Source organism: Balaenoptera borealis, assembly GCF_965194805.1.
Source record: "Balaenoptera borealis genome assembly, chromosome: 18".
Taxonomy (NCBI): Eukaryota; Metazoa; Chordata; class Mammalia; order Artiodactyla; family Balaenopteridae; genus Balaenoptera; species Balaenoptera borealis.
Genome location: NC_138877.1, coordinates 48,447,153 through 48,519,241, shown reverse-complemented (window position 1 = coordinate 48,519,241; position 72,089 = coordinate 48,447,153). Strand labels below are relative to the sequence as shown.

At 37.6% G+C, this 72,089-nt stretch overlaps 1 long non-coding RNA gene across 1 annotated transcript; it reads right to left on the bottom strand.

Moving 5' to 3' along the window:
- Positions 1–16,829: 16,829 nt before the first annotated feature.
- Positions 16,830–53,366, bottom strand: LOC309615952. Its single transcript, XR_014237170.1, has 3 exons — positions 27,029–53,366; positions 21,258–26,706; positions 16,830–21,217 (listed from the first exon to the last, which is right to left on the bottom strand). It is a non-coding gene; the product is annotated as an uncharacterized lncRNA (long non-coding RNA).
- Positions 53,367–72,089: the final 18,723 nt, after the last annotated feature.

The window sequence follows — 72,089 nt, the reverse complement described above, 5'->3', positions numbered from 1 at the left end:
TCCGGTCAAGAGACAACACTGAGAAAGGTAGAAATCATGGAAATGGCAATTCGGATTCCCCTACCCCCATGCTTGAGCTGGAAGGAGCTTCTTGAGTAGATTAGATATTGTGGGTATACCCAGGACAATACTGTGCCTGTGGACAATACTGTTTAAGTTTATTGCTTATTGCTTTCTCAAGAGCCCCTAATAGAAAAATCACATGACTTTTTTTTTTTTTTTTTGGTAGATGTGGTTTATAAATGGAATGCCTGGAACTTGTTATATCAATGTCATAGACAAATTTTATGGTTGCAAGTTCATCGATTTTTAAGGGACTCTCCTGGTAGTAGAATCCCCTTTCCAACTTGCTCCCTAGTTAGAACATGTCCAAATGATAGACAAATCATCTCTTGAGGCCACTGAAAGGAGAGATCTTACCAGTGGAAAATTCTTCCTTATATTAAACCCAAATCTAAATGGCTAAAACTTGTACTTTTTGCTTCCTGATTGAACCTTAAAAACCATACTCATTAATCTAGCCTTCAGCAGTGTTTCTCTATTTTGTTTAAAAGATGTCATGAAAGGTCTTGCCTCACTTTGCTTAGGTTCAGATAGGTGCATTATATGGCACTGACTTGACCATGTGTAATATTAAATACAGAACTCTCATTTTTATTGAGGTATATTTGATTCACAATTTTACATTAGTTTCCAGCATACAGCATAGTGATTCAGTATTTTTACAGATTATACTACTTTAAAAGTTATTAAGATAATGGCTGTAATTCCCTGTGCTCTACAATATATCCTTGTTGATTATTTTTTATACATAGTAGTTTGTACCTTTTATTCTCATACCCTTAACTTTCCCCTCTCTCCTTCCCTCTTGCCATTGGTAGCCATGGGTTTGTCTACTATATCTGTTTCTGTTTTGCTATATACATTCATTTGTATTATTTTTTAGATTCTACGTATAAGTGATATTATACAGTATTTGTCTTTCTCTGATTTATTTCACTAAGTGTAATACCCCCAGGTCGATCCATATTGTTGCAAATGGCAAAATTTCTTTTTTTATGGCTGTGTAATATTCCATTGTGTGTGTGTGTGTGTGTGTGTGTGTGTGTGTGTGTGTATACCACATCTTCTTTATGCACTCATCTGTTGATAGATACTTGGGTGCTTCCATACCTTGGCTGTTGTAAACAGTGCTGCATTGGGGTGCATATATCTTTTTAAATTAGTGTTTTTATTTTTTGGGATATATACCCAGGAGTGGAATTGCTTTATAGTATGGTAGTTCCTTTTCTAGTTTTTTGAGGAACCCTCATAATGTTTTCCATAGTGGCTACACCAATTTACATTCCCACCAACAGTGTACAAAGGGTTCCCTTTTCTCCACATCCTTGCCAACATATGTTATTTGTGTTCTTTTTGATAATAGCCATTCTGACAGGTGTGAGGTGATAGCTCGTTGTTTTGATTTGCATTTCTCTAATAATTAGCAAGGTTGAGCATTTTTCATGTGCCTTTTAGGCATCTGCATATCTTCTTCAAAAAAATGTCTATTCAAGTGTTCTGCCCATTTTTTTATTGGGTTGTTTGCTTTTTTGATATTGAGTTGTATGAGCTATTTATATATTTTGGATATTAGCCCCTTGTCAGTCACATCACTTGCAAATATTTTCTCCCATTCCATAGGTTGTCTTGTTTTGTCGATGGTTTTCTCTGCTGTGCAAAAGCTTTCAAGTTTAAGTAGGAAACTCCCATAATAGCTATTGGTAATATAAACTGTTGAGGAAATTAATTTGATACTATATATCAAAGCATTAAAAAATGTTTCCCTTCAGCAGGATAAACCCTTTCCTTTAAAAATAGATGTTGTTGGAAATTCCCTGGTGGTCCAGTGGTTAGGACTCCACACTCTCACTGCCGAGAACGTGGGTTCAGTCCAGGGTTCGGGAACTAAAATCTCACAAGCCATGCGGCGTGGGCAAAAAAATTAGATATTGTTAAAGTTATGATATGTTTCCATATCTGGGTGAAACTTTTTAGTATCATACCATGTTACTACTTCTAGCCTCTCTTCAACTGCAGTTGTCCTCTCTGCAGTTGCCATGTATTGACCTCTCTGGCTTTCACTGAAGAGTTTCACACCTGACTCACTTCCTTCCTTTCCACCCTAAATGCTGCCTTCATTTTGAGTAATTTTACTGTCCATATAACTTACACTTTTGTTATTTTATATTCATAGATCCTTGGTTTCCTTCCCATGAATGAGTTTAAGAACTATTAGAGCAACTCACCTAACTGGGTAAATGGTACCAATGCAAACTGGTGGATTTCAGCTTAACCCATAACATAATCCAGAGATCCTTTTCCATTTCCATTTTCACCTCTCATTCCCATTCCCCACGGTACCAATTCCAAACCATATCACTCTTCTCAAACCCTTCCTCTCATCTGCATACCCCTTACTCTCATCAGTTCACCTCATCTTAGACAAAGAAGCCATCAAATTCCAGCCTTACTTTCCTTTTTTGCTTTATGTGATAGGAAGAGGTGTCACCCTTCTGTCCACATCATTGCTTAATTTCCTGCTGTTCCCATTGTTGTCTAAAAAACTACCTTGAACATAAATGACTTGAAGTCAAAATGTATTATTCCTCAAATTTTTGTCAGTTGCTTGGGCTCACCTGGATGGCTCTCTCATGAAGTTCCAGTTAGATGTAGACCGGCTCTGAGGTCATCTGAAGGCTTGACTCACCTGGATGACTGGCAGAGATGGCTTCTTCACACACATGTCTGGAACCTTAGCTGAGATGGCTGGGCTGAGCATTTCTCTCTGTCTCTGTAAGGCTAGTTTCCTCACAGCATGCGATCACCAGGTAGTTGGTTATCTTATTAACGTGGCTGGCATCTTCCAGAGCAAGCATTCTAAGAAACTCAGTGGTGAGTGGTAAGATTCTTATGACTTATGTTCATGAGAAGTGATGCAGCCATTCAGTGTCAGCTCTGCCTCATTCTTTTGCCAGATACAAGGGGAGGAAACTGCTTAAGGATGTATATGGAAAAGTTATTCTTTGGGAAATAATCTTTGGAGACTAGCAAACACACCTGCCTTTATAGAACTAAGAACTTTAGAAGCTCATGCAGTTAATATACACCTTTCTTGTGGCTGCCATCTGCCTACTAATGGTCATGTTCTCAAATGTACTTTTATGTCTAGATTAGGATATTTATTTCTAATTAATTTTTCTGATCACTATTTAATGAAATTAGAAATTGATAATAATATTGGGAAAAAAGCCCCTTCCACCTGGAGGTTTAAAAAGCAAAAGTAATCTTCATTCTTGGGTTAATAATAATAATAAAGAAACCACAGTGAAAGCACCACATAGATATATTTCATAAATCTCATATATAGAGCATATAAACAGACATATTTGCAAAGAATACTAGAAAATGTTCTCAAAGATATTCCAGAAGTCCTAGGCTCAGTGGTTGTTACCAAAGTGTAAAGGGAAGTAAGAACTGGGGAAATGGGAGACAGAAGTCAGAGGGAGAACTTTTTCTGTATATCCTCTTATATTTTTTACATTTTCTACCATTACAATGTATTAACCGTTACATACCTGGATACATACTACATAAATGGACTATCGTAAAATAAAAATAAGTGCAAAATCTGTTACCTATCTTGTGTTGTGGTGACAATAAATTAGCTACTACAATGTATTTAAATCTACTCCTGGAATATAAGAAGTTAAGAAATATTACCTCTCTTCTATGTATGTGTGTGTGTGTACACACACACACACACATATATATAATATATATTTAAAGTCAAAGATTTTGTTTTGAGAACCATCCACTTAAGAACTAAAATAACCAGCCTAACAATAATGCATTACTTCCAATTTGATAGCTAGAACTTATTTAGTCATAAATCAATTAGGGCCAATGGTCTACTAAACGTATTTTCCAATTGATCAAAAGTAGAGAACAAAACTAGGACATCTGAATGTCAGGTTATGAGAGGTGATTTTAAAATTAATTAATATTCCATTTCGTGTGTGCTTATATATATATACATATATATTATTTTTATTTTTATCCATTCATCTCTCACTTAGATTGTTTCCATGTCTAGTCCATAGTAAATAATGCTGCAATGAGCATAGGATGTAGATAATCTTAAAAGAGTGATTTCATTTCCTTAGGATATATGCCCAGAGTTGGAATTACTGGATCATATGGTAGTTCTATTTTTAACATTTTGAAGATCCTCCGTACTGTTTTCCATAGTAGCTATACCAATTTACAATCCCATGAATAGTGTATAAGGGTTTCCTTTTTCCACATCCTCTATAAAAGCCAAACTCATAGAAAAAGAGTAAACTGATAATTGCCATGGTGTGAGGGAAATGGGTGCAGGTGGTCAAATGATCCAAACTTCCAGTCACAAGATGTATAAGTTCTGGTGATGTAATGTACACCATAATGACTATGGTTAACAACACTGCATTGTGTACTTGAAAACTGCTAAGAGAGTTGCTCTCAAAACCCCTTACACAAACACACACACACACACACACACATACACACACAATTATAACTGTGTGAGGTAATAAATGTGTCAACCAACCTATTGTAGTAATCATTTTGCAATACATACATACATCAAACCATCATGCTATGCACCTCAAACTTACACAATGTTACATGTCAACTATATCTCAATAAAGCTGGGGAAGAAAAAGAAACAGTAATATATTTGTGTGCTTTAGTAAAATATATACCATTACACGATGATATTGCATATGTCATATGAAGATGACATCAAAATCTATTTTTGAAATTTTTTAACCAAAAAAGTTTAAGAAGGACAGTTTCTTAAGCTGGTATAAAAAGGAAATAAAACTCTTTAGCAAATTTTTGCTAGAAAAATATCTGTCAATTAAGTTAATATCCAAAGACTTTTCTCTTATTTCCCACAATATTATTTATGGTTTGAGTTGTAGTGGCTAATTTTCAAAAAAGTCAGCAACTGTTTGACTATTTCAATCTCTTGTATATTGCATATTTTCAACTGATTTTTCTTTTAGATAAATTCCAAGAGAAATAAGACATTATTAGTTGATTGCCATAAAACTGATTTAGCAATGCCTTTTTAGTGTCCAACCTATTTACTTTATTATTTTTCAAATTTAATTTATTTATTTTTACACAGCAGGTACTTATTAGTTATTTATTTTATACATATTAGTGTATACATATCAATCCCAATCTCCCAATTCATCCCACCACCACCACCATCCGTGCCCTGCTTTCCCCCCTTGGTGTCCATACATTTGTTCTCTACATCTTTGTCTCTATTTCTGCCTTGCAAACAGGTTCATCTGTACCATTTCTCTAGATTCCATATATATGCATTAATATACGATATTTGTTTTGCTCTGACTTCACTCCTTATGACAGTCTCTAGGTCCATCCACGTCTCTACAAATTACCCAGTTTCATTCCTTTTAATGGCTGAGTAATATTCCATTGTATATATGTACCACAACTTCTTTATCCATTCGTCTGTTGATTGGCATTTAGGTTGTTTCCATGACCTGGCTATTGTAAATAGTGCTACAATGAACATTGGGGTACATGTCTTTTTCGAATTATGGCTTTCTCTGGGTATATGCCCAGAAGTGGGATTGCTGGGTCATATGGTAATTCTATTTTTAGCTTTTTAAGGAACTTTCATACTGTTCTCCATAGTGGCTGTATCAATTTACATTCCCACCAACAGTCCAAAAGGGTTCCCTTTTCTCCACACCTTCTCCAGCATTTATTGTTTGTAGATTTTCTGATGATGCCTATTCTAACCGGTGTGAGCTGATACCTCATTGTAGTTTTGATTTGCATTTCTCTAATAATTAGTGATGTTGAGCATCTTTTCAGGTGCTTCTTGGCCATCTGTATGTCTTCTTTGAGAAATGTCTATTTAGGTCTTCTGCCCATTTTTGGATTGGGTTGTTTGTTTCTTTAATATTGAGTTGCATGAGCTGTTTATATATTTTGGAGATTAATCCTTTGTCTGTTGACTTGTTTGCAAATATTTTCTCCCATTCTGAGGGTTGTCTTTTTGTCTTGTTTATGGTTTCCTTTGCTGTGCAAAAGCTTTTAGGTTTCATTAGGTACCATTTGTTTATTTTTGTTTTTATTTCCATTACTCTAGGAGGTGGATCAATAAAGATCTTCCTGTGATTTATGTCAAAGAGTGTTCTTCCTGTGTTTTCCTCTAAGAGCTTTATAGTGTCTGGTCTTACATTTAGGTCTCCAATCCATTTTGAGTTTATTTTTGTGTATGGTGTTAGGGAGTGTTCTAATTTCATTCTTTTCCATGTAGCTGTCCAGTTTTCCCAGCACCAGTTATTGAAGAGACTGTCTTTTCTCCATTGTATATCCTTGCCTCCTTTGTCATAGATAAGTTGACCATACATGCGTGGGTTTATCTCTGGGCTTTCTATCTTGTTCCATTGATCTATATTTCTGTTTTTGTGCCAGTAGCATACTGTCTTGATTACTGTAGCTTTGTAGTATAGTCTGAAGTCAGGGAGTCTGATTCCTCCAGCTCCGTTTTTTTCCCTCAAGACTGCTGTGGCTTTTCGGCATCTTTTGTGTCTCCATACAAATTTTAAGATTTTTTGTTCTAGTTCTGTAAAAAATGCCATTGGTAGTTGGATAGGGATTGCATTGAATTTGTAGATTGCTTTGGGTAGTATAGTCATTTTCACAATATTGATTCTTCCAATCCAAGAACATGGTATATCTCTCCATCTGTTGGTATCATCTTTAATTTCTTTCATCAGTGTCTTATAGTTTTCTGCATACAGGCCTTTTGTCTCCCTAGGTAGGTTTACTCCTAGGTATTTTATTCTTTTTGTTGCAGTGGTAAATGGGAGAGTTTCCTTAATTTCTCTTTCAGATTTTTCATCATTAGTGTATAGGAATGCAAGAAATTTCTGTGCATTAATTTTGTATCCTGCATCTTTATCAAATTCATTGATTAGCTCTAGTAGTTTTCTGGTGGCATTTTTAGGATTCTCTATGTATAGTATCATGTCATCTGCAAACAGTGACAGTTTTACTTCTTCTTTTCCAGTTTGTATTCCTTTTATTTTTTTTTCTTCTATGATTGCTGTGGCTAGGACTTCCAAAACTATGTTGAATAATAGCAGTGAGAGTGGACAACCTTGTGTCTTTCCTGATCTTAGAGGAAATGCTTTCAGTTTTTCACCGTTGAGAATGATGTTTGCTGTGGGTTTGTCCTATATGGCCTTTATTATGTTGAGGTAGGTTCCCTCTATGCCCACTTTCTGGAGAGATTTTATCATAAATTGGTGTTGAATTTTGTCAAAAGCTTTTTCTGCATCTATTGAGATGATCATATGGTTTTTATTCTTCAGTTTGTTAATATGGTGTTTCACATTGGTTGATGTGCATATATATTGAAGCATCCTTGCATCTCTGGGATAAACCCCACTTGATCATGGTGTATGATCCTTTTAATGTGTTGTTGGATTCTGTTTGCTAGTATTTTGTTGAGGATGTTTGCATCTATATTCATCAGTGATACTGGTCTGTAATTTTCTTTTTTTGTAGTATCTTTGTCTGGTTTTGGTATCAGGGTGATGGTGGCCTCATAGAATGAGTTTGGGAGTGTTGTTCCTCTGCAATTTTTTGGAAGAGTTTGAGAAGGATGGGTGTTAGCTCTTCTCTAAATGTTTGATAGAATTCACCTGTGAAGCCATCTGGTCCTGGACTTCTGTTTTTTGGATGATTTTTAATCACAGTTTCAATTTCATTATTTGTGATTCCTCTGTTCATATTTTCTGTTTCATCCTGGTTCAGTCTTGGAAGGTTAGACCTTTCTAAGAATTTGTCCATTTCTTCCAGCCAACTTTTTACTTTAATCTTAATAATTTCCAAGACTACTTCAGTGACTTTGTGGATGACTTAATTAAGGTTAATGCTTTGATTTCAATTCTAATGGTCTTTATACCATTACGTTAATTCAGTATCTGACACATATAGCCACATCTTGAAATATATCAAAACCTAGCACTATACTACATGTGAAATATTAAACTTCAATTCATCACTCTAACTATGACAACCTGTGTCTCCTTCCAACTCTGTAAAACTAATATACCTACTCTTTGACCTTAGGAAACATTTAGACCCTGGACCACTGTATTTCCTTCTAATCTGTCCCCTTCTTTCTAGGTTCACTTTCATCCCTTCCGACCCGAGATTCCAAAGTCTGTCATTTCAATCACTCTGTCACTATTACTCTGCCTCTCCTCCTCCTTGCCCTTCAGTTGCAACCCCTTATAAAAATCTTAACTTTGGATTGATTTAACAGTTTTACCTCTGTGCTTTTTCACAGGTGAAGCCTACTGAAAAAAGAAGTAACAAAGTTTTTCTCATGTTTAAAATACCTCTTTTTGACATCACATCCCTTTTTAGTTATACCTAAGTCCCAAACTTCTGGTGAAAATGGAACTGCTTTATAGAGGGATGAACATTTATTGCCATCACTTCAGTACATATTCATTCCTTGTTTTTTCCCAGGATGAATAATGGCCTATAAAATGAACCCTTTTTACTTCATCTTACTTGTTACTGTTGGTCATTCTCTCTTTTAAGCAAGAAATACCTCCTTAGCTTCTGTGACTTTATTTTCTCCTGGATTCCATCCTATTTCCTAGGTTTTCCTTCTTAGTTTCCTTTGCAGGCTTATGTTTTTTTGCCCATTCCTTAAATAGTCAAATTTTCTGAGGCTACTTCATCAGCCCTGGTTCTTTTTACTTTTCACACTTACAAGGTTACTTAAACCACGTTCATGGTTTCAGTTAACACTTACATGTTTTATTTGTAGCCCTAAAATCCTCCTTGAAATCAAGACCCATAAATCCAGCTGCTTTCTGAAAATCTCACTTACACATCTTACAGGAGTTTTGAGCTCTATGTGATTTAAAATGACCTAGTAATTTTCACCTCAAATCTGCTTCTCAACTATATTCTCTCCTTAAATGAATGGCATGAAAATTTCCTCATTCATGGAAGCTAGAAACATAGGAGTCATCCCTGACTCCTGTCTCTCACTCAGTCTCCATATCCAGTCATTCCTAGAGTCCTGTAGATACAACTGTTTTACTTCTGTCATGTATTTCTGCTGATACTCATCTATTACAATGCTATTAAATGATAATTGCTGAAGTCATCATTTTTCCTTTTCAGAAGCATTTGCAAGAATATAGGCTCTCATAAAGACCATGTGGTGACAAGGACCCTATAAAATACAACAGACAACTCTGTTCCTTCCCTCTCTACACTGTTGCTAAAATATCAGCAGCCTTGAAGGTATCCTCCCTCATAATGAAGTATCTAATGAAACGTTATCATAATATTTTAGAAGACATACAGACCCCACCTACTGATTTTTATTTCCATGGACAATGTTTGCAACTAAGATGTATAGAGTAGGAGTTTGGAGTCAAGGTGGGATCTTGAGAAATTCATTAAACATCCTTTTTAGGAAAAAATTATAATAGTAGATAATACTTATTTCATAGGGTTATGTGAGGATTAGGCAAGATATTATAGAGCTGTATAGGTGCTAAATACTCATTTTTTCTCATTCCTTTCATTTTTTCTTTTAATGCTTGCCCGAGTACTTTCTATGTATCAGTCTTGGACTGACTACTCGGAGTGCTGCTTGAAGGGAGAGAGCTTCTGAAGCATTATTGACTATGTACATGAATGGAGGTACCATATTTGCACCATATACATTCTCACTGTGAGGCACCACCAATGACTAGAAACCTGAATATATTAGAAGATCCCATATAAGCAACCTCAAAAAAAACTAACAGTGACTACTTTTTAGTTGAAAGAGAAAAAATGTAGTAAATTGAAACCAGTATATATTTCATCAAATGGCAGAAGCCTAACTCGTCTTGGAATGTAACAGGAAACATTGGTGAGGGAATTAGTAATGACAACTACACAGGAAAGAATGATATTAATAAAGAAATAATTGGGCCAACGAGTACTTCCCAGAACTTCTGCTGCCAGTGTCCTTGTCCCCACGGTGAAACAGAGCTACCCCCTGCCTCTGCAGGAGACCTTCCAACACTAGCAGATGTTTCTTTGAAAATCCACAAAAAGGAATGGGACAACAAAAGAAGTAAACAGCAAGAAAAACTACAATCCTGCAGCCTGTGGAAGAAAAACCACATTCACAGAAAGATAGACAAGATGAAAAGGCAGAGGGCTATGTACCAGATGAAGGAACAAGAAAAAGCCCCAGAAAAACAACTAAATGAAGTGGAGATAGGCAACCTTCCAGAAAAAGAATTCAGAATAATAATAGTGAAGATGATCCAGGACCTTCGAATAAGAATGGAGGCAAAGATCCAGAAGATGCAAGAAATGTTTAACAAAGACCTAGAAGAATTAAAGAACAAACAAACAGAGATGAACAATACAATAACTGAAATGACAACTACACTAGAAGGAATCAATAGCAGAATAACTGAGGCAGAAGAACGGATAAGTGACCTGGAAGACAGAATGGTGGAATTCACTGCTGCGGAACAGACTAAAGAAAAAAGAATGAAAAGAAATGAAGACAGCCTAAGAGACCTCTGGGACAACATTAAACACAACAACATTTGCATTATAGGGGTCCCAGAAGGAGAAGAGAGAGAGAAAGGACCAGAGAAAATATTTGAAGAGATTATAGTTAAAAACTTCCCTAACATGGGAAAGGAAATAGCCACCCAAGTCCAGGAAGCTCAGAGAGTCCCATACAGGATAAACCCAAGGAGAAACACGCTGAGACACATAGTAATCCAATTGGCAAAAATTAAAGACAAAGAAAAATTATTGAAAGCAGCAAGGGAAAAACGACAAATAACATACAAGGGAACTCCCATAAGGTTAACAGCTGATTTCTCAGCAGAAACTCTGCAAGCCAGAAGGGAGTGGCATGATATACTTAAAGTGATGAAAGGGAAGAACCTACAACCAAGATTACTCTACCTGGCAAGGATCTCATTTAGATTTGATGGAGAAATCAAAAGCTTTACAGACAAGCAAAAGCTAAGAGAATTCAGCACCACCAAACCAGCTCTACAATAAATGCTAAAGGAACTTCTGTAAGTGGGAAACATAAGAGAAGAAAAGGACCTACAAAAACAAATCCAGAATAATTAAGAAAATGGTCATAGGAACATACATATCGATAATTACCTTAAACGTGAATGGATTAAATGCTCCAACCAAAAGACACAGGCTTGCTGAATGGATACAAAAACAAGACCCATATATATGCTGTCTACAAGATACCCACTTCAGACCTAGGGACACATACAGACTGAAAGTGAGGGGATGGAAAAAGATATTCCATGCAAATGGAAATCAAAAGAAAGCTGGAGTACCTACCTCAACATAATAAAGGCCATATATGACAAACCCACAGCAAACATCATTCTCAATGGTGTAAAACTGAAAGCATTTCCTTTAAGATCAGGAATGAGACAAGGATGTCCACTCTCACCACTATTATTCAACATAGTTTTGGAAGTCCTAGCCATGGCAATCAGAGAAGAAAAAGAAATAAAAGGAATACAAACTGGAAAAGAAGAAGTAAAACTGTCACTGTTTGCAGATGACATGATACTATACATAGAGAATCCTAAGAATGCCACCAGAAACTACTAGAGCTAATCAATGAATTTGGTAAAGATGCAGGATACAAAATTAATGCATGGAAATCTCTTGCATTCCTATACACTAATGATGAAAAATCTGAAAGAGAAATTATGGAAACACTCCCATTTACCATTGCAACAAAAAGTATAAAATACCTAGGAGTAAACCTACCCAGGGAGACAAAAGACCTATATGTAGAAAACTATAAGACACTGATGAAAGAAATTAAAGATGATACCAACAGATGGAGAGATATACCATGTTCTTGGATTGGAAGAATCAATATTGTGAAAATGACTATACTACCCAAAGCAATCTACAGATTCAATGCAATCCCTATCAAATTACCAATGGCATTTTTTACAGAACTAGAACTAATCATCTTAAAATTTGTATGGAGACACAAAAGACCCAGAATAGCCACAGCAGTCTTGAGGGAAAAAAACGGAGCTGGAGGAATCAGACTCCCTGACTTCAGACTATACTACAAAGCTACAGTAATCAAGACAATATGGTACTGGCAAAAAAACAGAAACATAGATCAATGGAACAAGATAGAAAGCCCAGAGATAAACCCACACACCTATGGTCAACTAATCTATGACAAAGGAGGCAAGGATATGCAATGGAGAAAAGACAGTCTCTTCAATAAGCGGTGCTGGGAAAACTGGACAGCTACATGTAAAAGAATGAAATTAGAATACTCCCTAACACCATACACAAAAATAAACTCAAAATGGATTCAAGACCTAAATATAAGACCGGACACTATAAAACTCTTAGAGGAAAACATAGGAAGAACACTCTTTGACATAAATCACAGCAAGATCTTTTTTGATCCACCTCCTAGAGTAATGGAAATAAAAACAAAAATAAACAAATGGGACCTAATGAAACTTCAAAGCTTTTGCACAGCAAAGGAAACCATAAACAAGACGAAAAGACAACCGTTAGAATGGGAGAAAATATTTGCAAACCAATCAACGGACAAAGGATTAATCTCCAAAATATATAAACAGCTCATGCAGCTCAATATTAAAGAAACAAACACCCCAATCCAAAAATGGGCAGAAGACCTAAATAGACATTTCTCCAAAGAAGACACACAGATGGCCACGAAGCACATGAAAAGATGCTCAACATCACTAATTTTTAGAGAAATACAAATCAAAACTACAATGAGGTATCACCTCACACCAGTTAGAATGAGCATCATCAGAAAATCTACAAACAACAAATGCTGGAGAGGGTGTGGAGAAAAGGGAACCCTCTTGCACTGTTGGTGGGAATGTAAATTGATACAGCCACTATGGAGAACAGTATGAAAGTTCCTTAAAAAACTAAAAATAGAATTACCATATGATCCAGCAATCCCACTACTGGGCATATACCCAGAGAAAACCGTAATTCAAAAAGACACATGCACCCTAATGTTCATTGCAGCACTATTTACAATAGCCAGGTCATGGAAGCAACCTAAATGCCCATCGACAGACGAATGGATAAAGAAGTTGTGGTACATATATACAATGGAATATTACTCAGCCATAAAAAGGAACGAAATTGAGTCATTTGTTGAGACGTGGATGGATCTAGAGACTGTCATACAGAGTGAAGTAAGTCAGAAAGAGAAAAACAAATATCGTATATTGACGCGTGTATGTGGAACCTAGAAATATGGTACAGATGAACTGGTTTGCAGGGCAGAAGTTGAGACACAGATGTAGAGAACAAACGTATGGACACCAAGTGGGGAAAACTGCGGTGGTGTGGGGATGGTGGTGTGCTGAATTGGGCGATTGGGATTGACATGTATACACTGATGTGTATAAAATTGATGACTGATTAAAAAAAACAATAATAAAATAAAAAATAAAAATGCAAAAAAAAAGAGAAATAATTGAAGGGATTCATTGCTTGTCATCCATTAAAAAAGCTTTACTTCCAACGTGATTAAAAATGCCATCAATCAACACAAGCCAAGGCATTCTTCTGAAGAGGTGGGGATGCTATTATGAGCTATGCACTACCTGACGGAGGGAAAAGTGAAGCATTTCTTGAGCTTTGAAACACAGTTTACAGAATCTTTGTGTATCACCATTGATGGCTAAATTTGCATTCCCAGAGAACCGTGTTCATAGGTGATCAGTATTAGTAGGTCTTTGTAAAAGTTGTGGAGCCTCTTAGTGAAGCCTCTTCTGTTTTACCATAAAAGCTTGAGAATTAAGGAAAAGAAAAACATCCTTGCTGATTCCTACCTGAGTGGACATGTAAGATAAATCTTTAAAAGAGCATTTGATTAAGAATTATTTTCATAATTAAAGAAAATTCAGTTAATTTTTTTCAGCAACAGTAATGTGAAGTCCATGGCATTCTTAAGATATAAGTTTTCCATAGAAAGGATGGCTCTCCAAATATCAGAATTTCAGGAATTTATAAAAGATCATCTAGGTTTAAACAGAGCATAGTTTAATATCAAAATCAACAAGATCTGTTTCATACGTACAAGTTTGGCAATTTGACAGAATTGGGCAATCATATGAGTGAAGTCAGTTAATTTACTGAAAAAAGATTAAAACAGTTACATCAGTTGATTTTTTGAATTGCATAATTGTTTGACATGTCATCTTTTGTATCATTCTTCTTGTAAATTTGATTTATAAGTGGTCCATATCCCTTCAGAGAAAAGGAAATGTTCTAGAGAGAAAAAAGAAAGTCCATTTTAGTTATTTTTCAGTACAAGGGGGAAATTAAATCATGATTTAAGTTTGAAAAACTATAATTTTGGAAAATATTTGCTTAGAAAATTGCAAATAATATCGAGATTCCGGAAGTTCAAACACTTCTTGTAATGTTTTAATTACATAGGGTAATTAAACCCCTTTGGACTAAAGCGGTTCCTTTTGATAATGCACCAAGGTAGTAAGTTTATGGCAGCTTCATCACTTTCCTTTTAACGTTTAATTATCAGTAGCTCATCAAATAAGAATATGTTTTCACGGCTTACACAGAGTTTTTCAGATGGTACTTTTATTTGATCCCCTACAGGTCCCGTGAGGGCCAGTCTGGGCCTTCAGCATCTGCTTTATGGGACTTCATCACTCTGCAAACTACATCTAAGAGCTTATGCTCACCAAGTTCACTGATGGAGGTAAGATTCTCATAGGACCATCAGACCCTCACTTCAGACTGTAAGTAAAACTGGCGCCTGGATGTTTTTGCACTGTAGACTTTGTGCTCCCTCGTGTTTATATTGTTAAAGTATCTGGGTATAATTAGTTGTTTCTGGAATGATTTTTTTTTTCTCTTAGAAAGATAATATTTTACATTTCAAAATGACTATATAGCTAATTCTAAATATGCTTTTTTTATATTTAATTAATAAGTAGGCTGAGCTGTCTAAGAATAGACAGTAATGTTATTTTTTTCACCAAGGATTAGAAAAGCATATATGCGCCTGTTCTAACAAGCTATCTCAAAATCAACTTCTAACTGGTTATTTGACTTTGTTCTATTTTGGGGTTTGAGAGAGTTACTTGGAATTCCTCTTCCTCAGCTACAAATCCCAGATCAATAATTTGATATTTATTAGAATTCATAGCCTTTCATGAATTGTTTGTATATGCTTACTGTTTCCCTTCCCAAATAATAGTTCTTCGAGTTTCTTTTTGTACTCCGTATTTACTTAAATATGAATCCATATTCATATTTACCAAGTCAGATGCCAAGATCATAAAATAATTGAAGCTGGAAAAATACCATTTGAGAGATGTAAATGGTGTCTAAATTTCAGAGCAGAAGAGGGAATTTAGGCTGGGGATTAAGCCTCTTTTGTTATGGCAGAGACCAGTTTTGTGGGTAATTTTAACCAACTAGATACAAAGCAAGCATCTAATTCATGGCACTCAGGAAACCCAGAACTGGAGAGTAGTTCAAATACAGATGCCTCAGACTGAAATGTTAAATTGGGTGTGTACTTATTAAGGATGTGGTCTAGAAGAGCCCAATATATTTCCTCCTAAATACGGCTTTTGGCTTGACTCTTCCTGAAAATTAATGTCTGTCATTGACAGATGGGTTTGTCTCTCTCTCTCTCTCTCTCTTTTTTTCCCCCTCCACGTGTTTGTTCACTGATGACCCATGTAAACATAATCTCCTTACAGTATATTGAAGATTGTGCAGGGGAACTGGCTGTGATGCTTTTCAAACTCTGGAAAACGTACCCTGACTACATTTGGGGGGCAGGGGGCAGGTCTTGGGCTGAGGTTTTGGAATGAGGGGGCAGGCATGCTACTTTTCTTTCTATGGCCGGGAACACAGGCACCTGAGTTCTCAGTAGGAAGGACATGGTCTGAAAGAACTTCAGTTGGGAAGAGATAGACGAGTTCTATAATGTGTTAGCAGGTAAAATTCTGAGGAGGACTATTTGAGGGGCTAAAAAGAATAAGCAACTGCCTGTGAAGGGACTCCTGAAGAGTTGCATTTTCTTTTCCTGCATTACGATGACCTTCCATTTGTCTACGGCTTCCACTTGGTCTTAGCTGTGCTTTGGGTGTTGCAGGACAGGCATTACATACTTGAGAAGAAGTGACCCAGAGAGTGTAACGGTGTCACATGCATGCATTCCTCAGCGAGTCCTCAGGGGTGGGGGAAACCCAAACAAAGGATGGTGACTGAATTACTGTTACTTGTGTAAAAAGGAAGAGTGACTCCCAAAGGCTGGAGAAAATGGTACCATCTGGATGAGATTAAGATTTGAGAAATGTGTAACCATCATTCTTATCACCATTGTCATCAACACTAATAATGCCTGAAATTTGTAGAGCACTTTTTTGAAAGTACTTTGCCCTAATATCATCTTACTTGCTTTTTATCTGAGGCTTTGAGTACAGAGTATTATTGGGAAATATCTTTTTTCACAAGGAACCAGTTTAATAATAAAATAAGACATCCCAATGTAACCATTTTGGAAAATTTCAGTGCCCCAAAACTGCATATAATGAGAATAAGGTGTATTAGTGAGTATATATACTATATATAGTATACATACATATATATATATACACTATATATACTTTTCTTTTACATTTATTACCTTCTTTATATTAATTTGCCCATACATAGGTACAAAATATATATATACATACATGAATACGTATACATACAAAAATACACGCATGCAGAATATACTACATTTATTTTTATATCTAATCCTCCTAACGACCCTAGGAACTCTAATAACCTTCATTGTACGGACATGGAAACAGGAATAAGTAGATTAAGTGACTTAATGCTGTGCTGGGGAGGGGGATTTGCATCCATTAAATTGCAGGGACTTCTTCCTTAGTCTCTGTGGGACATCAGTTTACTCATGCTCTCAAGGCATTTTCAGAAACAGTTCCCATGTATTAGGAGTTGGTTGAAAAATATTGAGATAATCTCTGATTTAAGTTGTATTGCAAGGGAAAACACTTCCCACTTGTTTTATATTCATCATATTTATAGTCACTAGGTATTTATAATATTTGTAAGTGGGGATACATTTAAATGCAATGTCATCTACTTTGGAAGTGTAATATATTTTTGTTACTTGGTTTAAAATTCATCACAGAGATCATTTTTCTCCCAATAAACATCTGAGTACATTAGCTTAAAAGATGTTATTGGTGAGCTGATAGTATGCATATTTCAGAAAGATTGCTCAACTACATTTAATGTGCATTTGTGAGAAATAACTGTATATTCATGGTCTCTAAGAAGGGCTAAGCTTGTTTATCTTTCTCTTCCTAACCAGTTAATTCTTCCTTCTTTGCACACTGTCAGTCCCCTGACTTGAGAATGAAAAAAAAGTCTTTTTTATAAACTAAGTTTTCTCATATGTAAACATCATCCTGGAAGTGAAAACAGAATTTACTTTTTTTGGGTACAGACCTTTTGTTTCAAGTGAGATACTTGACTGAAGAGAGGAAAAAATATTACAATTTATTGTGCTACTCTGCCTTGATTACATAATGGAAACTCATGTCATGATTGAAAAAGTCCTAAATATTAAGAGACATCATTTTATTCTTCAGGTGTTAGCAGTAAACACTGTTATAAGCTTTATGTATCTGTAGGGGTGACTTGGAAAGGGTCTGTAAATGCACCAGGGTTTATGCAGGTTTGGTAATTAAAGGAGCTTCAAGTGAGATATTTGACAGAAGAGAAGAAAGAATATTATAATTTTTTTTGTACTGCTCTGCCTTGACTGCATAATGGAAACCCACGTCATGATTGAAAAAGTCCTAAATATTAATGGACATCATTTTTTATTCAGGTGTTAACAGTAAACACTGTTATTATAAGCTTCGTTTACCAGTGGGGCTGACTTGGAAAGGGTTTGTAAATGCACCAGGAGTTTATGCAGGTTTGGTAATTAAAGGAGCAAGTAGGAAAAACCACAGAAAGGGCAAAAAGGAGCAGGAGAAAGAGAAGCTGAATATGATGAATTACCTGAGCAGACATTAAGATTAAATAAAATGGAACTTTCTTGATTTAAACTTATTGAGGAAATCAGAAATAACTGCTAGTTATATGACATAATTGACCATGAAAATGTAGGTATGGAAAGCTGCTTATCCATTAAGAATGCAGTAAATGACGTCTGTGATCCAGGTGCCTGGGTACAGGAGGAGGCCAGGAATAATCAGGAAAGGTGAGTCAATACTACTTACGGTGCCGCCTGCTACTCTAAGTAAGGGGAGCCCGTGGTTGTAGGGTCTTTTGTTCAATGAATGTACGTGTCCCATGAAGAGTATTTAAATCTTCCACATGTTAATACTGAGCAACCATCAAATGGATGGAACTAGAACGAAATAGGTTTAACAAGATAAGCAATAGGAACCTTTAGAAGCAGAGTGTTTTGAGGAGTACAACCTGTTGCAGGAGGAGGAGCTTGAGGAATGATGTTCCAGGTTCTTAGAAAGGTGGAAACACTTTCTCAATGTGTACTTGGGAGAGCATCCCTATTAGAATCAACTGCAATGTTTGTTAAGACTGCTGATTCCCTGTACCCTACCTAGACTTACTGAAACAGAATTTCCAGGGGATGAGCCCAGGAACCTGCATGCATTTAAAAAAATCCTTCCAAATGATTTTTATACCCAGCTTATTAAAGTGTTGAAGTGAGAATCAGCTTCATATTAAAGGGTTTTGGGGGTGGAAGGAATCCTTGTAGAATTCTGAGTGCGGTAGTAAATCTTTTGTAAGAGATAAACAAGTGGAAGATTCAGAGGGGAAAGTGCGTAGGACATTTTAAAGCCTTTAGACATTTTAAAGAAGTAGGGGATTTTTTCATCAGTGGTGGCTTAGATCATTTTGAAAAGGATTCACTGCTACCCAGTTAGAGGAGGATTCAGGCAGGAAGGCCCAGGGGCTGCAGGTAGAAGAGGGCCTGTCACCTCTACAAGGTCCTGAGGGTTGGTGACACCTTCACTCCAAGAGGTCACAAAGATGTTAAGTGGCAGCTATCTGTAGTGACTGCGTTCCTGGACTTGTATTTCAAAAAATGTGAATGAGGTTTTGGTAGATCTCTTATATTTACCGAGGGCTACTCATTTCTGCTAAAGCAAGTGGAAATGTATCACACATCGGGATAAAAATCTCTGATACAACTCTAGACATTTAACGTTCTGGAATAACATTCCAGGATTGGCTGGGTATGGTCCCCCGGTACTAGTGACACTTTCAGTTCTTCTGGTTGATGATTGTGACACTGGAAGAGAATAAAACTATGAAAAGGAAACAGCACAAAATATGGATGACACTGAATGAAAAAAAGAATGTCTGGTAAGGTTTTAGCATATACTATGAAAGAGATGTTTGAAGGAAGAATCATAAAACCTTATCTCTTGGCTTTAATCTAAATTTTAATGGGTGGAAAGAAAAACTCCTAATAAAACTACCATACATTATTGCAAGCAGAAGACAGAAAATTAGAGCCAGGTAAAGAAGGACCATTGGCAGGAAAAACATTTGTAATTTTTAGATGGACATAACAGGGAGTTTTTCTGGTTCCAGGTACCTGTGTATTAAAAGCACATAGTACAAGTGATTACCAAAGCACTGAAAATTTTAATACAAGAATGCAAAATGTTGTGATAGGCATAGCTTGAGACTTCAGTTGAAACTCAACTAATAAAAGATGGCGTTAGAAAGGAATAATTTGATCGAAGATCCTAAATCTAATTAAAACAAAGAGGGAACACTTTTTTTTAGGAAATTGATAAATGACTCATGATGTAGATCACAAAACTGTCATGGAGATACGGTACAAATAGGAAATTCAGTTAACAAATCCTGCAAGCATTATTTCCCCAAAGTAGAGCACAGTCTTTAAAAGAAAATTTTAATTTTTCCCTGATATAGTCATTGCTAAGATTTTGTTGCATTTTATTCCAGCATTTTTCTTACATGTTTTACGTTGTGATTTAATGATAGATATGAGTTTTCGGCCGCATGTTTCTGTATCATTAGTTTTTAATAAATGATATTTTAATGATTGTAAAACATTATGAATGACCCATAAATATGTTTAATTAATCATCTGTTGTTACACAGTTATGTTCTTTCAACTTTTTTTCCTATTATAAGGCTGTGGTGAAGGGTTTTTATGAAGATAGAATTCTGGAAAAGTAATTATGGTCAAAGGATATAAGCACTTTTTAATTTCTGGACACGATTTGCACAATTATTTTCCAGAAATGTCATTTCAATAACAGTCTCACCAGAAGTTTGTGAATGTGTCCATCTCAACGTACCTTCTTATGTACTAAATATTATAATAATTATTTTTTAGTAATTTGAGAGGCAAATTAATGTATGTAATTAATTGTGCTGAGGTTGAATTTTTATATTTATTAGCTGTTTTACTTCTTTGTTTATATATATAAATGTTTGTATGTGTGTGGGAAATTAGTTCTTATGCCTATTTCACTATAAAAGACAATTCTTTTTTCTTCTCCATTTAGGTGTACTCAATACATAGCTAATTCTTAGTCTATGGTTTGCCACCCAGTTTGGTTGTAGTGTTCTTTGGAACCTCTAGGGTTTTGGTGTGTGTGGAGCTTCTAACTTTGGTTTTCTGTGCTGTTGTAGATTTCCCACTTTTTATCTATCGGTATGTCGGCCATTTTATGATAATTTGGGGGGAGGGCACAGGGAGCTAGATACTACTTACTCATCTACTAGTGGTTTTTTAAAAAATATATTCTTGAGTTTTTTCTGTGTGGGCCTCCAGAAATGGGGTTTTCTTCATTAAAGAAATTTTGTATCCTGAAAAATAGAAGTCTCATTTGGGTCTGGCTCCTTGGGGATTTTTGTAAGACTTACTTAGCATCCTTAAAGCACCTCTGCTCTGGAACTTCTCACATCATATTTGCAACCCTGAACACAAAGCCTGAATGTTTACTAAAAAGAGCTTTAAACAAATGATTCTTGTAGACATCATCAGAAAGTACTGGATAGTTCTTTGGATGTTTTGTTATTGTTTTTACCAGCACCTAATAATTTTTCAAATTCATGCTCTGATCTCATACACAGATGTTCTTATTCATTCTGCCTGAATTAGCCAGTTTTTACTAAGAACCAAATCTTTGCAGTTTTGATTTGTCACAGATTGGGATTTTTTTAACAGAGCAAATTTTGTTGGTTATACATACAACTAAGGTTCTAATCCAGAAGCTATGAATAAACTTATAAAAAAGACCCAAAGTATATAAGCCTAAGAACTGCTTTCTTTCTTATTTCATATGATGAATAATAAGGTTATTCTTTCCTTCCTTCCTTCCTTCCTCCCTTGCTCCCTCCCTTCTTTCTTTCCTCCTTCCTTCCTTCCTTCCCTCCTTCCCTCCCTCCCTCCCTCCTTCTTCTTCCCTTAATAATGAAGGCTATGTAATTTTCTTTGAGAACAGCTTTTGTTGTCTTTCATAGTTTTTGATATGAAGTAGTCACTTTTTAATTTTTTCCAGGTAGGTTTTACTTCCCCTTTCTTTTTTATTTTTTCATTTTTTATTTTTTTTGATGTGGACCCTTTTTAAAGTCTTTATTGAATTTATTACAGTATTGCTTCTATTTTATGATTTGGTTTTTTGGCCACAAGGCATGTGGAATCTTAGCTCCCTGACCAGGGATCAACCCGCACCCCGTACATTGGAAGGCGAAGTCTTAACCACTGGGCCGCCAGAGAAGTCCCCTCCCCTTTCTTTTTTGATTGAAGCATTAGTTAGGAATATATATGTTAGTTTCCAAGTACTTTTCTTGCTGCAATTTTACTATTAATTTCCATATTTATTAGATTATGATCAGAAAATGTGATCTTTGCTTTTTAAAGTTGTCAAAATGTTATTTGTGGACAAATTCATATTGATTTTCATAAATGTTCCATGTAAATGCAAAATTTTTATATTATTTGTGGGGATGTGAGTACGTAGGCCTATTAAGTTTTTTTCTTATTTGTATTAAAATCCTCCATGATCCTTTTATTTTTAGTTTACTAGAGTAGTTTAATTCCAAATGAAGCATATTGAAGACTCCCAACTATGTTTTTATCTGGTTCTTGAACTCTCTTGAATATTTGCATTTTCTAGTCTGATACTGCGCAATGTGTTCCGTAGAGGTTTATTACTATAGTCTTTAAAATGTTGCCTTTTATCATCGCAATCTTTTCCTAAATATTTTATTTTGTTTCAAGAGCGTGCATCACATATTTCCAAATGGTCTGTCATCATATGTTTATATTATTGATATAAATTGTAAAGGTCATTTCTCACCACTGTTTTAGCTCTTATTTATTTTCCCCTATTGTGAGATTTTGATTCTGCTTCCTATGTGTGATGTACTTAGTCAAGTATTTCCCTAAGATTTGTTATGTGAGTAACACCCTCTCAGACTTCTTGCATATTCTCAAATATCTATTTATACCCTGACAGATGGCTGATATTGTGGCTGGTTATAGGATTGTTGAGTTAAGTTCTTTTTTGTTAGTAGTGATTCCGTACTTTCTAGCTTTTAGAGTGGCATAAGTGATACCATGAGTGTCAATATAATACTTTTTCTTTGAAGTTGACACCTTCTCTGTCTAATAATTGTAGGTTTTCCTCTTAATTCATTAATTTCATAGATTTTACCATGCTATGCTGACTCTGTGTCTTTTATCATCAGTCAGGATTGAGACTTGGCATATTTTTAATGCAAAATCTTTTTCTTATGTTGTTTGTTTATTGCCTATCCCCTCTTTGTCACTTTATTTTTTCTGGAACTATAGTAGCCTTATTTCAGGATTCTTGGATCATTCCTTCAATTCTTTTGAATTTTCTAAGATTTCATCCATTTACATTTTGACGTATTTTTCACTTTTTCCTTTTGGCTTTATATTTGGGCTCAGTTGTGGGTATGCTTAATCTAGTAAATTGTGTAGTAGAGAAAGCATATGTTTCTTTTTTTTTATGCCACAGAAACTCCTTCGTATTATTACTATGCTGTTCAAGTTGCTGTCTTTCTCCTTGTAGTAGGCTGAATCCTAAGATGGTCCCCGAGATTCTCTCCTCCTAGTGTACACACCCAGTATGATCCTCCTGCCTTGAGTGTGGATGGACTCTCTGAATATGATGGGATAGTTACCCACTTGGTTAGGTTACACTGTATGATCAAAGTGATGGGATAGTCTTCATATGCAGTAAAAAACAACTTAAAATAGTTTCCCTTATTTTAGTATTTTAAAAGTGTATTTAGTTGGCTTTTTGGGTTGTTAGAGTCCTAACAGGTAATTCTACTTATTGAGCACTTATATACAAAGCACATACTATGTGCTTTAAATGCTACCTCATTTAATTCTACTGGTAATTTTAGTAGTTGTTTTGATAATTTTTTGGGGTAGTAGTTTTTACCCATGTTAAAGATAATGAAACCAATGAGCAAAAATGTGCCAGAGCTCACAGATTTGGTAAATGGCAGAGATGAGATGCAAAGCCACAGTTTTCTGGCCTCAGGTTCTTTCCTCTTATGCACTACATTATATCAGTTTCCATAGTTTTAGTAGTAAGTGGAAAGGCTAGAACTATGTGATCATTATCTTTATACCTCTACAGCCTGGTACAGTGATTGTCTTACAGTAAATATTTGTAAAGTGAAACCTGAAGGTAAAAAAGAGGAAAGCGAGTGATTAAACATTGAGATGGTGTTGGGTAGAAAGAAGATAACAGGGGTCATGACAGAGCATAAAAATTAGTGACTTGGATAATCAGATGATAGAAATATTGGTAAGAGTCAGCCTCCAACTGAAATGCCTACGGTTGCTAACTTTGTCATTTAAACTTGAAGCTATTTTTCCCTTCATCAAAATTTGGACTCTCAGGGCTTCCCCAAACCTACTTGAACCATTTGTGTGAATAATACATAGAGGTTGTTCTAATACCTTTTTCATTTGTAAAAGGCTTTATGTGTTTCAGAGAACTTTCACCTTTATTATTTTTATAATAGTACTTATTATATAATCTAGACAACTTCAAAAAGTAGGTGATACAGGTTCAGGATCAAACACGAACATTTCCACTTTAGAAATGGGGGATAACCCAGAGGTTTATAAATTCTTTATTTACTCAGCAAACATTTGAGTTTGTTGAGTAAATGTGTCAGGCTACCTTTCTAGGCAGAAAGGTTATAGCAGAGCCCCTGCTTTTGAGAAACACACAGTCTCCAGGGAGCACAGCTATTGAACAAACAGTTGGAAGTGTTATGGGAAGTGCACGTTTACCAGGAGGGGCAGAAAAAACTAGCGTGAAGATGGGTGGGAAATAAAAGCATGTACGATGATGAGAAAGAACACTGAATGATTAAGAAGCTCAAGGTAGGCCAAATGTGAAGAGCAGCAAGGGGAGAATGGCAAGAGATGATGCTGGAGTGATAACCAGGAGGCTGACCATCTAGGGCCTTGCAGAGTCTGTCAGGGATGTGAACTTCATCCCAAGGGAAAGTGGAAAAGCACTGAAGAGTTGATTTGAAGTTGAAGATTGACAGGATCAGGGTTACATCTTTTGGCTGGAAAGTAGAGAATGGATTATAGAGAGTAAGAATGGAAGGGGGCGGTCAACCAGAAAACTCTTGCTATATGTCAGCCAGGAGATAAGATTCACTTGAGTTAGTATGAAGAAGGGAAGGTGAACATAAATGGATGGCTTCGGGAAATAGAGATGGTTGTTTGGATATTGTTAAGCAGGAGAGGGAGACGTCAAGGATGACTTCCAGTTTCTGGTTTGAGAATGCTTGTGGCAGGGGTTATTTAGGGGGACATATGATGAGATCAGTTTGGGATGTTTGTGTTGAACTGCCTCTGAAACATACACATGGAGAGGTCAAGTAGACTGCTAGAAATATCAATGCGGAGCTCAATTTTAGATTTATCAGCATAGCTATAATTGAAGGTATGGGGGTAGACTGAAGAGTATGGATTGAGAAGAGAGAAGAGGAGAGAAATTGAGAACTCTGGTTAGGTGGAGGAGGGTGAGCCAGGAAAGGCAAAGGACACTCAGAGTATTCCGAGAAGGAATAACACTGTTATTTGTATCACACATTTCTAAGCCGTCCAAAAAGATAAGAGTGGAAAAGTGTCTACTGGGTTTAATAACATGGCGGTCATTGGAGTCTTAGTAGGAGAAATTTGGTGGTGTTGCGGGAGCTAAAGGCAAACTGGGGCTGGAGTGGGCTTCCAGATGAGTGGAAGCAGAAGAAAAGGAGGGAATAAAAGTAAAATGTGACCATGAGGAAGAGGTGGGGCAGGGCGATTACTAGATAAAAATTGGGGGATTATAGGAGGCTTTAAATTATGTTTTATTTTATTTTTTATAAAGTGCTAGACACTTAAGCATATGTAAGTTCTGATAAGGAGAAATAAATAGAGAGGAAGGTATTGTTACCTCAGTCTTCCTCTAAGATCATATAGTTCCAGGTAGAGCTGGGATAAGCAGTTCTAGTCTGGGGGTTCTGGTTATTTTACTTTACTATTCTAGCGTTAAATTATAAACCTGGATTAAACAGAGGAAAAAATATCATTTGAGAGCATTAGATAGTCTTTTTACACACATTGAATTATGGAAGAGGGAGAAGCTATAGCAAGAGTTGCCAGGTCAGTTGTAAAGTTATTATGAAGTAAGTGTATCTGTGTGTCAGCTTGTCCCAGAGGGTAGAACCATGAGCACATTGAGTTACTGCTTTGAGACAAGGGATGGAGGGAGCTGGTGATTTGTACAGAGCACCTGCATGAGTCTGGCTGAGATTTTGGTGAGAGACCTAGCTTAAAACTATCTTGTTGTTATTGTAATTTTTATTGTTACCATCAATTTTTGCATAGTGTTGGGATTTGAAGTGTGGAAGCAAGCCAAGCCCACTTCTGACCACCCCCTTCCTAGCTACTGATATCCTAAAAGAGGAGCAATTAATCTTAATGGTCAGAGCTCTAGAATATGCTCTGAATCAGTTTTCCAAGTAAGAAGAGATTTCTGTGTTAAAGACGTGTAACCAATCTCTTCTCCACAGCTTTTTCCCCATGAGACTTGATGATCAAGAGGCTAAAGGGCAGCTCTTACCATTGTCCTTCCTCCATGCACCTGGCCGTGGATTATCAGGGCCTAGCAGCGGTTATAAAAAATAATAACTGAATTTCATTTGGCTACTGGTTTTCTGTGTGATCATTCTTTGAAAACCCATGGCGAGGGACATAAAGGGATAATGATTTATAAGGCAGGATTTGGACTTTTCCCCAGTCTCTGGAAATAATATTTGTGGTTCCTCGACAAGTCCTAGTAACAATAGAGGTGATAGATTCTTTTAATAAATTTATCCAAAATACCTGTTTTAATAAGTCACCATTGTGGGAGATTGTTTGAAAAAATAGCTGCATATCTTTACCTTTACCTTTTTTTTTTTAAAATTTATTTATTTATTTATTTTTATATTTATTTTTGGCTGTGTTGGGTCTTTGTTTCTGTGCGAGGGCTTTCTCTAGTTGTGGCAAGCGGGGGCCACTCTTCATCGCGGTGCGCGGGCCTCTCACTATCGCGGCCTCTCTTGTTGTGGAGCACAGTCTCCAGACACGCAGGCTCAGCAATCGTGGCTCACGGGCCCAGTTGCTCCGCGGCATGTGGGATCCTCCCAGACCAGGGCTCGAACCCGTGTGCCCTGCATTGGCAGGCAGATTCTCAACCACTGCGCCACCAGGGAAGCCCTCTACCTTTACTTTTATTTGTGATCTTTGTCATATAACCTTACAGCTCTTCCCATGATGGACTACAGTCTATTTCTCTACCCTTAAATCAAGACCTTCTTATCCAGTAAAATTCAGTGGAAGTGATGGTATGGAGGCTCCATACCCAAGCCTCATGAACTCTTAAGTGTTTCTGGTTACTTTCTTGGGACCCCCTACCATGGCCATAGGAACAAGCCCAGGCTAGTCTCCTGGAGGATGGACCAGTCACCAGAGCTGTGAAACACAGTTATCCCAGCTGAGGCCCTAGAGGTGGAGAGAGCCCAGCTAAGATTAGCAAAGCCACTGGCTCAATTTGCAGCTGACCACAAGACATGAAGGTGCCACACCAGAACATCTCAACTGAGCATAGCCTAAATTGCCAACACTCAGGATTATGAGCTAAATGATTAGCTACTTTTTAAGTGACTAAGCTTTGATATGGTTTGTTACCCAGTAGCAGCTAGCTGATACATCATTCTGTTGTATCCCTTTATGCTGTTCATGTCTATCATCACCCAAGAGATGTCATTGCTAGGGACAGTGAGTAGTTATTAAGTGACTAAACTCTCATTAGGCTGTGCTGGTTCTTGTACAACACAGTTTACCCACAGACATTTTTAGAAGCTCAAATTTTGTTGATATCTCAGATATTCTGTTGCAAATAAGCAATTACACTTATTTGAAATTATATTATTTTTCACACCAGTTGTTTACATACAGTATGTTTCTGGGCACAATAGAGATTGCCTTTATTATAAACCACTGGCTGTGACCTACAGGAAACAGCACATTTTTCCTTGTCTTGTTTTACACTATAGTCAGTACATTTAAATCACAGAGTGAATCCAGAATGTCAATCTGTTTAGCATGCCTCTGTTTAATTCACTAACAACATAAAATATATGTGCATTTGGCAGCTGAAATGAAAAATAATGAGGCACTTAGAGAAATTAGATTACAACATTAAAATATAATAAGAATTTAATAATACAAGTAACATATACCCCTCATACATTTTGATATATGGAAAGCTACGCAATTATCAACAGTGTGAATTTTTTCCTTTTGGTTGCCAGAAAGTATTCGTGTGATTTGCAATCAGATGTAATAATGTTGTTCTACTGGAATAAAATCTATTATGACATTATATATGGTTTTTATTAATTCTATTCTATTGGATAATTGGAGACCTCCAATGTTTTTTTAAAGTGACAGAGTAGAGACCTCAGCTCATTTTACACTTTTTAATTTCATGCTTGTCTTCGGCTAAATCTTTTCCATAAATTTCAATTCAACAAAACATAGATGCAGCACCAAGTTAAAGCTTAATGAATTGGTTAGAACTCATCTAGAAGTCAAAGAAACTGGATTTTTTTAGGCTCACATATTTCAATTTATGTGAAGTTTAGTTGAAGAGAATCATGCTTGAATCACTAATAGCGTTGAGTGTGTATAGTATCTTTGATGCTAAGATGTCAGGGCAAATAAAGATAGCTTAGGAGTAATTGGACAATGTTAAAATTAGATCTGCTGAGGATTTCGGGGTCCTTTGGCATGAAATCTCCAGCAAAAACATGGCAGACTGGTAGAATTCCATGGAAGAGTGCCTTTTGGTTATGGCATATATCACTGACATCCCTTTTTCAGAGTGAGAGTGCACAGACCCATTTCAGTAAATTGATTTTACCAAGCTGTATGGCTCATTTTGTTTAAAAAGTTCAAGTTCAGCAAATAGAAAAGACAAGGTGGCATATCCAAATGGGAAAGATTGGCATAGCATTTCATAATTTATCAAGATAAGATTAACAGCAATTCGTTTTTCTCCATTAAAGGCAATTCAATATGAGAGCTACCTTTGCACTGTCGAGTGGAACTATCTACCCAAACACATGGCCACTGAAGACTAATATTTAGCTTTGCTAAATAAAGATGCCTTTATTGTTCTCTTTGGGAGACTTTTGTTGAGTTTACTACTTTAGATCGACATTTAATTTAGAACCATTTTTCCTCCCTTTCATAAAAATGCACACATTTTTCCTGCACTCGTTTTTTTTTAAAATTTTGTTGCATGATTTACTTATGGATTAAAACACAGTAAACAACAGATAAAAGGCATAGTCCTAGGCATCAATTTAAAATATAAAAATAATTACATGTTATTAGAGGGAGACATATAAAAATTCCAGTGTGAACTGTAAATAAAGAAAAAGTGTTAGCTCATAGGTCCCGGGTCTAAGTTAGACTTGGTTCCTGAACTCGTCTTTAAAATAATTTTTAATTGAAAAACACAAACTAAGAGGAAATTAGTTTCAAAAATGGGCAAACTAACAATAATCTTCATCTTATGAAATCTAATAGAATCATACTTGCTCCCTTACCTAACATGCCTTATGAGGTCTTAATACAAATAGCAGATTTAGGAAGCTCTGCCTTGGATTGGAGTGATCTGACTCATGCAACGTAGTATCAAAGGGAAAATTATTAGTTTTCTAGCTTCTTATTTGAGGTGTGGAGGTAGAACACAGAGATGGAAGGACTGTAGAACCAAAAGACATCCAGGATGGGTCAGGCATCGGAAGTTTTGTTCTAGAAACTCTAGCAGGTACAAGGCAGAAGTCTGAGATTAGCTGTGCTATTCAGTGGCAGGATACACAGAGGAAGTTAAAATAAGGTCCTGGACCTCAATCAGACTGGAGCCTTAGGCTCCCAGGGTGAAGTTACTGAAGAGTGCTGCAAGGCAAATGGGCAAACCAGGTAGGCAGGTAAGGACCACGGGTTACACAGGAAAAGAAATTGTGAGTCAAAAGCTCCTGAAGGAAGCTTTCTGAAATCAAGAAGCTGCAGGTCAGAATATATTGAGCAGCGTGATTCAGAAAAACTGTAGAAATTTAACCACTGGATTCACTTTCTTCTCCAACCAGGAGGAAGCTGCTAATATATTTCCCACTCAATGGAGGCCAAGCTTAAGTTCAAATAGACAAAGCCCCAGAGTTAAACACCAATAAATAATTCAAAGTATGTATAGTATATATATATATATAAAACTCATGTAACACCTTTTATTTTTCGTGCTGCTTTTCTGCACAGTATCCCAATTTGATCTTACAATTACCCTGGGAGGTAAGCAGTCCAAGCACTGCTTGAATGAAATGTACTAATGTAGAAAGAAAATTGAAGAATTTTCATAACTTGTCTGTAGTGACCCAGCTAGTAAGGTGCACAATTGAAACTAGAACCCAAAGCTTCTAACAGCTGGATTTGCCTTCTTTTCTCTTTTCCGGGAGTCAACAGACTATTTCTGTTGGGGGCTGTTGTTATGGGCTGAATTGTGTCCCTCCCACCCCAGATTCATATGTGGAAGTCCTAATCTCCAGTACCTCAGAATGTGACCTTATTTGGAGATAGGGTCTTTAGAGAGGTAATCTAGTTTAAATGAGGACACTAGGCTGAGCCCATTATGACTGGTGTCCTTATAAAAAGAGGAAATTTGGACACAGACATGCACAGAGGGAAGATGATATGAAGACACAGGGAGATGACCATCTATAGCTAAGGAGAGAGGCCTGGAACACATCCTTCCCTCATAGCCCTTAGAAGGAACTAATCCTGAAGATACCTTGATCACAGACTTCTAGCCTCTAGAACTGTGAGAAAATAAGTTTCTTTTGCTTAAGTCTCCCAGTCTGTGCTACTTTGTTATGGTAGGCCTAGCAAACTAATAAGGCCATAAAGTAAACATCTTTGGCTATGTGAACCATATGGTTTTTGTCACAACTACTTAACTCTGCTCTTGTAGCACAGAAGCAACCATAAAAATACGTAAATGACAGGGGAGGGATGTGTTCCAATAAAACTTTATTTACAAACACAGTTGACATGGGTTATAGTTTGCTACTGCTGTTCTGTACTTTGATGTTCTGATAAATGGGTGCTGACGAGGTTGTGAATGGCCAGATTTAAGTGTAGGACCAGAGACACGTGTGGCTGAGTGAATTTGGCCAGCAACCTGCAAAACAGAAGAAAAACAATAACATTTATCTTCAGGTCATTCTCAAGCTCCCTTTCTCAACTACTTTCTATCTGGTTTAAAGTGACTGCCAAATTTTACATGCAGGGACATTATTGTGGATTAAAGATGGATTGTTTGCTGCTCTTCCCACCATGAGGTAGAATCTACCCTCCTTTTGAATCTGAGTTGGCTTTGTGAGTTGTTTGGACCTAAAGGAACGCTGTAGACATGACACTGTACCAGTGCGAGGCCTGAGCCATAAGAGGCCTAGAACTTCTGCTTTGACCCTCTTGGAGCTCTGAGCCATCAATCATATAAAGAGGTCCAGCTACCCTGCTGGAGAGAGAGAGAGAGATGACCAGCAGGCCCCTATATAGTCCAGCTATCAAAGCTGAAGCACCAGATGTGAATGTAACACCATCTTGGATGTTCCATCACTTAGTTTAGCTTTCACTGAAGGCTTTTTAGTGAGCTGACACCAGATGGAGACAAGTCATTTCTACCCAGCCTGCCCAAATTGTAGATCTATAAGCAAACAAGTGATTGTGGTTTTAAGGCATTAAATTTGGGATGGATGTTTATGCAGTGACAACTAACTGATACAGACAACATGCTGCCCTCCAGTTGCCCAGGATTTCCGCTCTGAGCCCATCATAGACTTTCGATGCTCCTAATGCCGTCTTGTTCCCATCAAGACTCACCTGCCCAGAGAAAATTTCAGACATTGTAGTAGGTGGCTAGGGTTGACACAAGGAGCACTGTGGGTTGAAGACCTGCAACATTATGCCTTAAGTCTCTTAACTAGGTGCCTTGCCAAGTTATAAGAATTTTTTGATGGAAGAAGATGTGGTAAAGAGAAGTATTTTAATCCTAAAGCATGATATCAAATTATCCATGCCATTATCTCACTGCAGTGCACTACAAAGACACCATGATTATGAAGTTATTTAGTCCATTCTCAGTCCAGAGGAAGTCTTTGTCTCTTTGACTTTCCTGTAGAGGGCACCATCATATACCACTTCATATAGCCGATTCCCTTTTATAAATCTAAAACATGTTCTAATTCAGGTCCTGTAGTTGAACATCACTCATCCTTCTTAAGATGCAGACTTAGATTATGTGCCATTTATTAGCAAGAAAATGGGTGACCTTTTCCCAGATAGGAGAAACCACAGACTTGAATCATTTTCTGCAACTGAAGTTTTGGAAACATCATACTAGAGACTATAGTCAGAGTGGCCACTTGGGTGAGTTTACCATGGACCACTCCTTAGCACTTACAGATGACCTGTCCTAATGTTCTAACAAAAAGCCACTCCCTACCCCTTGACTCTTTCGCCCCAGAAACCACTGGACAGAAACTCCCAGAAACACTTGAAGGCTCTTTTGTCCTTGCCATGAAACTATATGGCAAGAGAAGAGAAATATGGGAAAAAAAGTGAGAAATTAGGATGACATTCTGGGACCCTGACTTTGGCAGACTCTGTGGGACTGGCAAGATCGCTTTGCCCAGAGCACGTTTCTTCGAAATTACTGAGTCTTTTTCACGTGCGCTTTTTAATACTACCTGAAAGTTTACCAATTAGAGATTAATTAGAGTTATTTATCATTCACTTGTTAAAGAAGATATAATTCTCGAAGTGTTAATGGGCGTCACACATTTGTGTAAATTAGTTCAACAAAATAATACTTAGAATTTGGCTTGCAATTTAGTTGACACCCTGCATTCATGTTCTATATTTTACATTTTATTCCTCACTACTATCATGTGATTTAGGTAAAGGATTATTACCCTTCTTGCCAGAGGAAAATGAGATACAGAGGTTTAAGTTAATGGTCTTTTCCCCTGACTCTTACCCAAGAGCCACTGCACAAAGAGATTCTGAGGTGTGGTTTCAGGAAAATGAAGTCAGTGATTTCTGAGAAGTAAATGAAGTAACTGAGGCTGGGGGAGAGGAGGTGAACAGCACAGCCCTGGACTTGTGGTCATCAGTGGAGGAAGGCACCATGTACTAGGGAACCAATTTAAAAAGGGAAGTGAGAGAATTCCCAAGACACAATTTGCCTGCTTCAAGACTCTTTTGAAGCTCATCCTGCCATTAGCTAGAAGGAAGAAAAGCTTTACTTGTCATCCTTTTCCCTCCCTCTCTGTGTGGTTGGATCTGAACTTGGGACTCAATAGATCTTAGGCCCCATTTCAACAATATTAATAGTTGGGTCAATTTTGTGTGATGTTTCAGCTACATGATCGTTAGGTGTACAGTTGTTTGTAGGCGAAAAGCAGTCAGTTTGAACAACTCTTTTATAGATTTTTAGAACAAAGCCATTTTTAAACTGAGAATTTTCTATCTGTATTTCAGGTTGGTTTGTTGTTGTTTACATCTCTAAAGAGAGTGGACCACATCTTAAAAATGGACTCAGTTTAGAAAGAACATCTTATGTCAGTTCCATAAAACAGGAACGGAGTGAAGCACTTTCCATCATAACCTCCTGCAACACTTATTTTAATAGAGAATGAAAAGGCATTTCCTTTGACAGGTGATTTTGCAATTCATCAGTTTCCCGGCTCTGCTCTCTCAGTGTAAAACAAACCCCCTGCAAGTGCTCATAAGCATATATAGAAGTAACATATCATATTCTCAGTAGATGGAGAGAAGGCAGTTCATTAACACTCACTGTATATATAATTGTAATGGAAATTAAATACAGGCTTTCAGAAGATAAACACATCTTAGAGACCCTTTAATCCAAGGAGCTATGAGGACAGAGACTGTCACCTTGGTACCCAGAAAGGTGTACATACTTTTAGTGCTTTTTTTTCCTGCTCCTAGACTGAGTTGGGAATAATGTTTAACCATATGACTTTTCTTCTTACATGCCTAGTTTAAATAACACACAACATTTATGCTACTTGCAAAACTGATGATCTTGATTATTAATGTTTGAATGTTCTCTGGGGAGTGTTTTAAAACATGTTTTGAAATCTGGGTATTGACGTCACTTCTTTGCCATCTTCTGATTGAAGCTGTGGCGTCCCTTAGATGAAAAGATTTTCCAAATTCTAATCTATGATTAGATGCAAATCAGAGCTTCTTGAGGGCTTTTCCTGTCTTCTTGTTTTATAACTGAACAGGTTAGATAGATGGTTAGCAGTGGAGACACCATGAACTAGCTTTCCTCCTGTTTGCATATTTAAATGATTTGTGAAATCTTCCTAAGTGAAATAGCACATTGTATGGAATGATAGGAAGAGATTTTAACATGTGGCCCACAGTGAGGCAGAAAGCACATAAGCTTTGTATTAAGACAGACATGAGTTCATTTCCTAGCTCTGCTAAGTGGGGCTCAAGATTCCTGAATCCTCTGAACTCCAGCATAGAAAATATGCTCCTGAGCCAATTATCTAGTTACAGCTTTATCTGTAGAATATATATATTCTTCCAAGTCGTCTGCTTCTAGAAATCAAACTAGGACTCTTGACATGGACCATCAGCTGCTTTTTATAAAATGATATAAAAATTACTGCTTTCTCAAATTCAAATTTTATTTTTATTCTGTAGAACTTATTAATTTGCCTCCAAATTTATTGTTGATTTGCATAAACATAGCTTCTCGATTAAATTATGATGTGTATTATTCCAGCACGTCAAATGTACCTTAGCAGAATTTGATAGATCATGTTTTTAGTATCTCTCTCCTCCTGCTTCACAGTTCTCAATATCTTAATTTTCCTGTACCTGCAAGTGGCCCCTGGCTGGAAGTACACCAAGACATGGGCAGCATCTATGTTCTGAACTTCTTTTTTTTCATGGCTTCATCAAACATCAAACCATCAATACATCAGTGTTCTTTGTGATAGTTTCAAGTTATTTTATGTCTACTTTTTGACGGGAGAAATAATGGTTTTAATGGTAGATACCCATCATCCCAGTAAGTAAAAAAACATGGGCATGTGATGTTTTTCTTTGGAAGAATGTGTTATTATTAACACTATTTTGACTATTCTTATCATCCATCAGCTTCGATGACTAGACTTTATTCTTTGGCAACACGTCTCCCATCCCCACTGAGAAATCCCCTCTGGGAGCCCTTAGTTCGGTTACTGAGGGGCTTTCTCTTCCCTGTACAGACAGTGACTTAGCACAGCCTGCATGAGGCCTAGTGTGAACATTAGCTATTAACGTAAGTGACAACGCTCATGAATTGTCCACTTGAATCGAATATACACAGTTTTAAAAGGTTTCCCTCTTCAGGCTGGTAATGAGTAGAAGGCAAAAAGTTCAACCAAGGCAGGACTGTGGATGTGCGTGATATCTGAACGAAGCATCTTCTCCTTCATCAAGAGTCACAGGTGGTCTGAGTTCAGGCCTTCAGGGCCAGTGATGCTGATCGTACAGGCCACTTTACACGCTGTTATTTCCTGACTTCTGCCTTTCCCATGATGGATTGAAACAACAAAGGAGTCAGTAGCAGAAAGAGCGCTGGGGGGGAGCTAGTGGGAGGCAAAGTCAGTGAAACATTGCAGTGCTTTTCCTCTAGGCTGTGACTTGGTCATAAGCAGCATCCTGGAGGCCTCCCGTAGAGGGGGGTGGGGGGCTGGCTGGCCGAATCCTTCTCTCTGCTTGAATGGCTCACAGAAAGCCTGTGCGTGCCACGCCGGTGATCCAGGTCATCTGTGTCGTATGCCTCCTGTGAGATGGGAGAAAAATACGTGAAGTATTCTAGAAGAGCTTGAAATGACTGATGATATTGTCATGTGCTATCTCTTGGGCTTGTATATGAAAAGTCATGTTTCTCTCGGCTGCGTCTCCTACTCATTCTGCAAAAGAATATAAAGACAAGCAAGGCAGCTTGCTGGGTAGAAAGTAGAAATGTGTCGATTATAGTTTAACTCCGATTCTCTCTCTGAAAGAGAGAAAATAAAAACATGGAAAGGGGGCCCAGTCCCCAGGCTCTCCTTAGTAGGACTGATGTTTAGGCATTTGTAGAGTTGGAGCATGGATGTCTTATATTTCAGGTCTGTACTGTGTTTTCAATATTACAATACTATTTAGTGTATTATGCCTACGTAACATTTAGTTACCATGTTCCATGAATTAATTTACCATTCAAAAACAATATCAGTCATTTTTACCTAGTTTACAAGTAAAATGGGCTTTTAAGAAAAGAGTAGAGCAACAAATTTCCTTGAAAATAAAAAGTGGGAATGATGTCAAATTCTGAATGGGTCTGGCTGTGCTCTGAGCACTGGGCATTTTCTGAGGATTGATGACCAGCTCGAAGGAGTTGATGGTCCTTGGCTGGAACTCGGGTCATTAACTCCAACCAGTCATTAATTGCCTGGAAATGTCCTGGGCTGAGGTCATTATTGCTATTATAAACTGAATTAATGCCCTGTGCCTTAGCCAATAAGATTATTTGAATAATCTTTTTTTCCATTCAATTTATAATTATAAAAATGTACCACAGGCAATCAGACTGGTTGATAGATTAATCACATGCAAAATTATGTTTTAAATGAATTGTTTTTGGATCATACAGATACCCAAAGCATTGGGAGAAGTTGATTTCTCAGTGTTGGCATTTATTGAAGTTGATTTGCTATGCTGCACCCCTGAGCCCTCAACCCTATTTCCTACCACTGGTTCAAATTCAAGTAAATAACTAAATTGAATGGAATCTTTGATTCACAATATGTAGATTCAGTTTTCTAGAAGCTGTAATATTTTGATATTTTTGGCATGGAAAATTAGGATGGATGGGTATGGGGACAGCAGAGTGGGTTTGTGTGATGATAGTGTAAATCTATGAAAAAAGCTATATAGAACCTAAAGCATATGCACAGTCTCAATTGCCACTTTGTGTCATAGTTTGCCATTTTACAATTCCTTTCACATTCATTATTCAATTTTTCTCTTTGTGTAACACTTTCAGTTAAACATGGCAGATGTTGTTATTTCACTTTTTAAAAATTTTGGCTGTGCCGCGCGGCATGTGGGATCTTAGTTCCCTGACCAGAGATTGAACCTGCACCCCCTGCACTGGAAGCGTGGAGTGTCAACCACTGGATTGCCAGGGAAGTCCCTCCATTTTATATATGAGGAAATTGAGGTCTAAAAGTTAAATGACTTGCCTTGTGTGGCATTATTATGGATTTCCAGAGCTGTCTTCAATCCAAGGTTGTTTCTCTAGTGCTTGTTTGTACCAAAACTCATTACTTTACTCTGGGATTAAAAAAAAAATTTCATATTAACAGTGACTCAGTACTACTACTGCTAATACTAATACTATTACTAATACTAGTTTAAATACTAGTATAGTTTAAAATGCCATTTTTCAAGATATTTCCATGCCTCTTGAGTTCTTTAGAGGAATAATATTATAGAGTTATCAAACAATATAGTATTTTGATGCTTCATGATGAGCAGATCAATTTGCTGCTATAGCTTCTCAAGGTCTGCTTAATCATTTGCTTCCTTTTTTAAGCCGTGAATATTTGTATTAATCCATAACCTAATTGGATATATTTTATATCCACTTTATGTTCCTATACTCTGTTCTATGGGTGAACAGCCTTTTACTCTAATAAAGAAACCTGCTATGATATAAGTAACTGGAGTTGTATTGACATACTACAGCAAGGGGGAACAACACAAGGAAAACTCAGAAAAGGCATATTAGTTAACAAAGAAAGCAGATGTTTTTATTGCTTATGAATTGACCTCAGAAGTTCTTAGAGTATGCTGTATTAGAAGCAGAGTGAGCCTTTAGATTGATTGATTTCTTAAGGTGAGGGTCAGTGCAAAACTAGATGATATTCTGAGCTCAGAAGTTAATGCGAGTCATATGCCATTGTGTGGTTATAATTGTATAACTAATAAATGTCATTGTTCTTTGTCTTGCATATATGATGGGGTGACTGTTCTCTCCTGAACAATTAGTCTCTCCTGAACCCCTTCCTCCTTCTGACCAGTCTCTAACCAGACCAAAGAGAAGACTCTTTCCAGATGTACGTTACTATCAGAATCTCCAGATGTGCGTTATCTCAGAAACAACAAACTATTTGGAGTTGGACCAGGGTCTATCCTTTTTACTCCTCTCATCAAATGAGGAGTTGTTAAATCATGCGATATGACAATGGCTGTTCAGAAGTATTTAAGATTCTGGAGACTCTACACTTGGCAATTACTCTACTGACAAAAGCAGACTGAAAGCAGAATGATGATTAGAATCCAAAGCAAGGAAACACATGCAGAGTCTGTTTGGGTCTACTTTGAAGATTTATGTGGACATCTTCTTAGAGATGAATTGTTTGTCCTTATTTGGCCAGTAGTGTTTATCCAAGTGCAACTGAAGTGCTAGTAATGGCACAGATACCGCATTGACAACCTAATAGAAAATCTAAAGTTATTACTTTCATCATTACCACTTGGACTGAAGAGTTTAGATTTGTCTAATTAGCTTCAAAAGCTAGGGAAGTATCATTTAAAATATCAGCTAAGATTTAATTTCTTACCACCCTATTCAATTGTGTAAATTTCTTACTGCCTTTTCCAGTTGTGTAAACCTCACTATAGGAACTCTTGCTTGGACGTTGTACTTCCAACAGTAAATTAGTGGTTCTTCTGGGTAATTCTCCAAAGTAGCCTATGTGGCTTCATTTTCTATGTTCCTGGTTGCCTGTTGCCAGGAATCGTGTTTTACAAGGGATGGTTTGTTTGTGATAAACAAGCAAAGGACTGCTTTCATATAATAAAACAAAATAGTGTCCTCGAGGGCACAGACTATGTGATAGTGTAGGAATCCTTTCATATGACAGGTACATCAGCTCTGTTTTGGGAGGGGCAGATGCCCTGGAGTTGAATAACTTCTGTAAAGCAGTTGAAGACTCTCTAAGGAGAAAAAATGAACGATGCCGAAACAATTGTTCCAATATTTATTCTTACCTCTGTTGCATTCCTGGTCTCAGTAGACATTACTGTAATGATTTTTGCAGAAGCACTTTGTTCTTCCAGGGTCATAATCCTTTTTTTTTTTTCTATTACTGGAATTTAGGGTTCATAATGTGGGAATATTTTAGAAGGGGTCTGTGGAAGGAAAATGACTCTCTAACTCGTGTAGGGTAATGACTATTAGAATTTTATCTAGAGGATCAGGCAATTCTGGAAAGTGAGGTATGATCATTCTATTAACAGCCTTAAGATCTTGAGCTATCCATTGCAGGTTAGGAGTACTTCAAAGGATAGTTCATAGCATATTACATCTATTTCTATTGGTGTTTATACTATGGGCCATAATCCTTCCTTTGGTTCTGGTTTCAAAGGGTATTGTACAAACTTGGGTAAAGAATTGGTTAGGTCAGTCTGAATTTTGATGAATTCAGTCCCTAAAATGCAGGCAATATTGGTAAATTTTTGAACCATGAGGGGTCTGTTACTTCACAGAGATCTTCTAGTTATGTCTGCTTAGACACATGCTTTCTGGTAAGACATTGTGCAAATAAGCTGTGACCTGGTTATGAAGAGGGAAATCATCTAGAATACGCCTCATAAAGAGCATTTAAACTGGCAGTTCCATCCACATAATAAATCTCTTTACCCAGCAAAAATAGAGACACAATAAAGACATTTAGCTAATAGCTGACCTATTTTAAAGAAAGTACTACAGAACGTTCTTTAAGTAGAGGAAAGTGATTCTAAAAGGAAACTCAAAGGTTCAGGAAGAAATGTAAGGCAACAGAAAGATCAATTATATGGGTAAATCTAAATGACTTTTGAGTCAATAAAACAATGATAATGATGCATTGTAGGATCTAAAATAGACCTAGCCTTTCCCTTCAGCAGGGCCTGGGATCTTAGCACTGGCAAGTTTCAGGACATCTGCTGCATTTCATGTGCCTTCTGTACTACTGTGGGAGATCTCTCCCCGCTTTACATTCTGGTTGCCAGCACTTTTGGGTGGTTTGGGGAATTCTCTTTGATCTCCAGTTCTTTTCTCTGCTTCCTGTGCCTTGGGTTATCTTTTTCATTCCTGCTGCACCACCCTTGGCCTTTGGCAGGTGGTTATAGCTGGCCTACACTCTGTGAAACCAGGGATTACCCCCGAGAGATTTCTCTCAGCTTTCCTGCCCCTCCCCCAGTTTTCCTTAACCAAAAACCTGGAGTGCCAACAGTAATTTCTTTGAACTCTCCTTCCCTGCCCCAGTTTTAGGGTATCAGCCCCTGTAAAGATGTGAGGGAAAGAGTTGGAGGGTGATATACTTTCCCTTTGTGACTTGGGTTCCTTGGGTTACTAATCCATCAGGCCAGCTCACACACAGCCCTAAAAGGTTTGTTAAACATTAGCCTGGTTACTCATTACCTTTATCAGTAGCAGATTGCTCCCCCTCTGTTTCAGAGATGATAGCCACTGGGGATTGTTTTTCTCTTTTGCGACCTTGTTGTTTTCCAGAGTTTGGTTCATTTAGGTTTCTTCTTGTACTCAGTTCTTGAATGAATTTCAAGAACAAGTATACTTATATAGCTCAGTGGATTGTTTTGGCTTCTGATGCATATTATTTATTTTTGACCCTAATTTATTGATGGCAGATAAACTTTGCTCTTATACTTGAAAAGATATGTCTTCTTTGAATGTGATAGTTACAGTAAAGAAAATGGTGAACACGGTGTTGGAAGTGATTTCAGGGAAAAGAAGACCAATAGTTTTCATACCGCTTTTACAAAGATGTTAAATTTCATAATACTCTTTATTATGTGATAATATAGAAACTGATCATCTATAACTGCTATTGCATGTAGAGGTATGATTGTTATCAAGGGTAAAATTCTGTCGAGAATGTGTTTCTTTCTGCAAGATAAGAAAACAGTTTGGTCCCAGGTTTTTAAAGATGTAATTGGACTCTTGACTTGCTTATTTATCTGATATTTTTGGAATTTTTGATGCTCTTATTGCATCCATACAGTGAAGGAATGCAACACATTTTTCAGTGGCAGAAAAGACCAAAAGGCACAATTTAAAGTGAGAAGCTTGGAAGACAGAGTTTCTATAGATTATCATAACACTTTCCATGATTAACCAATAATTATCAAGGAAGTAGGTGATGATCTTGATACTGTACAGCTGAAAATGTTTATCACCAAATACCTCATGAATTTGATGAACGGTTTTGAATTTTATTTTCCATCACAAGAAGATCCTGCATAGGAAATTCATTGCTTTCATAAAATTATATAACAAATTTAACTATAACTTCATAGGACTAATTGTCAGAACTGGTTACCCATGAAGGGTTATGAATTTTGAAACTACAGTATCATTTGCTTGATTTTAGATAAAAGTTAAAAAAATAATAACTTGAATTTGTTGAAGTTATAAAAAAAATCGTTTTCCATTCCCATGCATGTATTTGTGACTCTGGTTTCTCTCCTGTGTTTTTATACTAATAAAAAAGGAAATAGTTTAGATGCATATTATCTCTTGCAAGTTAGCATTGTTGTCAATTCAACCTAGATTAGATAAATTAACAACCAAGAAAAAGTTCAGTTGCCACATTAAAAACTTTAAATATTGATGCACATGCTGGCGGGAATGTAAATTGGTGTAGCCACTGTGGAAAGCAGTATGGAAATTTCTCAAAAACTAAAACTAGAACTACCATGTGGGCCATCAATCCCACTCCTGGGTATATGTCCAAAACACCAAAAACATTAATTCAAAAAGTTACATGCACCCTGATGTTCACAGCAGCATTATTTACAATTGCCAAGATATGGAAGCAACCTAAGTATCCATCAACAGATGAATGAATAAAGAAGATGTGGTACATATATGCAACGGAATACTACTCAGCCATAAAAAGAATGAAATTTTGCCATTTGCAACAACATGGATGGACTTGGAGGGTATTACGCTAAGTGAAATAAATCAAAGACAAATACTGTATGATATCACTTATATATAGAATCTAAAAAATAAAACAAACTAGTGAATGTAACAAAAAAAAGGGACTCACAGATATAGCGAACAAACTAATGTTACCAGTAGGGAGCAGGAAAGGCTGAGGGGCAAGGCATGGTAGGGGATTAAGAGTTACGAACTATTATGCACAAAATAAATAAGCTACAAGAATATATTGTACAACACAGGGAATGTAGCCAATATTTCAAAGGTTATAAATGGAATATAACCTTTAAAATTGTGAACCACTATGTTGCACCCCTGAAATGTATATAATATCATATATCAACTATACCTCAATTTAAAAAAAATACCCAGGAAAAAGAAAATCAAAAGAAGAAAAAAATGAAATAAATTAAGAAAAAACAACCCCCTCCAAATTGTATCTGATACTCTATAAACAACTATATATAAAATTACAAAGATCTAATTACATATGAAAAATTATACATATTACAAAATCTAATTATATATGATTTCAAAAAAATATTGCTGTACATGCTACTCATTGAAAATGTGTGTATAGGTGTTTAACATAGAGAACCATATTTCAACTGTAATTTTTTCTGGGTTACAATTTCAGAGTGACAAAAATTTAGGCATCTAATAACCTTTCTATGTATTAGTTGCCTTTATGTACAGTGAGCAACTTGTATAGTTTTTGTAATTCTTTATTTTTTCTCTGTTATGGTTGCTCTAATTATATTTATTAAAATGTAATTTTATGTCCGTATACGCTAATGATAAAAAAATGCGGGCTTGAATTTTGTATGTTTTTTTGTCCATTTCATTTTTCCATAAACTTATTTTTATTGTGCTTTACAGAAGTTTTGTTTTGTGAAGGACTGAACATTTTTTTAAAACATTGTTCTTCATCACGGATAGTTTGGAAAGCATCATTCTGAAGCACAATTATAGAATTTCAAAATTTCATATTGTATGCCAGCTGTGCTCTTATTATTTAATTTGTTCAATTACTCCCTTGCTATTAAGCAATACATTTTAATGTCTTCCTGTTTTCAAGCCTAGTTTTCAGTAATAGCAATTCAATTAAAGCTTCAAAAGCTGAAGTGCTCTGACACTTCATTCACTGAATAATTTGATTCAAGATTTTTAAATGATTTTGAACAAAATGCTGCTGAAATTTAGAGGACTCATTTGCAAATGTTCAATCAATACCATTTTAAGACAATTAATTTAAAAAGTAGTTCTCCAGATTCTCAAATATACTAGAATTCTATTGACTATTGACATTGATCAGAAAAAAGAAAAAGCATATAGTGCTGTGATGAAGTATTTATTTTATATTTAAGATCAGCTTAACAAAAAATGTATAGTTCAATTATTCTTCATATATATAAAAATATTTATGAATTTGTATACATACAACTTCTATTTCAATTGGTAGAATATTAAAAAATATTGGATGCAATATTGAATTATGTGTGTACCATGGCCAATTCCAAATTTTTGCTCCATATGTTTCTTCATTTAATAAAAAGGTTTTTATTTTGATGTTGACCTCAATCAAAATTTGTATTTGAAATATCACCAAAACATGCATTAATTTTATTTTTAATGTTGAACTTTAAAACTGAATTTACAACAGGTTTCAGACCCTGTTGTACGTTCAAGTGAAAGAATGAGCTTAAAAAAGAGTCTTACTTTGATTTGATAAATTGGATGAGAACAAAGCATTTAAAAATTAATCTGATTATCTATCTGAGGCCTTTGATGATACAAAAAATACTGGCTTGGAACCAATATATTAACAGCTATTGCTTTATATATGCATAAGAAAACTTGGAACTGCAAATAAATTAATTTAGAAGAGTAGTCATTTGATCTAATTGAAAAGTTATGCTTCACCAAATGATATGCAAGTACCCCTGTGAGTATGTGTTAAGTCATTGTCTTCGGATGGATGCATTAAACGGTCAATATAACTACTAGCTTTTGAGGTGGATGCTAGTAGTTCTTTAGCAGATTTATGTCTTCTGGTTTTCATAATTTCTGCTCTTAGACTTACCCCACACACATATGGTCACCTTATCTTTGATAAAGGAGGCAAGAATATACAATGGAGAAAAGACGGCCTGTTCAATAAGTGGTGCTGGGAAAACTGGACAGCTGCATGTAAAAGAATGAAATTAGAACACTTCCTAACACCATACACAAAAATACTCAAAATGGATTAAAGACCTAAATGTAAGGCCAGACACTATAAAACTCTTAAAGGACAGCATAGGCAGAACACTCTATGACATAAGTCACAGCAAGATCCTTTTGACCCACCTCCTAGAGAAAGGGAAATAAAAACAAAAATAAACAAATGGGACCTACTGAAACTCAAAAGCTTTTGCACAGCAAAGGAAACCATAAACAAGACAAAAAGACAACCCTCAGAATGGGAGAAAATATTTGCAAATGAAGCAACTGACAAAGGATTAATCTCCAATATTTACATGCAGCTCATCCAGCTCAATATCAAAAAAACAAACAATCCAATCCAAAAATGGCCAGAAGACCTAAACAGACATTTCTCCAGAGCAGATATACAGATTGCCAGCAAACACGTGAAAGGATGCTCAACATCACTAATCATTAGAGAAATGCAAATCAAAACTACAATGAGGTATCACCTCACACCGGTCAGAATGTCCATCATCAAAATATATACAAACAGTAAATGCTGGAGAGGGTGTGGAGAAAAGGGAACCCACTTGCACTGTTGGTGGGAATGTAAATTGATACAGCCACTATGGAGAACAGTATGGAGGTTCCTAAAAAACTCAAAACAGAACTACCATATGACCCAGCAAGCCCACTACTGGGCATATACCCTGAGAAAACCAAAATTCATTGCAGCTCTATTTACAGTAGCCAGGACATGGAATCCACCTTAGTGTCCATTGACAGATGAATGGATAAAGAAGGTGTGGCACATATATACAATGGAGTATTACTCAGCCATAAAAAGAAACGAAATTGAGTTATTTGCTGTGAGGTGGATGGACTTAGAGGTTGTCATACAGAGTTAAATAAGTCAGAAAGAGAAAAACAAATATTGTATGCTAACACATATATATGGAATCTAAAAAAAAAAAAAAAAAAAGGTTCTGAAGAACCTAGGGGCAGGACAGGAACAAAGACCCAGATGCAGAGAATGGACTTGAGGACACGGGGAGGGGGAAGGGTAAGCTGGGACAAAGTGAGAGAGTGGCATGGACATATATGCACTACCAAATGTAAGATAGATAGGTAGTGGGAAGCAGCCGCAAGGCACAGGGAGATCAGCTCAGTGCTCTGTGACCACCTAAAGGGGTGGGATAGGGAGGGTGGGAGGGAGACGGAAGAGGGAGGAGAAATGGGAATATATGTGTACTTATAGCTGATTCACTTTGTTATACAGCAGAAACTAACACACCATTGTAAAGCAATTATACTCCAATAAAGATGTTAAAAAATAAAAAAAGAAAGAAAGAAAGGTCTAGCCTAAGAGGAGAGAAACCTTGTCTGTCAGCAACTGAGGCAGAGGACTTAAAAAATGAAACAAAAATTCCAGAGAGATTAAACAAAGAGTCCTCTGAAAAGAAGGCAAGGATGTATTTACTTTGAACAATAATTAATGGTACCTTCTTGGCAGTTGGAATTTGTACTCAAAAGGCAGACAGATAATTACTTATTTTCTTGTCTTTTCTGTTCATCTCTAAAATGAAAACTCCCTTATTTTACATGATGATCTGTCAGCATTTCTTATTACTCCAGCTATATCTTGGTATTCATTTTATGCTGTAATATTTAGCTGTGCTCCTGGAAGTTTGTTTTGAACAAATGAGGTGTTTTAACAATGACAACACCAAACTTTTTAAATCATGCATCTTTTATTCTCATTTAGGCTGCCAAATTATTATTTTGTAGTAACTGTGTTTTCCTCTACTCAACATTTTCTCCATCTTTAGAACCATAAGCTGAGAAGCCTCTGAATTTGGAGAAGACAGAAAAAATTCTTCTGGAGTTCCCTTCTGTTTGTAGGACGGACCTTGCTTTCCTAACTGAATTCATAGTCAATGACCTTTTGACATTCTCCTACAGGGGGTTGAGCATGGTGGTACCAAAGACCAAAACCAATCATGGACCCAAATAGGGCTGATTTGCATGAACCTATATGGGTATAGACCTCCCCAGTTCTTAGGTAAGTTCTTAGGAAGTATTCAATTCTGCTCATTCCTGCAAGTCAACTTGACTCTCTGGATGAGAGAATTAAGTTAGACGAGGAATCGCCCAAATCTAATGCAAATCAAGGGGCCTCAATTCTGTTTTCTCTCTTTTGTTTGGATGTATAAAGCTGAAACTTAGTTTAGTTATTCTGTTTGATTGGTTTTAGCTTTTAGTGCTAGTTATATTTAATAGTTAAAATGTAAATGTATCTTTTAGGTTGACTCATCACAGAGAGCAAATCATTTAATAATTTTCAATAAGATCTTTCTTTAATATTACAATTAAATTCAGTGGAATAGTTATTGGAAATAAATGTAGGATTCCCTCAGCTGTAGAAAAGTTCAGAATTATATACTTATGTATTTTCTATCATAATATTTAATCGTACATTAAAAATGCATTACCTTTGACAGAAACAAAGGGAACTCTGGGGAATAAACACACTAGACTGTTTCAGTTCTCTTAAGCCAAATGGAATTTATCATTTGAAATTTGCTTTGCATCTCAGAGAACCAGAGACCGCCATGGTTGTTGGATGATCGGCTAGTTCTGGGGACTCAAAGTTAGTCTTTTGCTGCACAAAAGCCATCAACTGGCAAGATGCAGAAGACATTAGCATATACTAATTTAAAATAGAAGAATATCTACTGACTATGAACTATTGACTAAATGAATAAATAGAATAAAATCCCTGAAGCCATGTACTTATCTAACTCTCCTGTGAGGTCTGCAAACCCAATGACATAATAAGCAGACTGCAGAAGAACAGTGTAATTGGCCATGAGTTTGTCCTTTGGTCTGGGAGGGCACTTGACAGAGAGGAGGCGACTGTGATTGGGCTGTGGATGTGTTGTGTTTCAGTGGTGCACACTTCACTGGTCCCATCGATAACCTTTACAGTTTGGGGGGAAAAACAGGTTTTCAAATGTAGGGTATATTGGGGTTCTCCAGAGAAACAGAACTAATAGGATATATACACATATATACGTGTGTATTATATATATATATATGTAGTTATGTGTATGTGTATATATATGTATTTATAGTAAATACATATATATGTATAGATTTATTATAAGGTACTGGCTCATGTGATTATGGAGGCTCAGAAGTCCCACTATCTGCCTTCTGCAAACTGGAGACCCAAGAAAGCCGCAGATGTGTAGTTCGAAGACCTGAGATCTCAAGAGCTGATGGCATATAGATTCTGATCTGAGTCTAAAGGTCTGAGAACCAGGAGCATCAGCTCAAGCAGTGAGGCAAGAGATCCTCGAATGCAACCTTCCTCTGCCTTTTTTGCTGTTTTCAGGCTCTCCACGGATTGAGTGATGCCCACCCACATTGGGGAGGGCCATCTGCTTTACTCAGTCTACTGAGTCAGCTGCAAACCTCTTTTAGCTATACCGCCCCCCCCCAGACACACTAAGAAATAATGTTTGACCAGCTATCTAGGCATCCCACAGTCCAGTGAAGTTGACATGTAAAATTAATCACCACATAAGGTAATTTTATTTCTAGTTAGAATTCTGAATACATTCATATAAATTTTCTGTTACAATTAAACAACTGCTGTAATTGCTTAAAGTAATTAACTAACTTAATTACTTAGCAGAGTAATAAACCAACATGACTTCAGAGAGGTAAATGTTAAAGAAGTGAGTAGCAAAGGCATGTTTAGAGCAGGCTGAAGGGCAAAAGTAGTGGTTGGACTTGCCTCTAACCTCGACAAGATCAAGCTCCTGATATATCAGTAGTACACCTTAAGAAAATAAGTTTATTTTCACGTGAAGCAGTTTATACTTTGCTCTGTATAGTTATTTTGAAAGTGTCCTATTATACAGCTGGCTATTATGTCGATGGTCCGGTGCACCCTGGATACCTGAATTGTATGTAAACTCAAAGCCCGATTGGAGTAGAAGTTGGGGTAACTGGCACATGGTCTGTGAGCCTCCTCCCCAATGTCAACTGTGTGTCAGGGAAGGACTGTCATACCCCTTTCGAGAATTGGGGGTGGCAGTGAATAAAAAGACACACCTAGGTGATTTCATTTATTTGAAGTTTGGGCAGAGAACTTCTCATCCATGTTAATCCAAGCTGGTGGTTATGGCAGTACTATCTTTCTAAAAGAGAACTAGCTTTGTGAAGTAAACCAGTTTCTAACCTTCACTAATATTTACAGATAGAAAAAAAAAAATTCCTAAAATGGAGAGTTGTTAAGTTAGATGAGGTTAACTTAGAGCTCAATCTTAAGGCAAAACTTCTGAACTACTTTACTTACAAACAACAAATCCGCTTTGCTCATTTGTCATAATTTCCAATAAGCTTTAATACCCTAGTGAGAATCTTATTCAGAATAACTATTTATTACTGTCTTAATAAATGAGTGAATGCTACTAGAGACTATATTACAAAACTCCTGAGGATTGCCATTTCCCTGCAATAGCAAGCATACAGTGTAGAGCTGTTGAATTATGCTGCTAAAAGAATTTATGTTTTCTTTTACATTAAGCCTAGTAGTAAATAGCGAGCACTTTCAGAGAATATGAATAATAATGATGGTTTCTTTCTAAGTTATCAGAATTTTCATGAGCACTAACTAAGAAATGACACTTCTCCTTTCAGAGATGTATTTTCCATGTTGGCCACATAACTTTCTCCTACTTGGGCCTGAGGGCCTCCTGCATTTCTCCAGATTAGAAGTGATGAGTTTAGGTAACCAGAAATCCCAGTGGTAAAAGGATTTTGTTAAAGACTGTGATCAAAACCCAGCTCTCTCCTTCTCTACTTATTCTATATTCAGTGTCAGACCCTTGCTGCACATCTTTGTTACTTTTATGATTGGATAGTTTTCTCGAGGGAGATGGTCCTCCACGGAAAGAATTAAATGTGCATTAGCAAGTCTGACCCTTTAGGGTATGTTTACGCTAACACTGTTAGTTCTTGGATAAAATCTGTAAGTCTCAGAGCAGGAATTAAGATTTCAAATGTAGCCCTCAATCTCTCAGAGCGTTATAATCATTAAAATAGCCTTGGAGACATGCTCAGGAGCTACTGAATTCCTATGAATACTTTTTATGGGTGTGGTTTTGATAGCGATTTTTAATAAATGAACTGTGATTTTGGGCCAGGTGAAGCACTTTTCCACATGTGTTAAAAGCAGCAACATGAAAAATGCTAGAGGCCAGTGTGTTTGTGCTCATATGTATGCCCTGTAGATTTGAATATTTTTTGCTTCAAAATTGAGAAACTAGGCATCATTTGCTCTTAATTTAAAATAAATATTAAAGAAATAGAATTCATTCATCACATACTTTTTAAACAAGGAATTTAAAAAATACTTGACTCAGCAAAATAATTCTCTGTTTTCTGAGGATCCCACCCGAAGGTCTATAAAAATAATTTAGTAGTTCATTCCTTGAAAAATATTAAATTACGTTTCCTTTCCATTGGGAGACTCGGCACCCTGTAAAGATCAATTGTATGCTCCTGTAGCTCCCACATATTTCTATCAAGCTTATATCGAATGAAAATGTCCTTGAAGGGGAGACGCAGGAGAATAGAATTCAGACGTGGTAGATGGTGTGGCAGGAGTTTATCAATCAAATTTGTAGATAGATAAGTATGAAATTTAATTCCCACTCTCATACATCGGCAAGTTTTTATAGTATCATAGATGGTATTGTATTTTTCTCTACTGCTAGTGTCCTGTGTCATGAGATTCTTTTGCCTCCACTCCTATCTTATAATCTAGTGTAAACATCATCGTCTGAGGATAAATCTGTGTTTATAGTAAGTAAACCCATAAAGGTCAGTGCGTGTTCCTTACCCACTATGCCCTGCTCTCAGATATGTAAATTTGAGAATAGAGGAATAGTTTCCTCGTATAAAACACTGGGCCACTGCACAGGGAGATCAGGGGATCTTTCTCCTTGGTGGAATTCCAGTGGACTCTGCTTTCGTGTAGAGTTAAGATTTATTCCATGTTTCCAAATCTGTTCCTTTGTTCCATACCCATGGTGACAACATAAAAAGCTAGAGAATGGCCCATTGTAGGCATTGTAAAGCCAGAGGAGATTCGTTTAATATTTCAGTATATGATGCCGGTCTCATACATATGAAGCACCAGTTGTGCCTATTTTTTAAGGGCGTTAGTGTGTGATAACAATGTTAATATTAGCCAGGTCTAGTACATTGTTGTGATACACATATGTGACTTATAAACAGATTACTAAACTAAGACAAGGAACATTTGGCCCAGACTTCCTTGTATCTGTGCAAAACAAAATGTAAAGTCCCAGTTTGGGGCTGGGAAGTGGTCTAGTATCAGCTATGGGGAGGAATACTGAAGAAAATAGATGAAAAGAAATAGACTGTAGCCCCTCAAAATAAAGCACTGAAGTGACTAACAGTATCCCCAATGGATTGATGATACAAAGTTGCTTTTTGAAGAACAGACAGGTACAAAAAGAGAGTTTAGTGAGTGAGAGGGAACAAAGGTTAATAGTTAAAGTTGATGCAGGGGACCAGGAAGTTAGGCAAACAGGGAAGAGCTTTTGCATCATAGAAGTAAGTTGAGCAAGTAGCTAGAATTCATTTGCTCTGGGACCAGGCAGTTTGTTTTAACCTAGAGAATTCCTCCTGGAGTAGCAGCAGATTTTTTTTTCTTCATTTGTTTTTCTTAAAAATATTTCCGTTCCAGCTTTGTAAGGGGGTTATGTGGGTCCCTATCCAGCAGATGTAGGGACGAACCTGGAGCCCATATAAGCTAAAGTAAATCTGTATGTTTAAAAAGGTGGGCAGAGAAGAGAGAGGAGGAAGGACTCAAACAGTCTTACAGCTGTGTGTATTGTTTTCCGTTTCAGAACTTGTTCTCGTTCTTTTATTCCAGTCTCGTTTGATGGCATCTCCATCCATCCAATTATCTCAGTCAGAAATCCAGAAGTCACTCCTAAGCACTCCTCTCTTGTACCTACATTCAATGAATTACCAGATTTAGTCCATTTTACGTCTGAAATATTTCACATATCCCTTTTCTCCATCCAAAGTGTTCTAATTCAATGTTTCATTATCTCAGCACTATTTCAATCTCTTCTTAAGTGATCTTACGAAGAGTCCTAGCTCAGGCTTCATGATGCTTCCTAAGTATTTTCTTTTTTATAAAATTAAAATCTGATCATACCCCTATACAGCTGGAAGCTATTCACTGATCCCTATGGCTTATAAGACAAGGTCCAAGTGAAGGTATTTGAAGAAATCAGATATATGGATCTAGAATTCAGGGAGAAGAACTCAGAACCGGAACTGTACATGGGGGAGTTACCAGCATGAAGATAAAAGTTAGATTCATAGGTGTGTGTGAGAATTCCTAAGGAGTTCTCCCAGAGCAAGGAAACAGAAGAGTAAAAAACAGAACCCTGGAGAGGTGTGTCATTTAAGGGGTGGCCAAAGAAGAATGGTTCAAAAAATAATGAGAGGAAATAGTCTTAGGAGTGGGAGAGGCATTGAACTTTACAAAGGGAGAGGGTAAGAATGTTAACTGGAGCAGAGGTAGAGGAAAGGACTGAAGAGTGTCCATTGGATTTAGCCTTTGGAAACTCAATGGCAGTAAAATCACTAATAAAACTACTCCCCTGAAATACTGTGTGTAAGAGAGAGTGAGAATAGGGCAGATGGCAGATGTGGTGTTTGCAGGGAATGGAAAAAAGGTAATGAAGTGGAGGCAGTGAGTAAAAAATATTGCTTTAAAAAGCTTGAATGATAACAGTAAAGAGATTTTGGGTGTTGATAAAACTAAGGGAGATGATCTAGTAAAATGGAAGTGTTTAAAGATATAGGTAAAGGAGTAATGATTGATAGACAAGTCCCTGGGGAAGCAAAAGGTGATGGATTAAAAAGTGAAGGAGTTGTCTTTAAATAAGAAACTATCCCCAAGTGCCAGAGATAAAGAAGGAGGGATCTCTGTAGATGTGGCCAAAAGTTTGCCAGTGAGCCTCCAGGATGTAAAAATACGCTGTACAAACTAATAGCTCATGTCCTGGGCCAAGGGTCAATGGCCTTGCCACCTACCTGTGTGACCTGGACAAATTGTTTAACCCCAATGAGCTTCAGTTTCATCTAATGTAGAAGTATCAGTTGAGCCGTCCTCATAGGGCAATGAGGAATAAGATAGTTAATAAGTGTGAAGCACTTAGACTCTTGGTAGTAATATGGTAGGCATGCCCTGAGTGTTCACTGTTAGCTATTATTAGGTGCAAACTGGGGTAGTTACTACACCTGGGGTTCCTAACGTGGTGATGTCTGTGCTACTTTACCTTACTCTGGCAAAAACTCTATGCCCTGGACATGGCCAGAGTTAGGACCAGCAAAATTTCTGTCTACAGAAATTCTGACTGGCTCAAAGTAGGCACATGATCCAAGACAGGACAAACAGAATCTTTCCTGAGGTTTTGGCTACCTGAGTTAAACTGGTGGAGAATTTTTCTCTTCTCCCTTTTGCAAGACTATTAAGGATATAATCCCAGAGTTGCTTGTGTACCTATCCTTGCTATGTGGAGAGAGACCGTATCAGACGTAGCAGCAGAGAATGAAACTAATATTCAGAGAAAGATGGAGACAAGCAATGAAGAGAAAGGGAAATATCTGGACAGTGGTCGAGTCCCTGCCCTGAGTTGTTCTTGAGGCCAAATTCAGGCCCTTTCCATGGTAGTGATGGGAGCAAAATTCCCTACTTTTGGGGCTAAGAAGCATAAGGGTTGGTTTGTTTGGATTTGTCTTGTTTTTGTCACTTGCAACAAAAGGAGCTATCAGATACATGGGAAGTTGCATCCCATATATCCTTTAAGATCAAAAGGGAAACAGGTGTGTGAATCGGGTGTGACTAGGTTCTTCAAAGAAATATGAGCAGGAGGATAGTACATCCTCTATTTCAGGTATGCATTCTACTATAAAAGGATTTGTTTGATAACTGAGAAGTTCTAGATTCTTCAGTGTGGTTGTTACAGCTATTTCCTTACTCAACTCAAATCCTGTAGGCATGAATTTTGGATTTTATTCCTCCCACAGTGATCTAAAATATGGAAGATACTGTTAGTTTCTAACGTTCTCTTTCCTGTCGAAGGAAAATGAGGATGATGGGAGGAAAATGAGGATGATGGGAGGAAAAGGCTGATTGGAATGTTGGTCTACTGTACCTTCTGTCTTGATGCCTTTACTGGCAGCTACTAAATTCATGATATTTCCTGCCGGCGTTGTCAAAATTGCAGTGCCTACTCAGATCCTAATTAACTGCAACTGAGAGAGTTGATGCTGCATAAAAATAGCCAAAATTGTGTTATTCATATCAAGTCAGACAAACATGTAAATGCCGTTACTGGGTGTTAATTTATATGATAGTGGTGCAGGAAGAGACCAAAACCAACTGTGAAAAATTTACTGTACTGAGGGTCAGAAGGCGCAAGTTTGGGTGCCCCGTTTATTACTACTTTGTGTCCTCTGTCAAATGGCTATAACAGTCTCAGAGTTTCTGTTTCTGTGCATGTAAACAGAGAGGTCTGCATTGCTAATTGTAGTATACACTGTCTAAATTTGAAACCCCAAAATTTCATTCTCTGTGAAAACAGGTGGAGTTAGGCTGATATAAGAACAGTGCAGAACAGGAAATCTTACGAAATAATAAAATAATTTCTCAACAACCTTCTGGTGTTGCTATTCTGGATTGGGAAAAAGTAAAACTCTCCTTAGAGTCCTTCATTTCAGGAGGTCTAGGCAAAAATTGAGATTTCTCTGAAATCTGTCCATCAAACTCTGCATGGTTCAACCACAGACTTTTAAAGACTGAGTTTGTTTTTACTGTTGATACTAATTACAGTTCGGGAGGAAAAAAAGTGGTGTTGATGGAGCTGAGTAAATTCTCTGCCTTACAGACTTGGAAAAGGTAAAAGAAGCTAAGGCAAAGGGCACCCAAAGCCTGGAATTGTATTCCTGTGTCTGCAGGGATGGGAAAGCCAGGTGGGACATTCTGCTGTTTCTTTTTTTTTAAAGGAATTCCTTTATTTTTATTATTTATTTATTTATTCATTTATTTTTGGCTGTGTTGGGTCTTCGTTTCTGTGCGAGGGCTTTCTCTAGTTGTGGCAAGCGGGGGCCACTCTTCATCGGAGTGCACGGGCCTCTCACTATCGCGGCCTCTCTTGTTGCGGAGCACAGGCTCCAGATGCGCAGGCTCAGTAGTTGTGGCTCACGGGCCCAGCCGCTCCGCAGCATGTGGGATCTTCCCAGACCAGGGCTCGAACCCGTGTCCCCTGCATTGGCAGGCAGATTCTCAACCACTGCGCCACCAGGGAAGCCCCAGATTTTCTTTTTTAAAGCTTGTTTTCCTTAGTTTGTTGGAAATCTTTTGAAGTAATCAGAGGACTCAGTCTTCTTGGAAATCGTAACTTACCAAGATCAAACACTTCTTCAGCGCTTTGCTAGACCATCCCCTTAGCTGCAATTCAAAGCGGACTCTCCTAGCCCAGCAGATAAGCATTTTACAAATATTTAAGCCACATGTCTTGCATACCAGTTTTATCCCACTATTTCTGGATCCAGTAGCAGTTGGGGTAACACCTAGTAAATTGAAATAACATTCTGGAAAGATGTTGCTCACTCTTTACAACAGATATGTATTTAATATTGGGTTGGCCACAAGGTTCGTTTAAGACAGTACAGAAAGACCCGAACAAACTTTTTGGCCAACCCAGTATTTAGCGTCTACCATTTTTTAATCTGCTGATTAAAAATCAGAGCTAAATTAATGTCATTAAACTCACGCAGTACAATGTTGTGATCATTCCTATTAGGTTATTATCTCTGATGTGTTACATATATTCATGCTTAGAAAAATCACTGTTCTGCAGGTTCTTCTGAATATCAAATTATACTCAGCTCCTTACTTAAAACATCAGGTGATGGCCTTTGATCAAAAGCAATAAAATCTAAGCAGTTAAAACAAATAGCAGAATTTTTTTTTTTGCTTTAGTTAAAGGCAAACTGGAAATATATCTTTTTAAATTTTGGTTTGTATCCTATAATAAATTGCCATTTTAAAGATTGATGTTAATTTATCATGACTCCTGAATTTTGTTGACATCAATTATACTGAAGAAAAAACACTCTATAGGATAAATTACACAACCTTGTGGATAATCAACCATAATCTTGTAGAACGGTTTATTAGCTGTGAAGGATTATGTGACAGTTTAAAAATATTGCTTGGGACCGTCTGAACTCATCCCATTAGAAGATAAAAGCAGTATACTTTTAACACTGGAGCTGAAGGTTTTCTAATCAGGTGATTATATCTATGGCTACGTGACCTTTTTAAATAAAAGCAATGTGGGAAATTTGATTTTAAATGGTAGAGAATATTAAGCTATCCAGGGAGAATCTGCTATAAGGTTATAGAGCAATAGGACTGAAAAAACGTTAATGATTGTAGACTAATTAAGCTCATTTTTTTCTACCTGAAGAAAGAGGGCAAAACCATACAAATATGCACTGACTATGCCTTTATAACATTTCTCTTGTGGTTATTCTTGAGAATGAAGAGCCACTCTGCTTAAAAATAAAAGCTGAATTTAAGGAATGATATCTTAATTTTATTACTATTTTTATCTTTAATACTAATTTAAGATATTTTCTGTTACCTGAATTCCAGACCTTCAACTTTTTCATTAATCATTTATTCTCCTTTGTGATATAATCATTTGTGGAATTGAAAAATAACCACTGTGAGTCTCTTTTACTTATTCATCTTTATGTGGGAAGTACTTCTTATAACTAGTCAACTTTTAAATTTAGTGAACTAAATGTTCTCCAGTCTGGAAGTGTCAGATTACTCCTATTCCTCATCCTCTTCCCAGACACTATGGACTTTCCTCCGAGGTGATTCTGTGAACTATATAGCTGACATCATGTGGATTTTGCTCTCTTATTTTGGGTGAACAGAAAAGCATTGCACATAGGCAGCGTCCCCAGCAGAGGCAGCATTGATTAACCTCCACACATAGGCTGCACAATGCCACTTAAAATTTTTTTTTATTGTCAAATCTTTGCTCACAAACCTTCAATGGATCTGCATTATCCACATAATAAAGTAAAAATCCCTCTACCTGGCATTCAGATGTTCTCAAAATTGGTCCTGTCACCCATGATGATCTCACTGGTCCTCCCCATTATTCCTCATCCAAGGACATCTACCCTGTCCCCCAATACCCACAAGTGTGCACACTCATACACACACACCAATACACACACACACACACACACACACACACATGGTTTCATCTCAGCCTAGAGTATCTCTCCAGCCCCACCCCACCCCAAAAAAATTCATAATCCATTTTACTGATTTCAGATTAAGTCAGGCTCATGCTTGACCCTTGCCCTGATCTTCTTCTTCACTTCAAGTGTCTGAATGGTGCCCAACAAAAATGTCAGTTCCCCCAGTCCTTTGGCCCCTGAACGTTTCCAGTTATCCTTCTAGCTAGTGGTGGGTATATGACTTAATTCTGGCCAATAAGATATAAGGCAAATCTCCTGGGAACATCGCAGAAATATTTTCCCTCCATGATTAAAAGACAGAGGTTCATAGGAACAAGCCATTGGCCTGTTCTCCATTCTTTCACTTTCATGTATGAGCTTGTGTGACTAGAATGTTTTTTGGAGCTTAAATAACTGATTTGAGACTCTGAGGCAATAAATGAGAGTTTAAAGCCAACCTAAGGAGGATGGCAGAGGTGGATGGCATAGGAAGGGTGGAGAGATACCCGAGCCTTGATTTCCAAGTCATCTTTGGGATTCCCTAGTTCCAGACTTCATGACAAGTAAAAAAAATAAATGCCAAAATATTTTAAGTCATTGTTAGAGAACTCTGTCACTTGTGGCCAAACCATGTTAACTGATATACTGAAATTCAGCAACCAATAGCAAAGTTCTAGAGGCCAGATCAGGCCAGTAATAGCCTACACATAAGGTAGTCTGAGTAAACATAGGTAAGAATCTCATTGTTAAAGTGTCAAGGTTGTAACAGGGAAGACATTACTTTATATATAAAGGTTAGGTGTCATATGGAAAAGTGGGAATGGTTGGTGAAGTTGACCACCAGGTAAGAAGAGAGAATTCCTAAGCAATGGATGAGAGAGGGCTGGGACAAAAGAGTTAGGCTAGTACATGTATATGAGTGGGACTAGCCCCTTAAAAATTGTCATATGCCATTTTCTGTAGCTGTGCTGTCCAGTATGGCAGCCAATAGCCACAGATGGCAGTTGAATACTTGAATTAGGGCTAATCTGAATTGAAATGTGTTGTAAGTATAAAACATATATGGGATTTTGAAGACTTAGTTTGAAAAAAGAATTTTTATATTGATTATACATTGAAATGATAATATTTTGGATATAGTTTGTTAAATAAAACATATTATTAAAGTTAAAAAAATCAGTCACATGGATTTTAATTCTAAGTGCCCACTGCCTTAGAGCATTTACCCAGGCCAATGGTGAGATTGCATTGTAGGGAGCTGTATTGCCTTTTTTGAAAGCTTAGAACATAAGCTCTTTGAGGGCCAAGAGACTGTCAATCTCATATCTCCGGATTCTAGAATACTGTAGTGCCTGGCACATGGTAGGCTCAAGAAAATAGAAATAATTAATTAAATAATTAATGGCCTTCTGCTAGCGTTCAGGCAACATGTTTCTTCTACTCCCATGGACCTCTGAGTTCAGCCCTGGCCATGACTCTCCTGGCCCATATTGTCAGTGACTGGGTAGGATAGATGTGTGGATGGAAGAAGGAATGGATGGGTGGGTGGATGAATGGATGGATGGATAGACAGGCAGACAGACAGATAGAAGATGTATATCATGGGATCTTTTCATTTTTTTACTCTTAGAATTAATTTTTATTGGAGTATAGTTGCTTTACAATGTTGTGTTAGCTTCAACTGCACAGCAAAATGAATCAGCCATACTCATACATATATTCCCTCCCTTTTGGATTTCCCTCCCATTTAGACATGGGATCTTTTTAAAATGTTGATTATGAATTTCTAGGGATAACTAGAAATGTAAATAGCATCATACTTTCCATTCGCAAACAAAATAAAGTGGTTTTCACCTCCCTTATCTTCAGGTCTTCTAATTTCAATATGAATTAGAGAAAGTTAGGTAGGATTACTACTATAGCTGTTTACTGATTTCCTAATTGACTCTACCTGATGATCCTATAAAAATATATATATTTTTTCATCCTTGGCATTCCTGATTCACTTATCCTACATTATTTTCCTCTAAAACTCGTGTCACCCTCTACATTTTTCATATATATATATGTGTGTGTGTATGTGTATACACTCACACGTATATATGTATTTTTGTGTTTATTGTCTGTCTCCCTTTACTAAGTTCCAAAAGGCAGGGGCTATTTTGTTCCCAGTGTCTACAGTAGAGCCTGGTAGATGGCTGATGGTCAACATATATTTGTTGAATGAATGAATCAATGAATGCTTAAAATGATGCATGCTCAGCATCTCTGAGAACAGTTTCAGAAAGAATTGTAAACAAGAGTTATTACTTGCCCACAAGTACAGACCAGACATGGAGTGTGACCGGCGAGGAAACATAAAAGAAGGACGTGGAGGAGTGAAGGGGAAAATAAAAACTAGATAAACTGTAATTTAATTAAAAAGAGAAAGATTAAAAAAATTGAATTATTTCTCTTCCAAAAGTAATAAACTCAGAATCATAGACTTCTAATTTTGTATGTTACCAAGTAAAGTTCAACATGTAATAAGCATAAGGAAAATACACTCTCATAGTGGTTAGTTGAACATAGAGAAGTTAGTAAACATGCAACTCTGTTTTTATCACACTGTAATGCAAAGGTCTTTTCCATAAATAAATGCCAAATGCCAAGAATATGAGGCGTATTATGAAGGATTCCAAAGACGTGGAACCTCTGTAGGTGTAAACTGAGGGGAGACAGAGTTAAAAGCAAGCAACTGACTCACCTAGATTAGTTTGCAGCCAGGATGGAATTAGATGAATGTTGGAACGAAAGCACGCCCTTACTTTCACCAGGGTGTGTTTCTGGTCATTTCAGAATCTGGAATTTTCAAGAAAAATATTTTTCACCCTGCCTTTCCTCATTCTCTTTGCTCTAGTAATGTCCACTGAACTTTCCCCACAGAGGTCAATTTTCTACACAGTTTATTGTATTTGTGAGAAACAAAGCAGAAACAAAGACTCGAAAAAGACACGTCTAAGCTTAAGGTGTGAAGATGCAGAGATGTGTTTGGAAAGCAGTATTTTCCATTCCCAAAGGCAGGGCAAACCTGAGGCTGGAGGAAGGGGATGAGAAATCTACTCACCACGGAGAAGAGGGAGCAGATACAACATAATTCCCCACAATAGGAGGAAAAGGAAGTTTCTTACTTTTTATCACATAGATCCAGGAGCAAAGTGGAGAGGACTTGGGACCAAAACTTCGAAATTCAAAGAATTTGAACAAAATAGTTAAAATGTTTGCGTTCATACTTGGATGGGGTTATGTCCCTGGGGCCTGACATGCTAGTGGTAGAAAAAACTGACGTGAGAAAACTCTGAAGAGGAAGCTACCTCAGGGAGAGAGAGAGAGAGAGAGTGAATGTTTGCATTAGTGTATAGAACTGCTGAGAACTCTTTTATTTTTGAACTTGGAGGATTCAACAAATATTTAGCAGACATCTTTTGGGCTCACAGGCTCCTGTGAAGGGGCAGGGATTGACAAGGATGAGACACAGTCCCTGACCTTGAGGGATTAAGTGAGTCCTGGGTTGTGGGATTTGTTTTCATAAAAAACCAGTTTCATCTCAGAAGTTAAGACCAGAGATCTCACAGTAAAGGAAGAATTCCTCTAGCCCATAGTCTATTTAATGTCTCAAAATAAAATAAAATAAAATAAAAGCCAGCCCTCACAGACATTGTTGTTAAGCACAGGCATGGTCCTTAAAATACACTTTCTGTTACTCTTCCTGCTTCTGCTAATCTGAACGATAAAACCAGCCATAACTTGGTGGCAAGTGGGATCATCACCTATTAAGGAACACTATTATTTTTCTAGATACAGGGAAATAGAAATTGACAAAACAAAAGATATCGCTTAAAGAGGATTTTGTTTTTTTTTTTTTTTTTATAAATTTATTTATTTATTTTTGGCTGTGTTGGGTCTTTGTTTCTGTGCGATGGCTTTCTCTAGTTGCGGCAAGTGGGGGCCACTCTTCATCGCGGTGCGCGGGCCTCTCATTATCGCGGCCTCTCTTGTTGCGGAGCACAGGCTCCAGACGCGCAGGCTCAGTAGTTGCGGCTCATGGGCCCAGTTGCTCCGTGGCATGTGGGATCCTCCCAGACCAGGGCTCGAACCCGTGTCCCCTGCATTGGCAGGCAGCTTCTCAACCACTGAGCCACCAGGGAAGCCCCAAAGAGGATTTTTTTTTTTTTAATTTTTATTTATTATTTATTTATTATGTTTATTTTTGGCTGTGTTGGGCCTTCGTTTCTGTGTGAGGGCTTTCTCCAGTTGCGGCGAGTGGGGGCCACTCTTCATCGCGGTGTGCGGGCCTGTCACCATCGCGGCCTCTCTTGTTGCGGAGCACAGGCTCCAGACGCTCAGGCTCAGTAGTTGTGGCTCACGGGCCCAGTCGCTCCGCGGCATGTGGGATCTTCCCAGACCAGGGCTCGAACCCGTGTCCCCTGCACCGGCAGGCAGACTCTCAACCACTGCGCCACCAGGGAAGCCCCAAAGAGGATGTTTTTAATAGAAAGCAATATGAGGTTTGTAAAAGACCAGACCAGTACTAGAGATGTGAGTACTAATTAGACTTTGTATGGAATGAAATAATGATGAGCAAAACAAACTTGGAAAAGGGAGAAACAGAGACTGACACGTGGAACTGTGTGTTATGGCATATTATATATAATTCTGATTATATTTATTAAGCTCCTACCACTATGTGACATATACATTAAGCCGACGATCTAGTCACAATCTTCAAGAAACTTCTACTTCTGTCATTTATTTATCAAAAAGACCAGAGTTTGAGGCAATACATTTTGCAATAAGAGGGGAAAATGTTAGAGTGATAAAGAAAAAACAGGACTTCTATCACAGATTTAAAACATTTTAATGAGTAATGACAATTTGAGTTGACGTAGTGTTTTATTTTTTAAATACTTCTTTTATTGCAACTCATTTGATAGAGGACAGAGCAGTGTAGTAGAAATGAGGGCAGGTCTTTGAATTCCAGCTCTGTCACTTACTCAGCCTGTGTCAAATTATTGAAAGCCTTCTGAACGTCATTTTCTCCTTCTGTCAAGTGGAGTATAATATTGAGCATAGTATTATCATGAGGATTCAATGGAATAGTGTTTGTTAGGTGCTTAGTATAGAGCATGATATTAAGTCTTCGTACCTGTCGGATACCGATTGTCCTCATTGTCACCACCACCACCATCATCATCATCATCATCATCATCATCATCATCATCATGATTCTCGTCATTATTGGGGTATAGGGAGACTATAGCAGATAAAAAATACATCATCCCTGGCATCCAGTGGTAATTCAAGAATGGTAAAAATTCTATCCGCAAAAGACATATCTTTATTTGTGATCAATATGGTCCAATGGATAGATATCCTTACCCCCAGTTGCAAACGGGAGAACGAAGAAATATCAAATGATTTGCTAAAAGCCATAGATAATTAATAGTGACCCTGTGCAAATGACACACTCTTATGGTTAGGAGTGTGGGCTGTAGAGCCAGATCACCTGGGTTTAAGCCCTGATTTAACCACTTTGCAACTTTGGAAAAGTTCCTTACCTTTCTGTGCTTCAAGGTTTATCATCTCTAAAGTGAGATTAATGATAATGGCTACCATTATTACATACCAGTAGCCTGTGCTTTTGATCACTGGGGCAGAGATGTTCACTGTTCACCACATAGCCATGTGCTTCCCCACATTTCACAGACCTTTGCAGTTAGGCCATGTGGCTATGTCTGAGCAAAGTGTTGTTAAAAGCATTGTCACTTCTGGCCCAGAGCATTTAACAACCGGTGGGAAGTTCTCCACGTGTCTCTTTTCCTACTGAGGTGAGCTGGGATTCAAAACTTACCCTCCTTTCTACTACATTGCTCTGTTCCCTATCAAATGGGTTATTAAAAGTATTTAAAAGATAAAAACACTATGTCAACTCAATATCATTACTTACTAAACTTTTCAAAATCTGTGGTAGAAGCCCTGTTTTCTCTTTATCACTCTAACATTTTCCTCTCTTATTGCAAAATGAATTGCCTCAACCTCTGTTTTTTTAAATAAATAAATGGCAGTTATTAATTGATAACTGTGTTTTCAACTGCATGTTGATATGGCCGTTTCACAGATCAGAATAGCCTGGACCACTGAATCACTGCCTGGAGAACAGCTTCCTTGGGAAGCCAGCCACCTGACCTGCATTAGAATTCCCCTAGGCAAGAAATAAAACCTTTATTGTACAAAGTAACTGAGATTCTTGATTTACTTTTTTTTTTTTTTAAACATCTTTATTGAAGTATAATTGCCTTACAATGGTGTGTTAGCTTCTGCTTTATAACAAAGTTAATCAGTTATACATATACAATATGTTCCCATATCTCTTCCTTCTTGCATCTCCCTCCCTCCCACCCTCCCCATCCCACCCCTCTAGGTGGTCACAAAGCACCGAGCTGATCTCCCTGTGCTATGCGGCTGCTTCCCACTAGCTATCTATTTTACATTTGGTAGTGTATATATGTCCATGACACTCTCTCACCCTGTCACATCTCACCCCACCCCCTCCCCATATCCTCAAGTCCATTCTCTAGTAGGTCTGTGTCTTTATTCCCATCTTGCCACTAGGTTCTTCATGGCCTTTTTTTTTTTTTTTTTTTTCCTTAGATTCCGTATATATGTGTTAGCATACTGTATTTGTTTTTCTCTTTCTGACTTACTTCACTCTGTATGACAGACTCTAACTCCATCCACCTCATTACAAATACCTCCATTTCATTTCTTTTTATGGCTGAGTAATATTCCATTGTATATATGTGCCACGTCTTCTTTATCCATTCATCTGTCGATGGACATTTAGGTTGCTTCCATGTCCTGGCTATTGTAAATAGAGCTGCAATGAACATTTTGGTACATTACTCTTTTTGACCTATGGTTTTCTCAGGGTATATGCCCAGTAGTGGGATTGCTGGGTTGTATGGTAGTTCTATTTGTAGTTTTTTAAGGAACCTCCATACTGTTCTCCATAGTGGCTGTATCAATTTACATTCCCACCAACAGTGCAAGTGGGTCCCCTTTTCTCTACACCCTCTCCAGCATTTATTGTTTGTAGATTTTTTGATGATGGCCATTCTGACCGGTGTGAGATGATATCTCATTGTAGTTTTGATTTGCATTTCTCTAATGATTAATGATGTTGAGCATTGTTTCATGTGTTTGTTGGCAATCTGTATATCTTCTTAGGAAAAATGTCTATTTAGGTCTTCTGCCCATTTTTGGATTGGGTTGTTAGTTTGATATCGAGTTGCATGAGCTGCTTCTAAATTTTGGAGATTAATCCTTTGTCAGTTGCTTCATTTGCAAATATTTTCTCCCATTCAGAGGGTTGTCTTTTCATCTTGTTTATGACTTCCTTTGCTGTGAAAAAGCTTTTAAGTTTCATTACATCTCATTTGTTTATTTTTGTTTTTCTTTCCATTTCTCTAGGAGGTGGGCCAGAAAGGATCTTGCTGTGATTTATGTCATAGAGTGTTCTGCCTATGTTTTCCTCTAAGAGTTTTATAGTGTCTGGCCTTACATTTAGGTCTTTAACCCACTTCCAGTTTATTTTTGTGTATGGTGTTAGGGAGTGTTCTACTTTCATTCTTTTACATGTAGCTGTCCAGTTTTCCCAGCACCACTTATTGAAGAAGCTGTCTTTTCTCCACTGTATATGCTTGCCTCCTTTATCAAAGATAAGGTGACCATATGTGCGTGCGTTTATCTCTGGGCTTTCTATCCTGTTCCATTGATCTATATTTCTGTTTTTGTGCCAGTACCAACCTGTCTTGATTACTGTAGCTTTGTAATATAGTCCGAAGTCAGGGAGCCTGATTCCCCCAGCTCCATTTTTCGTTCTCAAGATTGCTTTGGCTATTCGGGGTCTTTTGTGTTTCCATACAAATTGTGAAATTTTTTGTTCTAGTTCTGTGAAAAATGCCAGTGGTAGTTTGATAGGGATTGCATTGAATCTGTAGATTGCTTTGGGTAGTAGAGTCATTTTCACAATGTTGATTCTTCCAATCCAGGAACATGGTATATCTTTCCATCTATTTGTATCATCTTTAATTTCTTTCATCAGTGTCTTATAATTTTCTGCATACAGGTCTTTTGTCTCCTTAGGTAGGTTTATTCCTAGATATTTTATTCTTTTTGTTGCAATGGTAAACGGGAGTGTTTTCTTAATTTCACTTTCAGATTTTTCGTCATTAGTGTATAGAAATGCAAGAGATTTCTGTGCATTAATTTTGTATCCTGCTACTTTACCAAATTCATTGATTAGCTCTAGGAGTTTTCTGGTAGCATCTTTAGGATTCTCTATGTATAGTATCATGTCATCTGCAAACAGTGACAGCTTTACTTCTTCTTTTCCGATTTGGATTCCTTTTATTTCTTTTTCTTCTCTGATTGCTGTGGCTAACACTTCCAAAACTATGTTGAATAATAGTGGTGAGAGTGGGCAACCTTGTCTTGTTCCTGATCTTAGTGGAAATGGTTTCAGTTTTTCACCATTGAGGACAATGTTGGCTGTGGGTTTGTCATATATGGCCTTTACTATGTTGAGGAAATTTCCCTCTATGCCTACTTTCTGCAGGGCTTTTATCATAAATGGGTGTTGAATTTTGTCGAAAGCTTTCTCTGCATCTATTGAGATGATCATATGGTTTTTCTCCTTCAATTTGTTAATATGGTGTATCACATTGATTGATTTATGTATATTGAAGAATCCTTGCATTCCTGGGATAAACCCCACTTGATCATGGTGTATGATCCTTTTAATGTGCTGTTGGATTCTGTTTGCGAGTATTTTGTTGAGGATTTTTGCATCTATGTTCATCAGTGATATTGGCCTGTAGTTTTCTTTCTTTGTGACATCTTTGGTTTTGGTATCAGGGTGATGGTGGCCTCGTAGAATGAGTTTGGGAGTGTTCCTCCCTCTGCAATATTTTGGAAGAGTTTGAGAAGGATAGGTGTTAACTCGTCTCTAAATGTTTGATAGAATTCGCCTGTGAAGCCATCTGGTCCTGGGCTTTTGTTTGTTGGAAGGTTTTTAATCACAGTTTCAATTTCAGTGCTTGTGATTGGTCTGTTCATATTTTCTATTTCTTCCTGGTTCAGTCTCGGCAGTTTGTGCATTTCTAAGAATCTGTCCATTTCTTCCAGGTTGTCCATTTTATTGGCGTAGAGTTGCTTGTAGTAATCTCTCATGATCTTTTGTACTTCTGCAGTGTCAGTGGTTACTTCTCCTTTTTCATTTCTAATTCTATTGATTTGAGTCTTCTCCCTTTTTCTCTTGATGAGTCTGGCTAATGGTTTATCAATTTTGTTTATCTTCTCAAAGAACCAGCTTTTAGTTTTATTGATTTTTGCTATTGTTTCCTTCATTTCTATTTCATTTATTTCTGACCTGATCTTTATGATTTCTTTCCTTCTGCTAGCTTTGGGGTTTTTTTGTTCTTCTTTCTCTAATTGCTTTAGGTGCAAGGTTAGGTTGTTTATTCGAGATGTTTCCTGTTTCTTGAGGTAGGCTTGTATTGCTATAAACTTCCCTCTTATCACTGCTTTTGCTGCGTCCCAAGGGTTTTGGGTCGTTGTATCTCCATTGTCATTTGTTTCTAGGTATTTTTTGATTTCCCCTTTGATTTCTTCAGTGATCACTTCGTTATTAAGTAGTGTATTGTGTAGCCTCCATGTGTTTATATTTTTTACACATCTTTTCCTGTAATTGATATCTAGTCTCATAGCGTTGTGGCCGGAAAAGATACTTGATACGATTTCAATTTTCTTAAATTTACCAAGGCTTGATTTGTGACCCAAGATATGATCTATCCTGGAGAATGTTCCATGAGCACTTGAGAAAAATGTGTATTCTGTTGTTTTTGGGTGGAATGTCCTATAAATATCAATTAAGTCCATCTTGTTTAATGTATCATTTAAAGCTTATGTTTCCTTATTTATTTTCATTTTGGATGATCTGTCCATTGGTGAAAGTGGGGTGTTAAAGTCCCCTACTGTGATTATGTTGCTGTCGATTTCCCCTTTTATGGCTGTTAGTATTTGCCTTATGTATTGAGGTGCTCCTATGTTGGGTGCATAAATATTTACAATTGTTATACCTTCCTCTTGGATCGATCCCTTGATCATTATATAGTGTCCTTCTTTGTCTCTTATAATATTCTTTATTTTAAAGTCTATTTTGTCTGATATGAGAATTGCTACCCCAGCTTTCTTTTGATTTCCATTTGCATGGAATATCTTTTTCCATCCCCTCACTTTCAGTCTGTATGTGTCTCTAGGTCTGAAGTGGGTCTCTTGTAGACAGCATATATATGGGTCTTGTTTTTGTATCCATTCAGCCAGTCTGTGTCTTTTGGTGGGAGCATTTAATGCATTTACATTCAAGGTAATTATCGATATGTATGTTCCTATTCCCATTTTCTTAAATGTTTTGGGTTTGTTATTGTAGGTGTTTTCCTTCTCTGGTGTTTCTTGCCTAGAGAAGTTCCTTTAGCATTTGTTGTAAAGCTGGTTTGGTGGTGCTGAACTCTCTCAGCTTTTGCTTGTCTGTAAAGGTTTTAATTTCTCCATCACATCTGAATGAGATCCTTGCTGGGTAGAGTAATCTTGGTTGTAGGTTTTTCTCCTTCATCACTTTAAGTATATCCTGCCACTCCCTTCTGGCTTGCAGAGTTTCTGCTGAAAGATCAGATGTTAACCTTATGGGGATTCCCTTGTGTGTTATTTGTTGTTTTTCCCTTGCTGCTTTTAATATGTTTTCTTTATATTTAATTTTTGACAGTTTGATTAATATGTGTCTTGGTGTGTTTCTCCTTGGGTTTATCCTGTATGGGACTCTCTGTGCTTCCTGGACTTGATTAACTATTTCCTTTCCCATATTAGGGAAGTTTTCAACTATAATCTCTTCACATATTTTCTCAGTCCCTTTCTTTTTCTCTTCTTCTTCTGGGACCCCTATAATGCGAATGTTGGTGCGTTTAATGTTGTCCCAGAGGTCTCTGAGACTGTCCTCAGTTCTTTTCATTCTTTTTTCTTTATCCTGCTCTGCAGTAGTTATTTCCACCATTTTATCTTCCAGGTCACTTATCCTTTCTTCTGCCTCAGTTATTCTGCTATTGATCCCATGTAGAGTATTTTTAATTTCATTTATTGTGTTTTTCATCGTTGCTTGGTTCCTCTTTAGTTCTTCTACGTCCTTGTTAAATGTTTCTTGCATTTTGTCTATTCTATTTCCAAGATTTTGGATCATCCTTACTATCATTATTCTGTATTCTTTTTCAGGTAGACTACCTATTTTCTCTTCATTTGTTAGGTCTGGTGTGTTTTGACCCTGCTCCTTCATCTGCTGTGTGTTTTTCTGTCATCTCATTTTGCTTATCTTACTGTGTTTGGGGTCTCCTTTTCACAGGCTGCAGGTTCGTAGTTCCCATTGTTTTTGGTATCTGTCCCCAGTGGGTAAGGTTGGTTCAGTGGGTTGTGTAGGCTTCCTGGTGGAGGGGACTATTGCCTGTGTTCTGGTGGATGAGGTTGAATCTTGTCTTTCTGGTGGGCACGTTCACGTCTGGTGGTGTGTTTTGGGGTGTCTGTGGCCTTATGATTTTAGGCAGCCTCCCTGCTAATGGATGGGGCTGTGTTCGTGTCTTGCTAGTTGTTTGGCATAGGGTGTCCAGCACTGTAGCTTGCTGGTCGTTGAGTGAAGCTGGGTCTTGATGTTGAGATGGAGATCTCTGAGAGATTTTTGCCGTTTGGTATTACGTGGAGCTGGTAGGTCTCTTGTGGACCAGTGTCCTGAAGTTGGCTCTCCCACCTCAGAGGCACAGCCCTGATGCCTGGCTGGAGCACCAAGAGCCTTTCATCCACACAGCTCAGAATATAAGGGAGAAAAAAATAGAAAGAAAGAAAGAGGATAAAATAAAATAAAATAAAGCTATTATAATAAAAAATAAGAAAAAAAAATATTAAGAGTAAATGTATTCAGAAAAAAATTTTTTTTAATTTTTAAAAATAGATTTATTAATTTTTTATAGTAAAAAATAAGAAAAAATTTTTAAGAAAAAAATTTATTAAGAAAAAAAATTTTAATTTTTTAAAATAAAAAATATGAAAAAACTTATTAAAAAATTTTTTAATTTCTAAAAATAAAAAATACGGAAAAAATTATTAAGAAAACATATATTAGGAAAAAAAAATTTTTTTAAGTAAAAAAAAAAAAATGGATGGACCTAACCCTAGGACTGATGGTGAAAGCAAAACTATACAGACAAAATCTCACCCAGAAGCATACACATATACACTCACAAAAAAAGGAAAAGGGGAAATTAATATATCCTGCTCCTAAAGTCCACCTTTTGAATTTGGGATGATTCGTTGTCTATTCAGTTATTCAACAGATGCAGGCACATCAAGTTGTTTGTGGAGCTTTAATCCACTGCTTCTGAGGCTGCTGGGAGAGATTTCCCTTTCTCTTCTTTGTTCGTACAGCTCCCAGCATTCAGCTTTGGATTTGGACCAGCCTCTGCATGTACGTCGCCTGAGGGCGTCCGTTCCCCACCCAGACAGAACGGGATTAAAGGAGCAGCTGCTTCCAGGGCTCTGGCTCACTCAGGCCGGGGGAGGGAGCGGTACAGAGGAGGCGGGGCGAGCCTGCGGCGTCAGAGGCGTCGTGACGTTGCAGCAGCCTGAGGCGCGCCGTGTGTTCTCCCGGGGAAGTTGTCCCCGGATCACGGGAGCCTGGCAGTGGCGAGCTGCACCGGCTCCCGGGAGGGGCAGTGTGGAGAGTGACCTGTGCTCGCACACAGGCTTCTTGGTGGTGGCAGCAGCAGCCTTAGCGTTTCCTACCAGTCTCTGGGGTCCGCGCTGATGGCCACGGCTCACGCCCGTCTCTGGGGTCCGCACTGTTAGCCGCCGCTCACGCCCGCCTCTGGAGTTCATCTAGGCGGCGCTCTGAATCCCCTCTCCTTGCGCGCCGCGAAACAAAGAGGCTACAAAAAGTCTCTTGCCTCTTCGGCGGCTGCCGACCTCCTCTCCGGCTCCCTCCCAGCTCGCCGCGGCACGCCAACCTCTTCAGGCTGTGTTCACGCCGCCAACCCCAGTCCTCTCCCTGCGATCCGACCGAAGCCCGCGCCTCAGCTCCCAGCTCCGCCTGCCCCAGCGGGTGAGCAGACAAGCCTCTCGGGCTGGTGAGCGCTGCTCGGCGCTGAGCCTCTGTGCGGGAATCTCTCCGTTTTTCCCTCTGCGCCCCTGTTGCTGTGGGATCCGCGCTGATAGCCGCGGCTCGCACCCGTCTCTGGATTTCGTTTAGGCAGCGCTCTGAATCCCCTCTCCTTGCGCGCCGCGAAACAAAGAGGCAAGAAAAAGTCTCTTGCCTCTTCGGCAGCTGCAGACTTTTTCCCGGACTCCTTCCCGGCTAGCACCAAAGCCCGAGCCTCAGCTCCTAGCCCCCGCCCGCCCCGGCGGGTGAGCAGACAAGCCTCTCGGGCTGGTGAGTGCTGGTTGGCGCCGAGCCTCTGTGCGGGAGTCTCTCCGCTTTGCCCTCCGCACCCCTGTGGCTGCGCTCTCCTCCGCGGCTCCGAAGCCTCCCCCCTCTGCCACCTGCAGTCTCTGCCCGCAAAGGGGCTTCCTAGTGCCTGGAAACCTTTCCTCCTTCACGGCTCCCTCCCACTGGCGCAGGTCCCGTCCCTATTCTTTTGTCTCTGTTATTTCTTTTTTCTTTTACCCTACCCAAGTACGTGGGGATTTTCTTGCCTTTTGGGAGGTCTGACGTCTTCTGCCAGCGTTCAGTGGGTGTTCCGTAGGAGCAGTTCCACGTGTAGATGTATTTCTACTGTATCTGTGGGAAGGAAGGTGATCTCCGCGTCTTACTCTTCCGCCATCTTGCCCCTACTCTTGATTTACTTTTTTATAACAGCATAACCTAGCCTGTCCTGACTGTACAACCATGATAATAGTTCCAGATCTAAAGCCCACCTGTAGTATGTGTATAGGGGGCTCAGAGTAATGTTAGGAATATCTTTGAAAGAATTACAGACCTAAGACTACTGAAAAGATCAGGAAAAGTTGTATTTCCTTCCTCTGTTCTTCATATTTGACACTAGCCCCAAATTCTTTCCAGGCATGGCCCACTAAAATTGCTGGCTATAGATTAAAATGAAATTAATAATATGGCATCTGTGTTTTTTGTTTGTTTGTTTGTTTCAGTCAGTTTCCCTTCATCATCTCCGTAGCCAGAAAGCCAGAATTAAAGACTCTCTAAGCCCTTCCAGCAGCCAAAATCAGGTAGTTCATCTTGGGAGAAGGGAGAGGAGATGTACATACAAATTAGCTCTGGTTATTCAATTCCATAAAATGATCCTTGATTAGTTTCAGAACTCAAGTAATTAGGGTGCCTAGCATGCAACAGTACTCAATAGATGTCTGATGTTGACAGTTATGCTGTTGGGAGAACATGGTCCAAAACCACTTAGGAATCTGGAAATACCAGAGCTTCTTAGGAAATAAGAATAAAAGCAATTAATTAAAATATTTATTGGACGTAAGAGCCTTCATTATGTTATTCATTAAGATTTAAAGCTCTGTTATTCTTTGACTTTAATCTGGGTTTTCCAACCCCCAAAGAAATTTCTTGTTTATCAAGGGACCATGTTAAAAAAAACTAAGAATAAGATCCAGAGAGCCCAGAGGACATTACGATTTGCGGAAAACTCAGAATGCAAATTTCTGACTGCAGTTTTTGAATTCTATGAAAACATTCCATTTGCTCGTCTCCAAAAAGGAACAAACGGAACAATATCTCAAAGATTCTGGAACCTAGCATAAGTGCAAGCAAATGCATAGTAGAGTTTCTGAGCACAGAGCTGCCTTTTTCTGGCAGGGCATCGTTGAGTATGTGACAACATGAATCTATGCTTCAAGTAAGAAAAACTCAGTTTTAGGGGAAAAAGTTCAGGGTGATTCCTGGATGCCTCCTGCATTTTGTACTAATGGGCATCCCTGAGACTCTAATCATCTATTGACCTATTTACCAAGTATATGAACTACAAGGTTAAAGAATGAAAAAAGCACCAGGAATTTTAAAAGCTGCCTCAGATAAATCATGAAAATTGGTACATACACAAGAGCAAGAGGCTGTTGTTTTCCAATGAGCATTTTCCATTCTAAAAATGAGTGAAGAGATCCCTCCCAGAAAGAAACAAAACAGAATATAAAGCTATGTGGATTAAGAAGATTTACTTATCTACCCTCTAAAACATACCCTTAAACTGTAGTGTAGCTTCATTTGATATGATTTCCTAAATCTGTTATGGATGATACAGTTTCATTATGCAAATGGCTTTGTTGAAGTATTTATTTTTTAAAGCAGCCCGGGGCTAAAATTCCCCCCTGGACCTTTTCTTTAGGTTTCCAAAGAGACTGTCTTTCCATGAAATGCCAGGCCGTGAAAGACTGTTTTGGCTGTGACGTGTATGACATGGGGGCTGAATATGG